Source organism: Monodon monoceros, unplaced genomic scaffold (assembly GCF_005190385.1).
Source record: "Monodon monoceros isolate NGI ecotype Baffin Bay Population unplaced genomic scaffold, NGI_Narwhal_1 Super_Scaffold_6, whole genome shotgun sequence".
Classification (NCBI taxonomy): Eukaryota; Metazoa; Chordata; class Mammalia; order Artiodactyla; family Monodontidae; genus Monodon; species Monodon monoceros.
In genome coordinates this window covers 73,835,897-73,896,844 of record NW_021703783.1, presented here as the reverse complement: position 1 = coordinate 73,896,844, position 60,948 = coordinate 73,835,897, and the positions used below count along the sequence as shown (strand labels likewise).

General features: G+C 40.7%; 2 protein-coding genes across 3 annotated transcripts; one reads left to right on the top strand and one right to left on the bottom strand.

The window, feature by feature from the left end:
• Nucleotides 1-241: 241 nt before the first annotated feature.
• Nucleotides 242-35,409, top strand: UBE2N (ubiquitin conjugating enzyme E2 N). The gene is made up of 4 exons (XM_029206082.1): nucleotides 242-363; nucleotides 32,227-32,473; nucleotides 32,667-32,807; nucleotides 33,662-35,409. The coding sequence occupies exons 1-4, from the start codon at nucleotides 334-336 to the stop codon at nucleotides 33,700-33,702; spliced, it is 459 nt and encodes a 152-aa protein (XP_029061915.1). The 5' UTR covers nucleotides 242-333; the 3' UTR covers nucleotides 33,703-35,409.
• A 4,352-nt stretch (nucleotides 35,410-39,761) lies between these two features.
• On the bottom strand, nucleotides 39,762-58,023 carry NUDT4 (nudix hydrolase 4). 2 transcript variants are annotated; one of them, XM_029205541.1, is made up of 5 exons: nucleotides 57,516-58,023; nucleotides 47,578-47,688; nucleotides 46,743-46,787; nucleotides 44,812-44,896; nucleotides 39,762-44,512 (listed from the first exon to the last, which is right to left on the bottom strand). In XM_029205541.1, the coding sequence occupies exons 1-5, from the start codon at nucleotides 57,612-57,614 to the stop codon at nucleotides 44,310-44,312; spliced, it is 543 nt and encodes a 180-aa protein (XP_029061374.1). In that variant the 5' UTR covers nucleotides 57,615-58,023; the 3' UTR covers nucleotides 39,762-44,309. The 2 variants fall into 2 exon arrangements, with proteins under 2 accessions (XP_029061374.1, XP_029061373.1); XM_029205540.1 differs by having other exon boundaries at nucleotides 44,812-44,899; nucleotides 57,516-58,013.
• Between the last annotated feature and the right edge of the window lie 2,925 nt (nucleotides 58,024-60,948).

The following is a 60,948-nucleotide window of genomic DNA, read 5'->3' as shown; positions in this document are numbered from 1 at the left end:
AGTCCCACCAGCTTGCAGCAGGACCGGCCACTAGCGACTGGGCTCTGTGGGGCTCCGCGCCGCTCCGCATTGCCTCTCCCAAATCTCTGCCCCGTCGCGGCGCGTCACTTCCGCCACCCCCAGGCCACGGCTGGGGCGGGGAGCGCGGGGGAGGGGCCAGGTCCGAGAGAAGCCCGCCCGCGCCCGAGCAGGGACTACATTTCCCGGGGGGCCTCGGCGCGGCAGCGGCGGGCGCGGCAACGTTCCCCGGAAGTAGAGCCCGGGACTTCCACTCGTGCGTGAGGCAAGCGGAGCCGGAGACGAGACCAGAGGCCGAACTCGGGATCTGACAAGATGGCCGGGCTGCCCCGCAGGATTATCAAGGTAACCGCTCGGGCCCGCTTCCGGCTACCCGCTCTGCTCTTGCCCTCTCGGCGGACCGGGCGGAGCGGTCCGTCGCTTCCTCCGGCCCGCGGCCCGTGCTGGGAGGCCCGAGGCAGCGCGGAGAGGGTCTGGCCGCGGCGGCGAGGGAAGTCGGGCGCTGGGGAGGGGGCGCCGGGGAGACTTCCGGCCGCAGTGGGGCAGCCCGGCAGCGGGGATCGGGGGCTCCCAGGCGGTCGGCCCGCGAGCGGGGAAGGCCTGGCCCGCGCCCTGGCGGAGGGTGGGGCCGCGGGCTTGCGGGGCTCTGGTCTTGGGAGCGGGCCTCCGCGGCCTCTCAGACCACCCCCGAGCGGAGGCCGCGGGCGCGCGGGAATCGCGGCGGGGCCCGGACTCCAGGCGGGGGTTGTGGCCCGACACGGGCCCTCGGCCTCGGATCCGTGTCTCGGCCCGGGCGGGAGCGCAGGGGTGCGGCAGCCGCAGGTTCAGAATGAATGAACCGGGAGGGTGAGGCCGGGCGGGGCCCTGTGCCACGGGAGGCGGCTCTGGGAGGGCCGCGCATCCTGCAGCCGCCGGCACATGCTCGCTCCTGGCTGCCGGGGTTCGGGGGACGTGGGGGCTCCGCGCCCCGCCACCCTCGCTTCCGTGATCTCCTCTTTAAATGCGTTTCCGCTCGTTATCTTCGCGAAGTGAGTTTACTCTAGTTGGCAAACTCTTTTAGGACTGTTTCTGTTTAGAGGAAATAGTTCTAACACGAGACCGAGCGGGGATTGGGGGAGGGGGTGCAGTACACAGGTACGGGGGACCTTGTGAAACCTTTTGCCTTTCGATTTTGTGCGCTTTAAATTATCAATACCGTTTTTCAGCTCTTCATGAATATGTTCTTTGACAAGTATCAATGGAACCATGAAAAATTCATCTTGGTTTTGTAAACTCTTTACATAAATATCAAGTCCTCAGACGTGAAATGTTTCTTGCAGTCCACGAAGACAAAACCCTTAGGTTTTTTTTGTCAATTTTAGTGAAGGAAATTAGTTGAACCTCTGTGTTGCTCAGTATGCGAGTTAAAGTGTCTAAATTGCAGCATCATTTTGTTTGCTGTAACTCTGAACGTGTATTTAATCTAGTTTGTCCTTTAAGTTTGGGGGGAGATGCATGCTAAGTGATTGAAGGATGGTGTATTGTGTAGTGCGATTGCAATGAAATATATCTGAGATGGGGGTGTCTCTGACCTAAAGGTGCTTAATTTAGAGAAATAAGACGAGTTTTGTAAAGTAGCAAGTTTTAGCAAGTAGAGAAGTAGAACAGATTGTCATTGTGCGCTGGAGTCTAATGATGTGAACCTTCATAGTGTTGTGTAAAACAAAATCTTCATTTGTTGTGTTAAAGATTTGTCTTCGACTCCGTCCAAGGCAGTTTAATGGCTGTGTGTTGGAGGGTACTTACCAATGTGGTTGTAATACAATCACATGGCCCCAGTGGTCATGTTTATTGAGGCCGCACTTGAAAATGAGGGGTGGAAGATAGAGCTGTGTACATCAGATATCCTTGGATTTTTATTTACTGTTATTCAGGTTATCGACTAAGTACCTAGTACACATTGACATTCAAGATAATTCTCCAAAATACATAATGAATGAAAGACTTTACATATTTTTTTCATTTTTGCTTAATGCTGGAGATATTCTGCAATAATATGAAAGTCTTAGATGGAAAAATAAATTCTGTGGGACCTTGTATATAAACTTATAGATATGACTTGAAGCAATAAGTTGAAGTCCTCATAATTCAATTCATTTGGCATACAATAATTTAGTTTACACCAGGCTTTTGCATTTTGCTATTTAAAACAAGACAGTGATAAGTCATATATACTCTTAAATTAAAGTCTTGTTGATAACATCTCTCTAATGAAAGGTCCCTTGGTTTGGGTATTATCTTGTAAGAGTTCGGTGGTTTTACTTTAATGCCATTTATAGCAAAAAGAACTGTTTCCTCCAATCCCTAGGAAGGATTAAAAGATTATACTATTTTTTTTCTAGTGCCCATGCTTATATTATGTAGGCTTTTTCATAATCTGTGAAAATGTTTGTTTTTTATATCAGAATTTAAAAAAAGAAGCTTGTCTCTTCTCTGTCAACTACAATACAAGGTTCTGTGTGGAATATAATGGTGGCAGTGGAATATAATGGGGTAGCACTACTGTCCTGAATGATGGGAATGTACCATCTCTCATTGGACAGTGTGATGCTTTCTACCTCAAAATGGGCATTATTTACATTTTCAAAATTCTTCAACCACTTGGTACCTGCAGAAGTCTTGTGAAGTAGACAATACATTATATAGGCTAGAAACCCATTCAAAGGACTTTCCTAGGGTCTTAAAACTGGCAGGAGGCAGAACTTGGATCTTGACCCAGTGTGACCTTCCCCTGCCTCTTGTTATTATGAAATGACATAATATATGTCAAAGTACCTTAACAACTGTAACCATACACATAAAGATGATTTTTTGAATTACTATTCACCCAGTTGCTGTCCCACTCAGATTCCCATTTCTAATCCAGTAGCAAATTCTGTGGGCTCTATTTTTCAAATTATATCCTGAATCAGACACATTTCCCTATCTCTCTGAAACCACTGTTCAGTTCCATCATTTGTTACCTGGCCTACTGTATTGATCTCCTTTTAAACAGCAGCTAGTGTTACTTTTAAAAACATAGATCTTGTTACTTCCCTGCTCAGAACTCCACAGAGGTTCTGCAGCACACTTAAAATCTTGACTTTTTTTCCCTCCTAGCTACAAGGCCCTCCATCCATCTGGGATCTGCCTACCTCTGAGATCATCTCCCACACTTCTCCCCTTGGGTCACTCCATTGCAGCCACACTGTTGCTCTGCTGTACCCTGAACAATAAGAGGCTACGCGTGTTCCAGTCACAGGGCTTTCCTCCTGTTTATTGCGTTGCTTGCTTTGTCATAATGTTCAGTTCTTGGCTCACATGTCATATTCTCAGAGAGGATTACCTTAACTGTCCTAAAACACAGTCCTTCCTCCTCCCCCATGGTTGCTGTTTAGCCCCTATTTCGTCTCTTCTGTATAGCACATATCATTACTCAAAGTTGTATTATTTACTGTTTATCTCTACTCCCACTAAAGCTCCATGAAAGCAGGAATTCTTGGATGACTTGGGCATTGCTGAAATGCCTAGAACACATAATCTGCAAATCTAATGTCTCGGCCCTGAAATACTGATTGAATGAATGAATGAGCTTCAGTCTCTTTGAAAGAAAGTTTCAGGAGAGTTATTCTATATAATTTGACATTGTTACTGCTCAGTAGATTCTATCTGAATCTGTGCCTGAGCTAAAAGTTTCTAATTCTACCCATAAATTCATTAAAAACAAAACAAATCAATCTTTTATTTTGTTGACTGGGAAATACATAGAGCACCTTTGAAAGGTTCTAAAGGGTACATAGAGGAAAATTAAGACTCATCTGTCCTTCAGCATTCCAGTTTCCCTCCCCAGACAGCCACAACTTTTATTGTATATTCTTCCCAAAAGACCAGAGAGACTTAGTGCATATATGTTGCCCTCCTCCCCAAGTAAATGCTGTACTTGATTCCTCCCCTTGCCCCCACCTATGTCTTCGAGGTGACTAGTTTTCTAAAGAGCTGTTTTGTGGAACCTTGTGGTCAGGCCTTAATTTAACTAATTGCATATTGATAACTATTAGATTGTTCCCCATATTTTGTAAATGCTGTACCTGATTCCTCCCCTTGCCCCCACCTATGTCTTTGAGGTGACTAGTTTTCTAAAGAGCTGTTTTGTGGAACCTTGTGGTTAGGCCTTAATTTAACTAATTGCATATTGATAACTATTAGATTGTTCCCCATATTTTGCTATACAAACAGTGCTGTAATGAATGGTCTTATATATAGTGATATTTTGCACATGTATGAGTTACACTGAATCTTGGCAGTTACGTGTTTAGCTAGAATTATAGGATTTTTTTTTTCTCTCTTTTCCTGGGCAAAACCTCTTTTAGTCTCTAAAAGTGACAGAGCAATTAAAGCTTAAAGTCACATAAGTTGAAAGCCACCTAAAATAAGAGATCCTCCTTAATCTATCTGTCATGAAGAATCGGAGTATTTTGCGAACAAATAAATGAAATCTGTAGTTGTGGCTTGGTCAAAAACAAATTTATTTCAGCTTTACATGTTACACTGACAGAATGACATTCCTTTAATTTTCTTCTCAAAATTAATCATGAAGTCAATAAAATATAGGCTTAGGAAACAGTTAACTTACTCAAGCAGTTGACTTATTTGATTAAAACCTAGCAAACCAACCTTCTGAAATTAGAATTTCACCAGTCTTCCCTACAATTTATTTTCTGTTTGGTGAGGTTTAGTTTCAAACTCTTAAAAACCTGTTATGAGCTGACTGAGTCTTGAGTTCTGTTTTTTACTTTAATAATTTTTATTTTAAAAAATACAGATTTTTAATAATCTTTAATAATCTTTGGCTGCGTTGGGTCTTTGTTGCTGCACGCAGGCTCTCTCTAGTTGCGGTGCGCAGGCTTCTCATTGTGGTGGCTTCTCTTGTTGCAGAGCACGGGCTATAGGTGTGCGGGCTTCAGTAGTTGTGGTGCATGGGCTTAATTGCTTCGCGGTGTGTGGGATCTTCCTGGACCAGGGCTCGAGCCCGTGTTCCCTGCGTTGGCAGGAGGATTCCTAACCACTGCGCCACCAGGGAAGTCCCTCTTATCACCATTTAAAAGCCACTCATTTGATATGTATTTTAGTACATAAGGTAGTTTTTAGTAAGAAAAGCGATTCAGAAAAATGACCCTTTTTTTAAGCCCTGAGAATCTTTGGCTCATAATGTTTTTTCCCATTTAAAAAAAAAAAAGGCATGAAAACTTACCATGATGAAGATGGACTTGTTATAAATCGTAATTAAAACATTCTTAGGAAGCAGATAAACTCATATAGTAAAAACTTGAGTAGAAACAGTGTAGTTTTTAGCTCTTTTGGTTGTTGTCCCAATTTAAGAATTTTCTGACCTTCTTCCTAGTACAATAAACCATACTTTTTGCATATGACTTCTGGGGATTCAGATTCTTGACAAGCTTATTCGTGAATCCCCTCGGTCTCCACGGATTCCAGGTTAAGAATCCCTGAACTACTTTTGGTAGTGATTAAACTTTCAGGCTATATGGATATTGTTTAATATACTACCTAATGTTTTGATTATGGAATGTAGGCATAACTGAAAGTAGGTTAAAAATCAAGTGTTGTTTTTTAAGCTTTTCTTTGTCAAGCACTTTCTTCAGTCCAGATTGATCAGCTCTCACACAATAGAAATTGAGAGTTGTCAAATTATTAAGTACTTCCTGAGTATCCAGCATGCTAAATAATGATATCAGAAATATTATGCATTTACTTTGTAGTAATTGAGTTTTTTCCCACACTTGTGATGACTTATAGCCATATACAGTAGAGAACACTATCCTTTTCCTTCTCTGATGAGGAGACTGTAGGCCAAAGAAATTGGATGACTGAGATTCCTGGCCTGCAAGTCAGTATCTTTGCCTTTTTCCCTATGCTGTATCTAGTGTTTTGGTTTACCTATGTGTAAATGGATTTAAGAAGAAAATAACTTACGCACCTCAGATTCAAGTAGTATGGATTCTGAACATACATTTGAATGTGCTATCATGAACACTGATGCATAAGCACTGTAGAAATAAATAGCAGAACCAAGGAAATGAGGATGGCATGCAGCAGGAGCTTTGGACATTATGGTTGTAGTCATCACAGTTCTAATGTGGGTGCCTAATTACTATATTATATAATTTTACTTTCTAAAAATGAAATAGATCTGAAAGGCATAATATATGTAGCAATATTACATCAAGAAATAAGAATTCTTTTTTTCCTATATGAAAGAAATGTAATGTATGAAGGACATCAGCATGGATATACAAATTAGGAGATGAATAATAGGGAATCAGTTAACTTCAGCTAAAATCTTAGCAACTTTTAAAAATGCTTCCCAAGTTTTTTTATTTTAAATACTAAGTAGTCATCTTCAATTTGTAGATTAAATAGGATGTGGGATCACCATAGTCTGAGAGTGAGATCTGTGGCCCTGGCATCTCTGGTGACAGAAACCATGTGTGATAGGAAGAAATGGGTAGGTAACTGGTTAAGAGCCCTCAGAGAATCAACAGAAAGCATTCTTTATTATCCATTTTTCCAAGAGCTACACCACACCATGCAGGGCATTGTATGTTTGTTAAAATCCTGGATGTAGCTATTCTAAACTCCCCTAGAGATACTTAGGCATAGAAATTTTTATAGTTCTGAGTTGACCTGTAACTCAGATGTTTCTGAATAATTAGGATTAGGCTATAATTTGAAGTACTTCTAGGCATTGGTTTCAGAATCTAATGTTGACATATTTTGCTTTTTCTTTTTTTTTTGCGGTACACGGGCCTCTCACTGTTGTGGCCTCTCCCGTTGCGGAGCACAGGCTCCGGATGCGCAGGCTCAGCAGCCATGGCTCATGGGCCCAGCCGCTCCGTGGCATGTGGGATCTTCCCGGACCGGGGCACGAACCCTTGTCCCCTGCATGGGCAGGCGGACTCTCAACCACTGCGCCACCAGGGAAGCCCTGCTTTTTTTTTTTTTTTTAATTGTCTATTTCCTCTTCATATTTTCAAACTCCTTTAGTTTTCAGTACCATCACAGTATGTCACTGTCAGAGGTTTGGTCTGTTTTGGGCAAATCAGTTTTTATTTTTGAAGTCTACAATCCAGTGACTGAAGGCACTGTAGTGGAGAAAATACTAGAAAGAAATCTAACAAATGTTATCTTTGTGTCTTGAGACTATGGGTGCTTTTTATTTCTTTAGAGCTTTCTAAGATTTCTTTATAGTTTATACTAAGAAAAATGTTATTGCTGTAAAGTCACTGTGTTTTTAGTGACCTTTAAGGACCATTGGGATTACCATCCCCTTTACCCCCTTACTGTGGAGCAGGGGCAAAAGTGGCTTTAGTAAGCTAGTAAGAGCCCAAGGCCAAATTTCAATCTTCCATAACATTGCGATTTGTCTGCTTTTTTATTATCCATTCATAAAACATGTTTCAGTTCAATTAAATGGACATTTATTGAATGCACAGTATGTATTCACTAAGCCAGTAAAAAAAGATAGGCATCGCTGTCTGGTGAAAAATAGAGCTGTGAAACAAGAAATTACAGTGAGGTGTGTTATAAAAGAAGGAATATCTGGGATTTACCATAATCTGAGAAAAGGTATCAATATCTGTTGAGGAGTGTTTTTAAACTTGAAGAGCAGTGGGGAGAGTGGACACAGGGAGTAGTAGATATGAAAGCTGGAAGGAGAGGGAGAGGGAGAGAGAAAGAGGGAGAGAGGGAGAGAGGGAGAGAAAGAGAGCATGAATGCATTATATATTCCAGAGATCCAGTATGTGTGGTGGATAGTGTCTTATTGTAGTTTAATTACAGGCTTTTGCGTGAGTGCTGTTTAGTAATATAGTTTACCTTAAGATGGACTGCCTCTCTGGGGTGGCATATTCCTCTCCTGCTCTCCTGGGTCCCTGGATTTGGGGAAGTTCGGGGTTCCAGTGAGAAGGAACTAAAGAGCAGGTGGAAAATACATTTGAGGTATCACTGTATCAGACCATAACCACTCTAATGTGAGTTTTAAACAAGATGTTTTTCATTCAGTAAGCCTAAAGATAGAATTATCTTACACTTGTTTATATATTAATTTGAATTTTGTGTTTTCCACTAAGTGGAGGGTATTTGTACCTACTTAATTTCCTCACTTGTATTTAGAGAGAAAAAGGAAAAGTGCTTTCCAGTAAAATTCCCCTTACATTTGCACTGTGGTTCTTGCTTTGGCTTTTTTAAAAAAGTCATTTCTTTTCACACTTGGAGGCACAGTGATTTACAGCTATAAAGCTTGAAGTTTCTTACCTTTAGCTGTAAAAGAGCTACTCCCATTAAGTAAATTTTTTTTTTCCCCCTGATGAAGTACTCTGTCTACCCTGTCTTTATTGTTGTGGTTCAGATAAGGGTTAAACTAAAAGTGCTGCAATCTCCGTTCAGGTTCCTGCCACTGACTGTGATTAGAGGTCAGTAAACACTTGGCCAAACCTTGCCTATTTCTTATCAGAATCTTCCCTTAGTTTAATTGGGTGGGCTGCTGATGTCTTGAGTGGTAGGAAGTAGAAGATATTTTCTGTGAATATTGGTCTGTAATCTGAGCAGTTTATGGTAGTGCATCAGAATTATCTGGGTGTTTATAAATTTAACAGTTGCCAGCCCCAGAATGTTTTTTTGTTATGTTTTGTCTTAAGATCTCCAGATGATTTTAGTGTGCACCTTGCAGAAACAATGGCCTAGTATATGCTTGGCTTCAATGCAAAGTTTGGTAGAATGTGGTAGAACTAAAATCATACATAAAGCCAGTAGTTTCTCATATATAGAAAACAAAAGCATCAGTGGGAACACCGAAGATGTGACATTCTGGATGGGGAAACCCTCCAAGTTTGGTTTAGGGAAAGAAGTTTTTAGGGGGGTGACATTTGAGCTGAAGTTTGAAAGATAAGTAGAAAAACGGGGTCGGGGGAGAAGAATGTCATTCCAGGTTAGATATATCAAACTCTAGGAAGATATTTGAGCAGTGCTAAAACTGTAACATGAGTCAGCACTTCTTCGCTTGGACCACAGACACTTCAAATGCAGTCTTTAATTTGAAAGAGTTTTTTTCCTTTAGAAGTGTAATTCATGGATATATAGTCATTACTAAAAAGTCAGTATACAAACTGTTACAAACTAAAAATAATCAAGTAATACAGATGATTTCCCCTTCACTTTCTTTTGCTATTCCAGTCTCCACTTCATAGAAAAAATGCTAAAATCTTACTGAATATGAAAGGAAAACCAAAATGCTTCATATTTTTGAGATACAAATCACATATAAAATTCACCTTTTCAAATGTACAATTCAGTGGTTTTAACATTCACAAAGTTGTGCAACTATCACCGCTTTCTAATTGCAGAACTTTTTCATCATCCGAAGAAGAAACCCTCTACCCTTTAGCAGTCCCTCTCTGTCCCTACTCCCTCAACCCCTGGCACCCGTGTAGCTACTTTCTCTATGGATTCACCTATTCTGGACATTTCATATAAATGGAATCATACAATACAGCTTTTGGTGTCTGACTTATTTCACTTAGCATGTTTTCAAAGTTCACCCATATTGTAGTATGTATCAGTACTTCATTCCTTTTAAAATTTTTTTAGTTGAAATATTTCTAAGTAAATACTTCTAAGAAATTACAATGCTGAATGAAGCAAAGCAGAAGTTTTAGCAGGTAAAAATCTGTATTGGTTCCCATAAAACTAATCACATTTGCAACCTGCATTGCTTTCTAACGTTTAAGAAGTATCCTTTAGCCTTGTGAGCCGTTATTATTATTTTTTAAATTGTCAGCAGCCAGTAAATTTTTATCGTTAAAGATTGGATTTGGGGAATTCTTTGGCAGTCCAGCGGGCACTTTCACCACCGGGCCTGGGTTCAATCATTGGTCAGGGAATTAAGATCTTGCAAGCTGCACAGCATGGCCAAAAAAAAAAAGATTGGTTTTGATTGCTGGAGAATGAAAAACTTGAGCCAATTCTGGTGAATAATGGGTAGGAACAGCACTGACTTTTATTTTTGTCTTAAGTATTAAGAAACTTTGTGACCTTGGCCAACTCACTTTTCCTGGGCCTCCATTATTTCTAGTTCCTTTTTAAAAACTTCTCGTTGAGACAAAGCCATGATCATTTAATCCTGGAACTGACTTTCCTTTTTGGCTTTTAAATTGGGCTTTAAGCAATTCTCAAAAAAAAAACAAAAAAAACAACCCAGGACAAATGCTGAGTAGTAGCAATATAATGAAATTTTGAATAGCTTTCCAGTATAGCTAATATGAAGGCCTGTATCCTATCCGCTATGATAGTTTTAAAGCCTTTAAATGTTCATGTTCTCTTGGGGTTCAGACCTTGGACCTTTTCTCATTATATATTCTCCTGAACACATTTATTCATTTTCTTGGCTGCAGTCAGCATTGATCAGTGATTCCAAAATCTAATAGTGAGTTTCAGGTCTCTCCAAGTGCCTACTTTTTATCTCCACTTAGATGTCTTGCACACATTTTAAAATCAACTTTATTTTACAGTGAAATGTATTCATTTTGCTGTTTCCCCCTCCCTTGCATTAGTACCTTTGGTGTTTCTTTTCTTTATTAATTACATTAACATTACCCAGTTGTCTACAATTTACTTCTGTTTCCTCTTCTCTCCTCCCTGCTCTTCTCTCTTAGACATTCAGTCATAAGTCGACTGAACCTTAGAAATGCCTGTCCTTCTCCTAACCCATTCCTGTCTCCCATCCTCTCAGGCTCTTACCCTCTCCTGCATGTTGTTGCAGTAATCGGAGAACAAATCTTTCTGTCTTCACTCACTCACTCACACACACACACACACACACACACACACACACACACACACGTGCTGTTTCTCTCTCTCTTTCTCTCTTCATTTTCCACATTGCCACATTATTCTAAAAACACCCAGTGTGATCATGTTACTCTCTACTGTGTTCAGGCTAGAGTTCAGATTCCTTAACTTGGCATGCAAGGCTTTTTCACAACCTGGTCTTTTCGTCTTAATTCATTGCCATCTCCTTCCCTGTCTCCCCTCTCCTATACAACGTCTGATACAGATGGTGTTTGCCAGTTAAAATGATGTATTTTCCAACTTTTGAATTATGCCATGTTGGCAAGGGAACATCCTTTGTATGAAATGTGACTGCCCAGCACTCTGTGTTGGTTGGGATTGGGTTTTTTTTCTCCTCCTGAGACAATCTTGACTGTAGTCATCTTGCTTATATTCCTAGTATGAAGTATATTGTGGTACAGAAACTAGAAATACTATTTTCTGCGTGAAAAGAAAATCAGGGATAAAATTTAAGTCATTTGCTTTATTTTCTGAAATCCTGTAAATGCACTCTAGGAAACAAATGTTGGTCCTATTGTTAATTGAGTCATCATAGTGAAAAAAACTTTAACTTTTGACAAATAAAAATTGTGTGTATTTAAGGTGTACAAGGTGATGTTTTGATATATGTATACATTGTGAAATGATTACCACAAACTAACATTATCTGTCACTTTCCTTACTTACTTACCTTTGTTGTTTTTGTTCTGGTGGTCAGAGAGATCTCTTTTGTTCTGGTGGTCTACAGATCTCTTAGCAAATTTCAAGTATATAATACATTACTATTAACTATGGTCAGCATGCTATACATTAGGTCTTTCATCTTCTAACTGAAAGTTTGTATCCTTTGATCAATATCTTCCCTTTCCCTCCACCTTCCAGACTCTGGTAACCACCTTTCTAATCTGTTATTTTGAGTTTGACTTTTTTTTTTTTAAGGTTCTGCACATAAGTGACATGCCTATTTGTCTTTGTGTCTGGCATATCTCACTTAGCATTATGTCTTTTGGGTTCATCCACATTGTCACAAATGGCAAGATTTCATTCTTTTTTAAAAACTGGTGAAAAGATATTTTAATTTGCTCTTTGTAGCTGTCAGAAAAATAAAATATTTGACACTCCTTGGGTCAGGGTTTTGAGCGCCATGTATACTTTTTTAAAAAGCCTGTATATCCTTGCCCTCATGGTTCTCATACATACACACTAGCCTTTTGTTTTCTACTGCTTAATTGATAATAGTGGGTTAGTTGTAACAGGGCCATAAACATAGGAGTTGGAGAAGACCAATGTCATCTCCATTTGTTGTAGGGATTGCACTAGCAGATTTTACTGTATTAGTATGCAATGGGACTCTGATAGCCAAGAACCCAGTCCTATTCAGCAGGCTTTCACTCCCTAAGCCCCTCAGGTGTGGATGTAAAAATGCAGATATTCAGGTCCACTATAATGAAAAAAGAAAGTAGATCTTGCATATGTTCCCTCTTATGAGTAATTAAGTTACAGTAATTTTAATATTTTAAGAGTGCACACATACACTTCTTTACTGCAAAGTGCTACTTTATTTTTTTCTTTTTTTATAAATTAATTTAATTTATTTATTTTGGCTGCGTTGGGTCTTTGTTGCTGCGCGGAGGCTTTCTCTAGTTGCGGCGAGCGGGGGCTACTCTTCGTTGCAGTGCGCGGGCTTCTCATTGCAGTGGCTTCTCGTTGCGGAGCACGGGCTCTAGGTGCGTGGGCTTCAGTGGTTGTGGCTCGAGGGCTCTAGAGCGCAGCCTCAGTAGTTGTGGCACACGGGCTTAGTTGCTCCATGGCATGTGGGATCTTCCCGGACCAGGGCTCGAACCCGTATCCCCTGCATTGGCAGGCGGATTCTTGACCACTGCGCCACCAGGGAAGTCCTGCTACTTTATTTCTTTGGTTGAATCATTAAGCCAATTGGGGTTATGTATTTATGTAAATAAATTATGACCAATGTATGTTAATTTTTAAATTTATTTTTATTTTTTTGCGGTACGCAGGCCTCTCACTGTTGTGGCCTCTCCCGTTGTGGAGCACAGGCTCCGACGCGCAGGCTCAGCAGCCGTGGCTCGTGGGCCCAGCCGCTCCGCCGTATGTGGGATCTTCCTGGACCGGGGCACGAACCCGTGTCCCCTGCATTGGCAGGCGGACTCTCAACCACTGCTCCACCAGGGAAGCCCTGTATGTTAATATTTTAAACATTACGAGTATTAGTGAGTACACTGAATATCTACTGTGTTCCTTGTACTGATTGTTGACAGGTCCCTCTATTGTTTATGGCAGACTAAAACAAATACTCAAGATAATTTTTTCTGCTTGGTACGTATCAGCTACTTCATTTTGCCATTAGCTGGCATGTGTAGTAGAATGATTGAATTCAAATGTTTGACTTTAGTAAAATGAAAGCCAGTGTATGGCTGGAGCAGGAGGAGAGGGGTAGTATAGAAACACACTAACATTCATTAAAAAAAAAAGAAGATTGTATTTTTTAAAGCCCCAAATGTTGCAGTCCAAGTCCAAAGATTCACCTTATAATTATAAAATTGTAGGTGTTTACATTATCATACTAGTTAGTCTCTCTTATTTATATCACAGAGTTAATCATATAACTTCTGTTGGAAAACAGAAAAATGTGATTGCGAACTACAGAAATATTGCCCATTTTGCTCAGTATCAAGAGTCTTATTGTTCTTACATCTACTGAAAAGCTTTATAATGGAAGTGAGAAAGACTGAGAAAGGTTATTTATATCCTCTGGCAGGAAGATCGCTTTCCTTAATCTTGATTTGTGCAGCTTACCTTTTTCTTTAGATTCATTTGATGCCCAAATATGTGAAATTGTTGCCTCAAAGTATTACCAAGCTGTGTGCAGAATTGCTGGACTTTAAATATTTTTTTTAAAATAAATTTATTTATTTATTTTTGGTTGTGTTGGGTGTTCGTTTCTGTGTGAGGGCTTTCTCTAGTTGCAGCGAGCTGGGGCCACTCTTCATCGTGGTGCACGGCCCTCTCTTGTTGCAGAGCACAGGCTCCAGACGCACAGGCTCAGCAGTTGTGGCTCACGGGCCCAGTTGCTCCGCGGCATGTGGGATCTTCCCAGACCAGGGCTCAAACCGGTGTCCCTTGCACTGGCAGGCAGATTCTCAACCACTGCACCACCAGGGAAGCTTGGGACTTTAAATCTTTTTTCAGGGTACTGGAGAAGTATGGTTGGGGAGAAGTTGGTTGGATAGTGGTTGGGAGTCTCAGAATTCTCCCACGTTTGTGAAATTCTGTTTGGGTCATTCACACTTGGGTGTGGCTTACTTAGAGCACATTATCAGATTGTTCTCTAAAGAGCATCTAGCTGAGGTCCTCTGCTTTGAAAGGCGAGGAAAGGTGGCTTTTAGTTAGTATAGGGTTGGTCCTGACTTCTGTGAAACTCACTTTGATACCAATAAATCACCTTTGAATCCCGAATTTGATTATTTTCTAGTTGTTGGATATGGGCACTGTGGCTTCTGCCTGTGTCAAGTGGAAAGGCTCCCAGACATCTGTGGGCCAAGGTGCTTGTGTGGGCTCCCTCTAGACTTGTCATTTCCTTAACTGGCACAGCTGCCGTCTTGCTTCCTACCTGTCCTTTGTGTCTTTTGCTGAGTAGAGGGCCAGAGGGGTGGGGTGGTACTAGGTGGAGTGCAGGCGGCTGGGCTGATCCTTACTCTGGCAGTCTGTGAACACCTGGGAGCTGTCACATATGTCAAGTTGTTACTTAGGTGACTGAAAGATGAAAAGAGAACTTTAAGGTATTGTGGAGGTAGCAGCTATAGGAAGCAGCTACGTCTCCTAAGTCTGGGGGGAGAAACGAGAGAAAAAGTTGAAGTTATTAAAATTTAGAAACTTGAGAGAAGGAGCCCTAGCTGGGATCCAGACCTCTGAAGAGAGTCTCGCCCTCTTGTGGGGGAGCCGGTGGGGTGGTGCAGGGAGAGGTGCTGTGACAAACTGGCTCTCTCAGTGTGGGATAAACTGCGAATTGGATGAATTGCTGCAGGGATGTTGGGTGATGCTCACAGGCACTTCAGGTGGACAAGAAGCCTGGAAGAGGCAAGTCCCCTCTAGCAGCTTTAGCACTGCCCACCTCATCTGCAGAGTTTAACAGGGAGCCCCTGGCAGAGCAGAAATGTGGTTTGCAGAGTCCCACCTCCAGAATCACAAAGTATAGAAGGATAAGTGAGAGATACTTACTTTACACCTGGCACAGATATAAATTTCCCAGTGTAGAGGGTTTTGGTTTCTTTTTTAATTTTTTAAAATTTATTTATTTATTTATTGGCTGTGTTGGGTCTTAGTTGCTCCGTGTGGACTTTCTCGAGTTGGGGCGAGTGGGGACTAATCTTCGTTGAGGTGCGCGGGCTTCTCATTGCGGTGACTTCTCTTGTTGTGGAGCACAGGCTCTAGGTGTGTGGGCTTCAGTAGTTGCAGCACATAGGCTCAGTAGCTGTGGTGCACGGGCTTAGTTTCTCCGTGGCATGTGGAGTCTTCCTGGGCCAGGGCTTGAACCCGTGTCCCCTGCCTTGGCAGGCAGATTCCTAACCACTGCACCACCAGGGAAGTCCCCAGTATAGATGTTTTAAACATAGAAAGCTGCCTGACCTTCTGGTCCAGCCCATGACAGGGAAGGGCGAGAAGCTCTTGAGATATGGCAGTATTTGGCTTGACTTCAGTCCTACAGAATTAGGAATTTATACAGTTTTTTAAAATGTGTGTATTTGTTTTGATTTTTTTTTTTTAAGTATTATATACTACAGAGAAATGCCTTTGTACCAAATCACTGGAATCCCCCACTTTATTTGGCCAGCCCTCAAATCTCAGGAAAGACAGAACTGCATGCCTTCAAGTGGGGATTAAAGAGAGAAAATGCCAAGGGGGACAAGTTCCGCCTGCCTTTGACTCTGCATTAGCCCTAAGGACAGGGCTTCATATACTACCAGAGCAAGTTAAGAGACATATTTTCCCTTTGCACCTTTTAGTTATAATTTTCTCTTTACACCTTTTAGTTATAAACTCTTTGTCATTCACCTAACGTGAAGGCAGAGGTGTGAAGCACTGCTGGATGCTGAGGATTCCAGGCTCTAATTGTGATGTGTGAAAAGAGCCCTTGGCTCTAGAGTGGACTTCTACTGGATAGGCTTCTGTGTGCATTTATGAGAATTAAATGAAACAATGTATGTGAACATCCAACTCAATTTTAGGGATTAATCCAGTTGTCAGTCCCTGCACATTGGAGTTTTAACTAAATTTATCTAGCTCTCCAGTTCTTTAGGCTCTGAAAGTCTAATGTCCTGCCCAAAGTTTGGCCATTTATTAGTAGTTTAAGGTCTTGAAGTTTCCTTTTTTCTGTGTGGTTCTGGGATTGTACATGCTATTAACTGAGACAAGAATCCATTAGTTGCAAGTGTTTTGCAAGTTTAGTGATTTTTATTGAGTTAGGAGTTTAGCAGCAAATGGTGTAACTCACCTTGTTGGCTCTCAGTTTTCTCTTCTCTTCTCATTTCTCTCCACTTGCATTGCTCCGCTGCTTAGATTCTCTAATGCCTGGTCAAACTGTGTAGCTCCTGCCCCCAAATCCTGGCAAGTACTCAGGTGAATAAAGAACCCTGTTTCCCTAAATTAGGACCCAGTTCCTTCCCTCAGTAAGCTTAAGGCACGGTACATACTGTACTTTTTTTTCTTTTAAATCAACTTTATTTTTTTTTTTTTATTTTTTTTTTTTTTTTTGCGGTACGCGGGCCTCTCACTGTTGTGGCCTCTCCCGTTGCGGAGCACAGGCTCCGGAAGTGCAGGCTCCGGAAGCGCAGGCTCAGCGGCCATGGCTCACGGGCCCAGCCGCTCCGCGGCATGTGGGATCTTCCCGGACCGGGGCACGAACCCGCGTCCCCTGCATCAGCAGGCGGACTCTCAATCACTGCGCCACCAGGGAAGCCCTAAATCAACTTTATTAATGTGCAGTTTGCATACAGTTACACACACTCATTTTAAGTGTACAATTTGAGTTTTGACAAATGTATACAGCTGTGAAACCCATCTCAGTTAAGATTTAGAACATTCCATCACCCCAGCACAGCACTTAAATTAAAAGATCATACTGTTTTGAAGTGTGTTTTCACTTTATATAGAAGGAATATTTTTCTACAGTGTTACATTTACAGTATCTTTTTTCTTTGTTGTGATCGTTATTTCTGGAGGTGTACTTTTGAGCACATCCACAGTTTTTCTTTAGGATAGGTTCCAAGAGGTGGAATTCTTAGAGGTTGGCCAGCGTGTAGTCCCACCAGCCAAGTATATGAGATCCAGTTTTCTCCACAGCACTAAATAGCATTGTTTTTTTAAATCTTTGACTATTCTGAGTTTTAAGGATTGTCTTGATAATGAGACATTGTTACTTTCAAAATAGGGTTACTCAAAATGCACAATTTCTTTAGATGATTTTATTTAAAAACTTTTTTTTTTTTGGTCTTGCACATGTTACAGAATTCAACAAAGGGGGGTACTCATTGAAAAGTGTCTCCACTTTCAGGTAATTCCTTTCCTCAAAGAAGCCATTGTTTACTTGGACAATTTAAATCAGTTATTTTATGGTTCTGTAGCCTGTTTTTTTTATTGTTGTTGTTCAGATGTATTTTTACATAATATATTAGCTCACATTGCCAGCAAGCCCTAAGTCTAGCATTCATATTCTTTAGATGTATGGTTGCATTGTTTCAGAGACTCAGGCTATCCACATGAAGTGGATGAATTTGACCAGTATTACTGTGCACAGGTGCTGTATCATATAATACTTCTACCTTAGTATGTAAATTTGTGCTTATTTCAGTTATATTAAAATCTGAGTTGTCGTGGTCATTTTCTCCTGTGGCTCAGTAGCACAGGACAAAATAATCACCGGAAATCACAGAAGAATAAAAAAAACTTATATGTACTAAGTTATACTCCAGCTGGATCTCTTAAGATTACTTAACTTTCAACCAAATTGATAATCTTTGAAATACTAAAATCCTTAACCTCATGTTAATTTGGTTTCTTGAGAAATTTTATTCCAAATTCTTCTAAAAACCTTGAGGTAGAGGACTGAATCTTTAATATGTCAACCAGTTAGTACTGAGCAAATGATCATTATTAAAGTTGAGGAAGATGACTATTGGATCTTCAAAGTTGCTAAAGGGGCAAGAGAAGCTTAACCCTGCTATCTCTGCTGCTTAGTATTTGGTCCTTTAAGTGCACAACCTGTAGGGAAGGTACCAAGGCCAAAGCTTTTGAGCAAAAAGTTTGAAATAGTTTGTGAAGATTGGATTTGGAATTTTTAAAAAGTCCTTTTTTTTTTTTTGCATGCTCCAGCCATATACAGTCACCATCTGGCTCCTTAAAGCCTTGGGCCTACCGTTTTTGGAAGTTCTTGGATCCTCCTTTACCCAGTCAGTAGTAGTTAGATCTGTTCATTCAGCTGGTACAGAATGTGAGACAGTGTGGTGCTCAGCATTGGGACTGCAAACATTAGACCTGGGCCTTGACCTACAGAAACTGGTGTAGTTGGGAGACCAACAGTAGGGTGGCGAAGTGTGTAAGGGATGGCATTCTACAGAAGGTACACCCCTGCTTCCCAACAATTTTCAGTAGCATTTGAGCTTCCCTGGTGGCGCAGTGGTTGAGAGTCCGCCTGCCGATGCAGGGGACATGGATTCGTGCCCTGGTCCGGGAAGATCCCACAGGCCGCGGAGCAGCTGGGCCCGTGAGCCATGGCCGCTGAGCCTGCGCGTCCGGAGCCTGTGCTCCGCAATGGGAGAGGCCACAGTAACATTTAGTCAGTTGCTTACCTCTTAAATGTCAGTTGACTTTCAAAATTGTAGAAATGCTGCTTTGTGGGCAAAATAATGTTTTATGGCTTAAATGGCTTAAGTCTACTTCCTAATTCGCAAGACCAAAAGGATTTTGTGTATATGGAGATGTGTGGTTATGTGTGGAAGGAGTACAGAATCTGGGGCCAGGCTCTCTGGGATTGATTTCTAGCTCTGCCAAATACTAGCTTGGACATCCTCACTTGATCTCTCTGCTTCTTTATCTGCTTAATATACTAATCTAGCTCTAGAGTGGTTGGGAGAGTTGGATTGCATAGAACAGAGCCTAATGTAATTCTGACCCTTTTTTAATATTGCTTACTACTGTTTTCTGATTTTGCAAAGATACTGCCTCACTCTAAGTCTAAGAAGAATGAACGTATTTTGTGTGAGAAACCTATGATTGTCATTTCATATTTGTTCAACAAAATAGATAATATTAAACATAACTCTGAAATGGGGCAAAGATTTTTTTTTTTTTGGCTGCATTGAGTCTTTGTTGCTGCGCATGGGCTTTCTCTAGTTGGGGCGAACGGGGGCTACTCTTTGTTGCGGTGTGCATGCTTCTCATTGCAGTGGCTTCTCTTGTGGAGCATGGGCTGTAGGCGTGCGGGCTTCAGTAGTCGCAGCACGTGGGTTCAGTAGTTGCGGCACGCAGGCCCTAGAGCGCACGGGCTTCAGTAGTTGCGGTGCACGGGCTCAGTAGTTTTGGTGTATGGGCTCAGTAGTTGTAGCTCGCGGGCTCTAGAGCACAGACTCAGTAGTTGTGGTGCATGGGCTTAGTTGCTCTGCGGCGTGTGGGATCCTCCTGGACCAGAGATCAAACCCGTGTCCCCTGCAATGGCAGGCGGATTCTTAACCACTGTGCCATCAGGGAAGTTCCATGGGACATAGATTTTTAAAGCATAGTGAACACCCATTTGTCAGCAGTGGGTAGGGAAATGGGATGTTTGGGGTAAATAATATATTTTGATTTTATTAGAATTATCATATATGTAGTCAATTTTCCATGTGTTAGACAATACTAAACTTTATTTTTACAGATGCTAAACTGAAGTTTTATTTTTAATCCAGAGTATTTAGGATTTTGCACTGCACAACTTCAAGGGGTGTCGTTCATGCAGACTGTGATGTGAATGGTCCTCTCTTGGAGCTGTACAGTGTGGCAGACTTGTTAAAGGATGCTTATTTGGGGGAGACCCTAATATCGGATTGCTTCCTAATTTATCACACAGTTGCATGCAGAGTGTGAAAAAAACTTAATTTTTCCTTTCTGGTGGTTTGGATTTTGGACAAAATTATGTCAGTGACACAGATGGATTGAGAATTCAAATCTGGACCAACTGTAACTTGTTTTTGTTTGCCTCACTGAAAATTTTGACTGCTGAGCTTCCATCTGTCTTCTTGTCTGTTAATATCAACAGAGGCCTTTCCTATTAGTAGAGTCCTTAGGCATTTAGCACTTAAATTTTGCTGTGATTGCCACATTTGAAACCTGAAATAACTAGTAATCAAGGAAAAGGATTGAATAAATAATATATAGTAGTTGTAGAACTGTAGCCACTAGCTGGTAGGCCAGGAAAAATGCCTGTTTATGTCATATGGTTTGCAAAGAATATTGATTATCTATAAAGCAACCAGGAAAGCACCGTGCAGGGTATGCAGACATAATAAGTGAAAAAGTGTAAACACATTAAACTGTTTTTAAGCATTTTGTCTTTGTCAGAACAAATACAAATATACTGGAATATTAACCGGATTTTGGTTATTAGGAGTAGAGCGATTTTAAGTTGATTTCATATGTATTTTTCTTTAATGAGCAGGTGAAATAAACTTGGGGGAAAAAGCAGGTATCATTCGCAACAGATTTCTTCCTTATTTAGGTATTAAGCATTGTCATAGATACTGGGGATACAGTATATTCATTTATATCCCTTCCCTCAGCAGGGAAGATGAAATAAATACTGAGTATTGAACAGTAATTACAAGGTTAAAGAGTATTACAAAAAGGGACCATCCAGTAGAAGGAAGCATATAGCAGTAAGATTTAATGCATTCCAATGATAAAATGTTTAGCCAAATTTGGTGCTAGAGAGAACCTTTGAAATGTTCAAGGGACTAAATTTTAGTAGATTGGGGAGGTAAAAGAGTTTGTAAGGTTATATAACAATTTAGCACAATTAGAACTGGGATTAAGTTCAGATTCCTGGCTCTAAAGTTTTTTCCCTAGTAGGTACACGAGGATGCCTAGTTGAAGTTAGCTCTCTAACGTAAATTAGCTCCCTCTTTAAAGGCTCTTAAACTAGGTACAAGTTCTTTTTTTTTTTTTTTTTTTTTTTGCGGTACACGACCCTCTCACTGTTGTGGTCTCTCCCGTTGCGGAGCACAGGCTCCGGACACGCAGGCTCAGTGGCCATGGCTCACGGGACTAGACGCTCCGCGGCATGTGGGATCTTCCCGGACCGGGGCACGAACCCGTGTCCCCTGCATCGGCAGGCGGACTCTCAACCACTGTGCCACCAGGGAAGCCCGTAGAAGTTCTTTGATAAAGAAGTTAGCCAGCTTCACTGCTCTCCTCCTTTGACCCCATTTAATTCCAAAGAGATAGCTGCTTCTTAACCTCTTCATTTTACCCGCAGTCTATTAGCTCTTTTTTTTTTAAAATTAATTTATTTTATTTTTAGTTTTGGCTGTGTTGGGTCTTTGTTGCGTGTGCAGGCTTTCTCTAGTTTCAGCGATCGGGGGCTACTCTTCATTGTGGTGCACGGGTTTCTCATTGCGGTGGCTTGTCTTGTGGAGCATGGGCTCTAGGCACGCAGGCTTCAGTAGTTGCAGTACGCAGGCTCAATAGTTGTGGCTGGCGGGCTCTAGAGAGCAGGCTCAGTAGTTGTGGCGCTTGGGCTTAGTTGCTTCGCGGCATGTGGGATCTTCCTGGACCAGGGATCGGACTTGTGTCCCCTGCATTGGCAGGCGGATTCTTAACCACTGCGCCACCAGGAAAGTCCCCAGTCTATTAGCTCTTAACCTTTCCTTCACTTTCTTTTCTAACTTAGACTTTGTTTTCAGCAAACAATGGAAGCCAACTTTGGCTATTTTAATCCGCAGTAGTATTTATTGAGTTATGAGATACCTAACACAGTCTTTAGGAGTGCCAAAGAGAGAGGCAGTAAGGAACAAGGCTCGGACTCACATCACGGACATCACTGTGGGCATCGCATGCAACACACACTACAGTGTGATTGCTGATGCCAAGTACAGGAGGCTGCACTTGGTTGTCTAGAGGTAACTACTGCTGTGCCCTCCAGAATGGATCCTTATTTCTTAGCTTCTGATGCACAGGTTTTTGACTGAGCCTAGGTCTCACATGCTAGGTTGCAAGAGAGTTAGGAAATAAGACTAAAGCTTCTGTTGAGGGAGGTGAGGATCCATGAAGGTTGGGGAGTGTGCTTCCCAAAAAAGGGTGTTCTAGCTGTTAGGTAGCCAAAAGCAATGATGAATGTCTACTACGAACCTCATTTTGCCTTCTGCTGCCAGGCAGTCCTTCTGTGTGACCATAGATAAGTTTTTCTATTTTATACAACAGTTACTTCAAATTTTCGCATTCTTTTTTTTTTAAATTATATAGTGGTTATGTTTTTAAAATATTTATTTATTTATTTTTGGTTGCGTTGGGTCTCCATTGCTGCGTGCCGGCTTTCTCTAGTAGCGGTGAGTGGGCGCTTCTCTTCATTGCAGTGTGCAGGCTTCTCATTTTGGTGGCTTCTCTTGTTGCGGAGCATGGGCTCTTGGTGTGCGGGCTCAGTAGTTGTGGCTCACGGGCTCTAGAGCGCAGGCTCAGTAGTTGTGGCGCGTAGTGTGGCTTAGTTGCTCCGTGGCGTGTGGATCTTCCCAGACCAGGGCTCAAACGCGTGTCCCCTGCATTGGCAGGCGATTCTTAACCACTGCACCACCAGGGAAGTCCCTCGCATCCTTCTTAAGCTCCCAACCTGAACATTGCACTAAGGAAGAGGAGCGAAAGGTATGAACAAATGGGGAATTTTTACTGTCGCTAAATAGTGGATAGATTTACAGACAACTGTCTAAACTCACACATAAGGGCCTTAAAATGAATTATCAACTTCAAACAATGAGTTAAAACTTTGAGAAAGAAAGAAACCCACAATCTAGATAATTTCTAACTTAAGATGAATTTTTTCAAAAGTACGTGTGCACTGGTTTTTGCTAATGTATCACTCATAATTATTGTTCACCATACAGGAACAGGCATTTAAAATTTTTCCCTGTTTCCATTCAGGATGAATTCAGAAGACTTTCCCTCCCCCACCTGTTAAGTTACACCCTCCCTACCAGAATCTTAAATATGCAAGTTTTTTTTTTTAATGGGTTTATTAACAGTGCCTTAAGTACCTTGGCACAATAGCAATCCCACTGATGAAGTGTTACTAAGTTATTAGGTCCTCTCTTCATTCAGAGGTCTAAAATATCATTCCTAAGACACAGAATTCATTAAGATGGACAGTTAAAGTATTCAAATCACTAAAGACTTATTTTTTGAGCTGGTGCTAAAGTCATTTCAAGCCATGAAGTGTTATGGCATCATCAAATAAGAAACCAAGAGAAATGGGGAAACATAACTTCTATCAGTCTACTAATTACAGTGCTGGGTATTCAAAGGACATTTTTACCACCAAGAATTTCATGAGTGCTATATGAAGGAGTAGTTGATACTGTCTTTAACTGTGATGCCAATATTTAGAAATCTTTCAAAAAAACAGAGGGAAAAAAAGATGGAGATGTAAAGTTTCTGTCTTTCCAGAAAACTTTTAAAGTGTCTTTAGAAATAGCCAAGAAAAAATATGCCCCCAGTCTAGTCCTGTTGTTCATATAGTGTCCCTAACTCACACCTGTACCTACTCTAAGACCTTGAGATACCCATTCTAAAATGCATCTTCCAAAAACTGACTTTTGGGAGGGGGAAGGGTAAGCTGGGACGAAGTGAGAGAGTAGCATTGACATATATACACTACCAAATGTAAAATACATAGCTAGTGGGAAGCAGCTGCATAGCACAGGGAGATTAGCTAGGTGCTTTGTGACCACCTAGAGGGGTGGGATAGGGAGGGTTGGGAGGGAGACGCAAGAGGGAGGAGATATGGGGACATATGTATATGTATAGCTGACTCACTTTGTTATACAGCAGAAACTAACACAACATTGTAAATCAATTATACTCCAACAAAGATGTTTAAAAAAAAACTCTGACTTTTGTGTATATTTATACTCACATTGAAATAAATTCCTGGGGTGGGAGGGGGCGAGGGACTCTGTTTTACTCTTACTTAGAGTTAGTTGATGCCACAATACCATGAGCAAAATAAGGAATTAATACATTTGTTAGTAAGTTCGTATTTCAAAGTCACAGAACATTTCAGAGCATAATGGTTTTTGTAATATCAGAGACAGAATGGCTTAGCACATAGCAGGTAGTTAGGGTCGCAGGCCCATGCGCAGCAAGGAAGACCCAGCGCAACCAAAAATAAACAAACACATAAAAAATAACCATTACTAAAATTTAAAAAAGAATGCAAAAATTGGTTTATACCAATTTTTAACTCAAATATAGCAGATTTTTCCCCTACCCTATTTATCTTAGTAAGACTATATACTTCTTCAGTTGACAATCCCAAAAGAAAAAAATAAGTGACATGGCTTAATTTACCTTTTTCATGAAGTACTTCCTCATGATTATGAAGCCCTTCCTTAACTTCTGTGTTATTTATTGTCCTACCAAACACTTGATATTTACTGTTTGTATTAATTGTCTTTCTCTTTACCATTGAGATTAAGAAAACGGGCTCTGAAGCTACAGTGAGTAGAGCCCAATAGCCTGGATTTTAAACCTGGCTCTGTCAACTTGCTAGCTTTGGTTATACTGTTAAGTGGTCACTCTTAGTTCCTCATTTTCCTCATTTGTAAAATGGGTCTGAGGATTAAATGAGTTAGTAATACATTTAAAGCACTTAAATTGGTATTTGACCTAGTTTTTTTTTTATTACTTGAGCTTTTATAGATTCTCTGCTGATCTGGGAACATTGCTTGATAATTGCATAGAGTCCCTGACCTTATGGAATTTACAGGCTAGTGATGCGGGAGGAAAAGAAACAGACTGCAACATAACCTGATGCGTTTAGGGGGCAAAAGAATTGGGGGGTAGTAGACAAGGAAGACAAGGAATTCAGCCTAATAGTTTTCCTTGTTGGATGCACAGTTTGTTAGTAGGATTTTCAGATTTTTGTCCATTGTCACTGATTGGAATAATTGTATGTGCCGTTCCTGGGGTAGAAGTTACTAACTGACAGCAGGTAGAGTAATCCTTCTTGTCAGCTGTGTGGGACCTGAGTGTGCATGCATTTACTCCTGGAAGAAGCCTTTATTTAGCACTTAACCACCACCATTTGCTAGCTGGAGTTCCCATCTTCCAATAGTGTAGGGTCTGACAAGTAAACCAAGTTATTGTGCTAGTTATGGTAAGAGGAGTGGAGGTATTAATGTGCAGGAAACTGGAAGTATAGGGAGATGCTTCCAGACAAATTCAGACCTGAGAAGTAAGTTGGTTGGATATACTTAGCCTTTGAAAAGTTCTTCTCTGGCTCCTAAGTCTCCATTCCTTTTCACTGAACTTAACAGAAGTATTGATCTGGTCTTGGGTTGAGGAGAAAAATTAGAATGGAGAGATTTCTTGCCCAAGTCATCCCACCCTGTCTATTGGATGTTACTCCAAGTGGAACACAGGAGTACTTTCCTGTTACTTATCAGTCTGACTGGAAATAAAGCTTTTCAACAAAGTGATATCTTGGTGTTCAGAGCCTTTGAAACAGTTACCTCCATTTTTCCGTCTCTGAGTGTACCACCTAAGAAATTATGAGATTTAAGTGTGTGGGAGTAGAGGGAGAAAAAGGAGGAGGAGGGTGATTAGAATGATTAGAATCATTATTCTCATCTAACTTTAGGATAAGCATTTTAAAAAACAGTGAATTAGGGTAAAATAACTTATATGATTGTCAGATTTTTCATTTGACAAGGAAAAGGGGTTGATATAAGTAGATGATGTCTTATGTCCACTAGGGGGTAGTGTGAACCATAAAAATTAAAATTATTTCTCACCGATTAACCCTTATTTCATTGTGAACTTGCCTTGTTTGAATTAATTTTTCTCCATGCAGTGTTTTTTTTTTAATTGCTACAAATCATTTTCAAACACAATCTTGTGACTGTAAAAACAGTAATACACATTCCCGCCATTAGTGATTCAGATGTCTGACATTACTTCTTTTTTTTTTTGGGCCGTGCTGTGAGGCTTACAGGATCTTAGTTCGCCGACCAGGGATCAAACCTGCACCCTTGGCAGTGAAAAGCCCCGAGTCCTAACCACTGGACTGCCAAGGAATTCGGTGACGTTACTTTTCATAAAGAATTTTTTGAGGGGAATATAGTGATGCTTTAAAATTTCTCTACCAAATTTTACTCACTATATGAAGTAAGTTAAATTATTCTTAATGACCTGTAAGTAAAATCATCACATAACAGGATTGTCTTGTGTTTCACTGTCCTATATGGTAGCTACCAGTCCCATGTGGAGATTGCAGTTGAAAAGTGTCTAGTTCAAATTGATATGTGCCCTAAGTATAAATTACACACTGGATTTTGAAGACTCAATATGAAAAAAGATCATAAAATACATCAATAATTTTTATATTGGTTACGTGTTGAAATGCTATTTTGAATATATTGGGTTAAATAAAATATTAAAATTAATTTTACCTTTTTCTTTTTACCACATTACTTTTAAAAAAATTAATTAATTTGTTTTATTATTTATTTGGCTGCACCGGGTCTCAGTTGCAGCACGTGGGATCTTCGTTGCTGTGTGCAGGATCTTTAGTTGCAGCATGCGAACTCTTTTTTTTTTTTTAATTTATTTATTTTTGGCTGAGTTGGGTCTTCTCTGCTGTGCGTGGGCTTTCTCTAGTTGAGGCGAGCGGGGGCTACCCTTGGTTGCCGTGCATGGGCTTCTCATTGTCGTGGCTTCTCTTGTTGCGGAGCACGGGCTTCAGTGGTTGCAGCACATGGGTGGTTGCAGCACATGGGCTCAGTAGTTGTGGCTCGAGGACTCTAGAGCACAGGCTCAGTAGTTGTGGCGCATGGGCTTAGTTGCTCCACGGCACGTAGGACCCTCCTGCACCAGTTATCGAACCCGTGTCCCCTGCATTGGCACGCAGATTCTTAACCACTGCGCCACCAGGGGAGTCCCTGATAGAGTTATTGAGTATAGTCAGATCTCAGGCGAGATGAGCTAAAAGATCCACAATTGCAGTTTTGTGTTTCAGAGAATATTCTAAATGGGGAAAACTCTAATTGCTGTACATATAATGTGTTGGGGGTATATACAGTTAATAAGTGGGACAGCTTTTCCTACATGAAAATTACCACTCTTTTTCTAAGAGTGGTTTATTATCTAAAATTTTACTGTACATAATTCATTGCCTTAAAATTTGTAAGACCTTACATTGTTTCATAGTGCACACAAATTATTACTGAACCTAAAAACAGGAAAAGTCCTAGTTAATGGAGTTTAGTTGATTGAATGTCAAGTGTTGTCATTACTGTGGTGTTATTCTGGGATTTGCTCTTTGAGTCCCAATAGATCTGTTGATAATCAGATCAATTTGATGTTATTTAAATCCTTTAAAGTATTTGTAGCATGAACTGCTATATGCATTCTGTAAGATGACATAGTTTCCTTGCGACCTAATCTTGTTGCCACTTAAATTCAAATTCATTTCTACTTTTTGTAAGCAATTTTCTAAACTAGTCTACATTACTTTCTATTCTGCATGGCCTAACCTAAGTTCTACCTGGGATTCAGTCCCAGGATTGCTTTTAAACAAATAGGATCACAAAATGCAACTACAGGTTATTGTTTTCTTTAAAAACAAACACTGTTATTTAATAAATCTTGAGACTTGTTACTGTGCTTTATTCTTACCCTAGATTCTTTTTGAGTTGGTTATAATGTGACTGTGGCCTTCTTATGTGACTTCATTTGCCAAGTCCTTTTACAGTGTTATCTCATTTGCTCTTCATAGCACCTCTGCATGAGAGGTAATGTTAACTATATAGATGAGGAAGCTGAGGCTCAGAGCAATGTAAATTACGTGCTCAAAACTGTAGTTAAGCAATGCACTAGTAATTTGAACCCATTATTTCTAGACTTGAAGAATACTTCACTGTCTTTCTGCCAAAGGATAGGATAAAACTAGAACGTGTTTCACAGTTATAACCATGTGTGAGAGTAGTAGCAGGAAGGATTTTATTTCCTACCCAGTTTTTGCCTTTTTAGGGAAAAAAATCGACAACTTCTGTGGGAGAGAATTGTTCCATTTGGTTTGGATTTTATTCTTTTTTTCCTCCTGTAATTTATGCTGTGGGTTTGGGAAATCAGTGCTGTGTAGTCAAATAATTATGCATCTGTTCATTATATCAAAATCCGTTAGGACTTGAGAGCATATAAAAACTACTTCAAAAAGTTTTCGATACCCAAGAGCTTATTCTAGAATGTGTTCTGATTAAATCTGATACTTGATCAGGCCACGTGATATGTTTAATATGTACGTTCTTTAGAAAGACTGTCTGATTTTGAGGGTGAACTGAAGATGAGGAGAATGCCCTCTCTGCCTCTGACAATGTCTACAGAGAGTGATTTTGAAGCTATTTTGGGATGTGATCTTAGAGGCCCTTCTGGAAGCTTTTTATAGCTTTGAATAGAGCTACTATTTCGTTTAACCAGGGAATGGTGTTTTGGGGCTCTTGGACCCCAGCTTTCTCTTTTTTTTCCCCCAGTCTCTCTCTCTTTATGGCTTTCTAAAAATATGAAGACCTGGGGTAAAACCAAAGGAGGATGGAGGTGAGGAGTCAAAATTCAAGGAATTTTACCATCCACTTCTTTTCTCATTCCTTCACGCCTGCTGTGCATCCTGATATCTTTACTTTTTCTCTTTTGTTCTAGTTACATGTTGGAGGACTTCCCAAGATGGGAGGCTTCTTTATTGCCTCTTGAGATTTTTAATGCTCCAAAAAATGTTTTACTTTGTTTGAATCTAAAGAATATTTTGCTGAAAGTAGTGTATATCGTTTCAGTTTTTGATTTGCCCTTGCATTGCCATGATTAAAACAAAACAAAACAAACTAGTCTTGAATTAAAGTATTAAAAGCATTACTTTAAATGAGTTTAACACATTTTGGGAAAGGATTTGATTTTGTATCTGCATCTTGTGACTATTTCAATATATAACCGTGCTGACAGAGAAATCTTTTTTTAGTATATGCACTGCAGGCTGTAGAGTGAAGTAGTGTAAGGTGTATAATTTTTCTTAAGTGAAGGCAGTGTGAATACAATATTCTCATTCATTGATTTTCATACCTAAATGTTTAGATACTGCAATGTTCTAAATGTTTTTGACTACACATACGTATTCAAAGTGTTGAAAATATATTACTAATATATAAAACTACATGTACTATTATTGTCAGTTTGTATATTGAATATTAACATTTTTCTGGCTAAATAATTTATAAATATAAATTAGATTATTTCTTCCCACACCTGAGTGGATTTTTTTTTTTTTTTTTTTTTTGCCGTACGCGGGCCTCCCACTGTTGTGGCCTCTCCCATTGCGGAGCACAGGCTCCGGATGCGCAGGCTTAGCAGCCATGGCTCACAGGCCCAGCCGCTCTGCGGCATGTGGGATCTTCCCGGACTGGGGCACGAACCCGTGTCCCCTGCATCGGGAGGTGGACTCTCAACCACCGCGCCGCCAGGGAAGCCCCTGAGTGGATTCTTTTTCTTCTTGTGATGTGCTCATCCTGCTTTGAATAACATTAATGTTAAAGATGAAATTTCTGATTGTTTATTCCTCGTTCTTTGTAACATTAGATAGATTCATAAATCAGTAAGATATTTACTGAACATCTATGGTGCCAGGCACTGTTCCAAATGCTGAGGATATAGCAGTAAATAAACACAAATCTCCCCTTCTGTGTTACTTACATTCCAAACAAAACAAGTGAGATGTAATATGTTCGGAGGCCCTGGAGATACAGTTGGTGGGGCGGGGGGAGCAGGGATAGAGGGGGAGGGTGTGGGATAGGGTGGAGTGGGGTTTGCAGATTCGATTATGGAGGCTTCACTGAGAGAAAACACATTTGAATGGAGATCTTGGGAACTGGGTGGGTGAGCTCTATAGAAAGTTGGGGGAAGAAAAGTGAGCACAAAGTACCTGAGGGAGGAGTATGCCTCGCAGGTTGAAGAACTACATAGAAGCTAGTCTGGCTGGAACAAAGCAGATGAGATGGGGGGATAGGGTGGCAGAAGCATAGCTGAAGATGGCTAAGAGATAGGTGGAATGAGGGGATCACGTAAAGCTTCTTTTGGGGGGCATTATAAGGACTTTGATTTTTAAAAGTTCTGTGGAATACAGATGGGGGTTGAGGGTCAGAAGCAGGTAGAACAAGTTAGTTGGCTGTTGAAGTCTGCCAGGTGAGAGCTGATGGTGGCTTGGATCAGAAGTGTAGCAGTGGAGTGATGAGACTTCTGTCCAATTCCGGGTAGATTTCGAAGTTCAAGCCAACAAAATTTGCTTATCAGGTTAGATGGGTGGGGTATGAAGGAAAAGGTGGATCAGTTGGAAGGATGGATTTCTGGTTAACTGACTCGAGGAGGGCTTTGAGGAGGAGCAGGTTGAGGGTGAGGAAAGGTCATGCTACGTTTGGGATGCGTATTAGACATTTAAGAGCAGCTGTTGAGCAGACAGTTATGGATAGAAGAGGCATGATTCAGGGAGATATCTGTGCAGGATATGCTTTTGGGGCTTCAGCATATATGGAGTGGATTGAGTATTTAAATTCATTGGACTGGATGAGATCACTCTGGAAGTGTGTAGGCAGAGTAGAAGACCTAGGACAGAGCCCTGGCGCACGTCAATATTGGAGTATTGGGGAGGTGGGAAGAAACTGCAAGGAGCTGCTGCCATACAAGTAGGAAGAGAGCCAGGAGAGTGTACAAGTAGGAAGAGAGCCAGCTGCAAGAAGCTGGATGAAGCCTTGCAGACCAAGGAGAGGGCAGACCAGCTGGGTAAGATATTGTGTTTAAGTCAATTAAGATGAAGATTAAGCTTTAGCCATTTGATTTTACCATGTGGGAATCATTGATGACCTCAACAAGCAGGTTGGTGGCTAGAGCCTGATTGGAGAGTTGTGTTCAAGATAGGAGGGGAGGAGAGAAATTGGAGACATGCAAGTATAGATAACTTTCAAAGAGGAGCAAAGCAATGGGGCAGTAGCTGGTGGGGGAGAGTCAGGTCAAGGTCATTTTCTCCTTTTTTGGGCGAGAAATTACAGTAAGTTTGTATAGTTTGGGGAAAGATCCAATAAAGAGGGGAAACTGATGATTCAAGAGAGGAAAGTGATGCTAGAGCAATGTCCTTGAGTAGGTGAGAAGGAGATAAGATCTAGAGGAGAGGTTGGTTTTAGCCAGTGACAGCCATTTCATCCTTAGTAACAGGAGAAAAGGTGCAGAGCACATGGGCACACACATGCGGGTTGGTATACAAATGCTACAGTGGGAACTTAAGGAGGTTTCTATTTTCTCATGAAATACAAAGCAGAGTTACCAGCCAAAAGTGAGGATGTGGATGGAGATATTGGAGGTTTGAACAGAGAGGAGGAAGGATATTACAGTTATTTAGGAGAGAGGGAGAAAGATGGAAAAGAGAACTAATGATATGAGTGCTGAGGGAGCAGGAAGGGTCCATTTGAGTCGTTGTCAATTTTAGAGACTAATCAGCGTGGTTGTGTATATTTCTCTAGCCCTGTTTAAATGCCTAGGCACTTGTACTTATTTTGTTCCATTATATTTTTCAGAGGGGAGATTTTTCAATGGCTTTAAAAACTAATTTTACTTTTTAAACAGCTTGGTTTTGGTAAAGTTTAAACAGAGCAAGTTACTTTACTTACGTAGTAATTCTAGTGTTTTTTTTTCTTCTCTTTTCCTTGAGTATAAGATCAGTTTCATTAGTCTAATTTTATTCTCAACGTATTTGTAGACATTTGTAGCTGGAATTGTATATGATGTCATCAGTATTTGCTTGCAGTTGCTTTCAGCTGATTGTGATTATTTATGTTTTTTCCTTTGAACTTTGCATTTTATTAAGCTAAATAAAAACTATTTAGGAGATTGGAGAGGTTCTTTTATGTCCAATTCCAAGAGATAAATTTTCTAACTTTTATTTTGGTGTTTAGCAAAATGATATTTGTTTCACAAATGTGTTATGTTTTTCTGTTGTAGGAAACCCAGCGTTTGCTGGCAGAGCCAGTTCCCGGCATTAAAGCAGAACCAGATGAGAGCAACGCCCGTTATTTTCATGTGGTCATTGCTGGCCCTCAGGATTCCCCCTTTGAGGGAGGGACTTTTAAACTTGAACTATTCCTTCCGGAAGAATACCCAATGGCAGCCCCTAAAGTACGTTTCATGACCAAAATTTATCATCCTAATGTAGACAAGTTGGGAAGAATATGTTTAGATATTTTGAAAGGTAAGTGTTATCTTTATCATTATATGCTATTAAGATTTCACCTTTTTCTCTTAAGCATTCCCTTTTGAGAATCTGAATATTGTAATCTTACCTTATATAATATAAAGACCACAGAACTCTGTAGGAGGGAAATGCAGCAGTTCTGTGGCTGTTTTTTTCATGCTTGGTCATTCTGGGCCTGTTACCTTCGTAGATAAGTGGTCCCCAGCACTGCAGATCCGCACAGTTCTGCTATCGATCCAGGCTTTGTTAAGTGCTCCCAATCCAGATGATCCATTAGCAAATGATGTAGCGGAGCAGTGGAAGACCAACGAAGCCCAAGCCATAGAAACAGGTATTTAATATTCATTCTCCTTCACACCACTTCCACTTTAAAAAACAACCTGTACCTTTTTTCGGGGTGGGGGGTTGGGCGGGGGCTGCACTGTGCTCAGCTTGCCAGATCTTAGTTCCTGGGCCTAAGATCTCCTGGGCAGTGAGAGCACTGAGTCCTAACCACTAGAGCGCCAGGGAATTCCCCTGTACCACCGTCTTAAAAACATCATTTAGAGTCTTAACAAGAAAAAGAAAAAGTACATTAAAAGGAAAAAAATCAAATCTTTCTTATAGTATGTAAATAACCTCTTAACAAAAGATGTTCAAACGCCATCTTATAGCCTGCTACATGACTCCCAAATTTAAAGAGGAACTGTAATTGGGAGATCTTGGACTCTTGCATAACTACACATGATTTAACAAATACCTGAGTGCCTGCCATTCATCTAGCAATACTTAAAGATAATGGAAGACCTTTAAGCTTCTTTGAGCTGTTTTTGCAATCTGTTTGATTAAACTATGTGTCAGTTTTTAGTTAGGGAGTTTGAAATCAGTAAGCTTCTTGCTACAGATTTTAACATAATTAATGAGGAGGATTATATGTCTAGAAATGAAGGAGACAAAAGAAGACAGCTCTTTTCATCCTGTTGAATTTTGTAGAACTTTAAAATTCTATTGTAGTGTTTTGGTAATTAGACACATACACAATCTTTCTGCCCTGATCCAGATTATAGAAAATGGCATGAATTTAAGGGATTACAGCATGCTGTTTCCATAATTAACTTAATACTGTTTGTTTACTTTTTATAGAGTTTGGAAAGAAACATATTGAAGTAAGTAAAGTAATAATTGCATGTTTGTTTTTGTCTGCAGCTAGAGCATGGACTAGGCTATATGCCATGAATAATATTTAAATCGATCCGATCGTCAAGTGTGCATCACTTCTCTTGTTCTGCCAAGACTTCTTCCTTTTTTGTTTGCATTTAATGGACACAGTCTTAGAAACATTACAGAATAAAAGCCCAGACATCTTCAGTCCTTTGGTGATTAAATGCACATTAGCAAATCTGTCTTGTCCTGATTCACTGTTGTAAAGCATGAGCAGAGGCTAGAAGTGTCATCTGGATTGTTGCGAAACGTTTAAAAGCAGTGGCCTTTCTCTGCTTTTATTCATTTCCCCATCATGGTTTGAGTATAAAGCACTGTGAATGAAGGTAGTTGTCAGGGTTAGCTGCAGGGGTGTGGGTGTTTTTCTTTATTATTATTTTTTTGGTGGTGGGGGGAAGGTAGTTTTATTTTAATTTTATGGGCTCCTTTCCCCCTTTTTATGGTGATCTGATTGCATTGGTTAAAAGCAGCTAACCAGCTCTTTAGAATATGCTCTCTAGCCAAGTCTAACTTTATTTAGACACTGTAGATGGACAAGCTTGATTGTTTGAACCAAAATGGGAACATTAAACAAACATCACAGCCCTCACTAATAACATTGTGACTTTGCTGTCAAGTGTAGAATCCTCCCTTCAAGAAAAAGCTTGTGACCATTTTGTATGGCTTGTCTGGAAACTTCTGTAAATCTTATGTTTTAGTAAAATATTTTTTTGTTATTCTACTTTGCCTTTGTACAGTTTATTTTACTGTGTTTATTTCATTTTTCCCAATGTGACAATCGTATTTAAAAATTAAAACTGATGGAACATTCTCTTTTGGTCTTCAACGTCTAACAAATTGAATGGCGAGAGGAGGATTTTGCCAGTTTCTTTTCACTAATGCAAAATTTGTGTTAAGATATATCACTGAATGGAGTATTTATAAGCTGGCCCTGAGCATGCCTAAAGCATCAGTATGTGACATTTTTTACCTCCTAGAAATTTGAAATAAATGTGTTTGTGTTGTCTGATTAGTTAGATGATCATTGGTGTCTTGCCACAATGTTTGAAAATTACTGTAGAGGAGAGAGAGTCACAGCACAGCCACACTCGTGACTGGCTTTATGTGGGACTTTCACATGTGCCACATTTGTGTCTGGCATTTGCTTTATGACTTTGCTCTTAGTTCTTGTCTCAGAACTTCACGTGTGACCACTGGTGTGTGTTATTAGGAAACACCAATCTGATAATCACTTGGGGTTTGCTCAGGCCATTTATGAGTCTTTCTTACAGACCTGCTGAGCAAATCTCAAGCAGCCAGCTTGCATAAGTGTCTTCAGAAAGGTTTCTCCCTTAGAGGGCATCATATCCTCAATTAATGATTCTTACTGTCATCCCTCTAATATTTGCTACGGGAGCTCCTTTTATTCTTTAATTTGATAATCAACTCTTTTTTCTGCATTGACAGAGTTCCTCCCCCACAAAACTGTTCTTTCCCACCCTTCCATATCTAATTCCTGATTCTTGTTATTTTTAAGACATAAATGTAGTCAGTCATAAGTATGTAAATGTTAACCTGTGGGTTGGAACCTTTGTCTCTTGCAGTTTAAGGTAATGGATATTGTAGCCCATCTGAATTTTCCCCCCTCTTATTCTCGTAACTTCTGGAGTTTTTTCAGAATGTGGTGTATTTTATTGTGCTCCTATGTAAGATGAAGAATTATCTATTAAAATTACATTTTCAACATACAAAAGTTTTTGATGACTGGTAACTGATATCCTTCCAAATAAATGCATTGCTTGGAAACAAATGCTAGTTTAACTCAGAATAAAATTGTTCATAACCCTGATATTGTAAATTTAAAGACTTAACAGCAGTTGTCATTTATAACAATTCTTGAGCTGTTTAGAAGTTGTCTTGCCACTAAGGAAACTGAATCTCATTCTGGGGCCAAAATGAGTGAACACTTCAAGCAGTTAAATAGAGATCAGCTTTATTTATTGCAGATGGCACTACTCATGATGATAGCTAGTATTACATAGTGATTTACAAGTTATAAAATTCCAGATTTAAATCTGTTGCTCTACAAAATGTATCTAAAATAGGCCTCTGAGTTTTTGAGTTATAGAAATACAGAAATGAAATAATTCACTGTTTTTATTTCAAATACATGAATTCCTAATTTCATGGCATCATGGTTTTTTCCTTTGTAATTTTGATAAGAGTCCCCATTGTTTTGGTAATACTTCCTTTCTCAACCAGTGAGATGAAACAAGAACCAGTGTGTTGAGCTTTCTTAGGATTTAAGGGGCTCTGGAAGAGTCCAAGATAAGAGTTCGAAAACTGAGAGCTACATCTGGCTTTGGGGCCTATTTTCCTTGGCCCACACAGTGTGGTTGGTTAAAACATTTTGAATTCAGTGCCAACGTTTAAAAAAATCAGGAGACTCACATGAAAATCCAGAATTCTGGTAACTTGAATAATCTGAAGTTCTGGCAGCAGCAGACATGACCTGGCTTATGTAGGGTACCTTCTGGGAGGAGCTGAGTAGCAGCCATCCTAAGAAGAGCTTGTCATTCTTCTTTTAATTCAGTGACTCTCCAGCTGGTTAGAGTCCTCTCCCAGCCCACCTGCTCCTTTATGTAGTTCTTCTTGCTCGTCAGTCTTTGACTTTGTAACTACTAAGCTTATGGACACAGTTATTCGTCAAGTAAGAGTGCCTAATATGTGCCCAACACTGTACTAGTTGGGGATGATTAGGTGTATGAGACTGGCATGGGACGTTCCTTTGTGGACCTTCTAATCTAATGGGGGAGGGGGGCATGGACAAAGAGCAGTTTCCACTCTGATGGAGAAGGGAAGTAAGCACTTGGGAGGGGCCGCTCTTCTGGATTCAACACCTCCAGGCTGGGGAACAGCATGCGCAAAGCCCTGCGAGAGGAAAAGAATCTGAATATATTGATAAGTGCTTCTTGAAAGTCAACTCTGCCCATTCAGAAGCTTTTCTGAAATCCTGAGGTATTAATAGGAGCTTCGTTTTTCATGTGATTTTTAAATTTTGTTGTCTCCTTTGCTGTGATTTGCTTCCACACTAGTTTAGTCTTGGTCCTCTCAGAGGCTGTCTAATGAGATCTCAGATTTGAAATTATGTAGAACTTAAACTCTGTTCTACACCAAGAACACACTTTTAATACAGTTTCAGAGCATTTAAAAATAAATCAATACACAGCAGCCATAGGTGCTATGGTTTAGCACTATTAAAGGAGAGTGTGGCGGGGAAATCTGGTATCCTTTAAGACATAAACACAATTTTAGCTAAATGGAACTAAATGGTATCATGGGAATGATAGGAATCGGCTTTATTTTTCTATTTGATGGTTCAGGAATCTTTTGGCTACTTACTCTAGCCACATCAACTTTTTGTTAGTTGCAGTAGCAAAGGTTTAAAAATATAGCCTTACCTACAAAAGGTGGCAAAAAAAAAAATGCCGTGATTATAGGGCAGCTAATTCAACAGTCTATTTAAAAAAAATATTTCATTGGAATAATGTATTTTGGGGCTGGGGGCAACATTTCATTTAGCTATTTAGCATGCTGCTTAGTTTAAGAAATATCAGGGGTTTATTTTTAAATGACTTGATCACAAAAGCAAAATATGTTGACTGTAATAACTTGAAATATTAAGAATAAAAATCTGTACTCCACCATCCAGACTGGTGATACTTTGTTTCCTTAACCAAATCCCCTACCCCCTGAGTTAATTTCCATTTTTATCATTGAGGTTGGAAATTGGGAGGATTTGTTCCAAGAGTTGGCTTTGCTACAGCTTTATGTTACAAATTGGACAGGTTCCCATTGGCTGCAAAACTGGGAGTTGGACTAAAGTTTTTCCTGTTAAGTATGGAACTCAACATGAGGAGTCTGGGTCCTCCCTTCTCCCTGCAATTTCACCTTTGCTACCCTTTAGCTGATCTCATTTCGTATGTGCCAGTTGGCGTAGCATTTCGAAAGCGTATGAATGCAGACTTGCTAACCAAGCTGAGCCGCTGTGGACTTGATGTAGTTGTTTCTGGTTGGTTGGAGAAGCATATGGTAATTGTCTGAATATTTAGACCATTTTAGACCTTCCTTGTCTCGTAGCAGAGTAACTGAAATCCCATGATCTCGTAGACGTACATTTTATGGTGCTCATTAAGGAGCTTTAACATTGCTCTGCTAAGCATTTTTACCTATGGGACAAAAAAAGTTTTAGAAATTATGAAAGATTTGATAACTCAGGTTCCTATCATGTGGAATAACTAGCACATTTCCACTTTACATATTCCTGATCCATATTCACCCACCATGTGACTCCTTTTGAAATAGTTCATGATCTAGATTAGTAAATCCCAATAACTCTTGTTTCATTATAACCTAGCAAGTTTACAAAGTATTCTGGCTTAGGTTCAACAGTAGACTACTCAAGACGACTTACTCAGAACTGTCAAAAGCAGGTTAGACACGATATGTTGGTTACACTAAATTTGAACTTGGTGCTGTTTTCCTTATGTTTTGGCAGGAAGCATCAGGACTGTGAGTAACCAAAAGAGTAGGGCCAAATTCTTGTAATCCGTGTTTTTTCATTCTGAAACGGTAAATATTTTGGGCTCTGCAGGCCATGAGTCTGTCTCGATTACTGAACTCTGCCAGTGTGGTGAGAAAGCATCCATAGACGATTTTAAACAAATGGGCATGCTGTGCTCTTCTCTAACAAAACTTTAATTTTCACATGTCACAAGGTATTTTTTTTCCAACCACTAGAAATGTAAAAAACATTCCAAGTTTGTGGACTATACAAAAAACAGGCTGGGGACTCCATTTGGTCTGTAGGCTGAATTAACCCCTACCTCCTTGGCAGTGATTGATTATTCCACTGCTCTTGTGTTAGAACCGACGGAGATGTCTCTCCTCGCCCTTTTAAAAAGTGATACGGGGCTTCCTTGGTGGCGCAGTGGTTGAGAATCTGCCTGCTAATGCAGGGGACACGGGTTCGAGCCCTGGTCTGGGAAGATCCCACATGCCGCAGAGCAGCTGGGCCCATGAGCCACAACTACTGAGCCTGCGCGTCTGGAGCCTGTGCTCCACAACAAGAGAGGCTGCAATAATGAGGGGCCCGCGCCCCACGATGAAGAGTGGCCGCCGCTTGCCACAACTAGAGAAAGCCCTCGCACAGAAATGAAGACCCAACACAGCCAAAAAAAACACAAATAAGCCAAGCATTTGAAGCCCTTTAAAAAAAAAAAAAAAGTGATACGTTACTGTTACTCCAATAATGGAAAAGATTTGTGGTGCAGATTTCCTTTTTCTGCTTTGATAGTAATATATATTTTGATAAGTTATATACAGGTTGGGCACTTATAAAACCCAGTTTTTTCATTTGAGATTATTGAACATTTTCACACTGAAAATTTCTCAGAACGTTCACTTAAAAACTATACAGGATTTTATTTTTTTGGCTGCGCCTCTCGGTATGCAGGATCTTAGTTCCCCAACCAGGGATCGAACCCGTGCCCCCTGAAGTAGAAGTGCAGAATCTTAACCACTGGACTGCTAGGGAAGTCCCTATACAGGATTTTTAAAGGAAATCTGAAATCTGTACAGGCTCCTTTAAAAAATGTGACCTTAACAGGTAATGCTGTATTGTTTTTCAATTAGCATTACTGAAAGGACCTCCATCTGTGGCAGCACATTTCTTTGGTAGCTGTATAGTGTCTATCAAGTAGATGACCATAATTTAACCCCCAGTTTGTACATTTAAATTGATGCCAGTTTTATAAATAATGCAATACACATCTTTGACCATATTTTGATTTTGCAACTTGTTGAAGTATTTTTGTTGACTAGATTCCCAGAAGTGGAATTGGTGAAAGGGCTATATGCATTTAAAATTTTGATAGTTACTACTACTGTTGCTCTCAAAAAGGCCATACCAGTTTACTCTGCATCCTTAACCTGAATGCCATTTTTATGTCTAATATTCCATTATATGGATATATTACTAGTTAACCATTACCCCTTTGGGCCTGGGCATTTTATTTCCATGTCTCACCACTTTGGTTGCCTTACCTTGGTAGGTACATCTGTATCCACATTCCTGGAGATTAGATTCCTAGTGTAGTAACTTGATTAAAAGGTATTTTATTTCTTGATACACAGTAATAGCCAAGTATTTTTTATTTCACTAATTTGATTAAGGAATGAATTTGAGTAAAAATTGAGAAAAGCAGTTAAGAATTACGGTGCTATTATAATGTCTGGCAATGGTGTTTAATTAGAACCAGGAAATGGGATGTCCAGAGGGTAGTATTCCACATATTGGGAAGAGTAACTTTTGGGATAATTAGTTGAAATCGCATCAAAGTAGAGGAATTTAAGACTAGCTTCTGGGGACTTCCCTGGTGGTGCAGTGGTTAAGAATCCGCCTGCCAACTCAGGGGACACAGGTTCGACCCCTGGTCCAGGAAGATCCCACATGCAGCGCAGCAACTAAGCCCATGTGCCACAACTACTGAAGCCCACACGCCTAGAGCCTGTGCTCACAAGAGGAGCCACCGCAGTGAGAAGCCCGTGCACTGCAATGAAGAGTAGCTTCCGCCTGCCACAGCTAGAGAAAGCCCGTGCACAGCAATGAAGACCCAACCAAGTCAAAAATAAAAAAATAAAAAAAAAGCTAGTTTCAGAGTAAATTAGGGTCTTTGACATAATGCAATGCCAAGATGGCCCTTAGAAGCCTTCTCATCTTACTGCTAGAATTTAGCCAATGGCACTAGTCAGGAAGGTATTAAAAATGAGAGAAAGTAGCACCAGGGATGAGATCACTTTTCAACCTTTGTTCTACAATTCCATATAAAATGTATGTATATAAAGTATTTGATGGGGATCACATTTTTATATAAAATTTTGCTTTTGAAGATGGTACCTATATGTCTTAAAAAATAGATCTAACACCTTGAAAGACATTTTCTGATGTATAAATAAATAATTATCACTCATCTCTACTTCACTAGAATATAAGCTCCTTGAGGGTACAAACTTGTTCTGTAGCTCTAATGCTAGGCATAAAGCAGTTGCTGACTACTGTGCAGCTAATGGTAAAGAGTTGCATTAAGAATTTATGAAACAAGGTATTGGATGGAAACTTCGAGACAATCAGCTACACAGCAACGTTCCAGCTGTCACAAATCCATTACAAATTATACTTCAATAAATGCTCAACTAGTGTTTAGTCTGTAAGAGATATGTAGAGAATTCTTGTATTCCAACATGAAGACATTAGAAAATGCCAAGTTTTCTCTTTTCCTCCAATTTAACAATCCTCATCAAAAACCAAATGAGATTTGAGTAGAACTTTTATGTGAGGATTCTAAGGCTCACCTTAGGTAAATAATATTTTGGGTAAATATAATGGCCTCACCAGTCACCCTTTTAAAACAGAGCTGTAATAATTAATATGGGGACTTCCCAGGTGGTCCAGTGGTTAAGACTCCACACTCCCAATGCAGGGGGCCCGGGTTTGATGCCTGGTCAGGGAACTAGAGCCCGCGTCCAGCAACTTAAGATCCTGCAGGTGGCAACGAAGATACTGAGTACCGCAACTAAGACCCAGCGCAACCAAAATAATTAAAAAAAAAAAATAATGTGATGGTAGTGTAGAAAGTGTCTGCAACATATTACAGCAAAATACTCACAGAATAAGCCAAGAGCCCTTGAAAATTGTTAAAATAATTATAACACAAACCCCATTAGGAAAGGGGACTAGCAATAAATAAGACAACCACAGTGGCATGACTGGTGTCCAATAAGATGGAAAACATACATTAGGAGAGTAATGGCAACACCTTACTGGTGAGCTGTTCCTTTTAACTCAGTTCCACTAGTAAGGATCATAAAAGGGAAGTGTATAAATGAACTACTGCTAAGAGATAATTATATGGCCACCCATGGGAAAACAGTGAAGTTGTTACTGTGGAATGCCAGACAAGTTTTCACTTGGACAGTGTTAAGATATGTTAAAAAAAAATTCATTCCCATTTTTTATTTGATGTTTCCAAATATAAAAAAAGTCAAGATTCTTACACCAATTATCTCAAATGAGACCATGCAAAGCAATTTAAAGTGTATACAACAATCATTCCCCCTTCAGTTTTGCTGCTTTATACAACTGTATGATCAACAGAAAATTGAATGGCATGTGCCTGGTTGGAAAATTTCACCGGTTTACAAACAAACGAACAAAAACCCAACAACACACATGCAAGATAGCTGCTACTTTGTGTCTGCGAATCAACTTACAAACTTTTTAAAATTTAGGAGCCACACGGAACTGAAAATTTTAGCTGCCCAATTTTATCCAACTACCCCACAGAAAGCACAAATGACAGTCCCAACACTGTAAACTTTTAAGAGTTGAGATAGTAGACAGTATTTGTTATTTATAGTAGATTCAACTGTTGAGTCTGCAAATGTAGGCTTTTTTCTCTTAACAGAAATAAATCTCCTTAGCGCCTTTCCTCTAATTTTGCTAGGCTGGGTTCCAAAAGAATAGTGAAGAACCCTTCATGTGAAATTTAAAGTGTGACGACTGAAATTCTGATGCATTATACAAATTTTTGCTAGTTGCATAGTAAAGACAGGTGGTTTGCTAAATGGCACTGAAGAAAACCCGACCCAGTGGCACTACTTAGTCCAAATGTTTCTGACCAAAGAAAATTATACAACAATATTTATAGGCTCACTTTTAAGAAATGGCTGACATTAATACTGTACATATTTTACATGTCAAATACATAGTCCAAGGGTTTATAAAATAAGTTCATGCATTATTACTTCTAATATCATATACAAGATACCCAGTCCTCCCCCCCACTCCCAGTACTTCTGACAACATTTCAGGTGTACACAGTCTTATATACAAAAACAATCCAGTTTCTCTGCTGTGTTAAGTATATAATTTAAAGAAACTTCAGAGATCACTGAGGAAAAAACCCTTAGTCCATTGAAGATTGATACAAAGTGTCAATCTGTGGGATTTAAAATGTTTCCTTTTAAAAAAACACCCAGAATACATAACCTCTGTACAAAGAAAAATATAAAAATTCTGGATGATCATGTTTGATCACACTACATAATTTAGAATGAAATAGCATTGGTTAAAAGTTTTTCTACTTCACTTTGACAGCATTAATTTGTGAACTAATATTTATATTTAGTTCAGCTGCATTTATGGCACAAGATCTCATTTTCAAAACAGTGGCACCAATTTTCCTTAAGTGTAACAGCACTCTATTTTTAGCAGCAATTATATTTTTAAAGGTTAACAATTTATAGAACAAATGTATAACTGCTTATTTTCTACTTTATATTCCACCAGTTACAATTATTTACAAGAAGCTAACGAATGTCTACATATGGAATCATCTTTCACTTGCCCCACCTCATTTCTGACTTGGTCAGGGAAGTATAGGTGTTTCAGACAAGGTATTTATGTGTTTTAGATGGGATTCTTGGATTTAAGTGACTATAAAGACAAGTGTAAGACAAAGTAATTCTTAATTCAGGTATGTTCCAGTGCCCCAATATTTAGTTATATGATAAATAGTACCTACTAACCAGCTGTAAAAGATGAGATGTTCTAAGGTGCCTTAACAATCTAGGTCTGTAACAGCTGAACAAGAGGCCATTTCACTCAATTGTGATGCAGTCAGCACTGACTGGCATTTAAGGTGGTAACCAGCAAGTTTAACTGAAGAGATGTCACTAAATTAAAAAACTGGAAATATGTTTTTAAAAGCAATTTACATTGAAGGAAATATGGTTCTCATGTATTCTGTGTAAAGAGAGATTATGGATGAAGGGAATTGGCAATGGAGCATGCTAACTCAAATTCCATGAATACAGTTTTCGTGATGTTATGTACTACATGCATTTTGCTTACTGTACCTGCCTAACAATCACCAGCTCTACAGAGTTAAACTTTGTGTTAAAGGACTATTGAGTTTTAAGGGAATTGGCCATATCAGGTAGTTAGGGACATAATACCGGTTGTGAAAACTGAGACAAATGAGTTGACAAATTCCCAAAAATAGGGCCATATAGAAATAGTCCAAATCTGGAATTTATGAATCAAAATTGTGATCCTATGAAACAAGTTTTTGGGTTGATGGACTGCTTTAATATCAAGAATTACTGTCATAAATTCCCACAACAGAAGGATTTGTTGAATATGTTAATACTGTGAAAGAGAAAACAATTTAGGGGAAAAATATACCCACAAATAAGCTGATCTGACAAAAACCACAGACTGACATCAAATGGACAAAAAACTGAAAAAAAAAATGCTGTGAAAATGCCAACCAAAATAATAAGGTTGGTGGGCTGGGGGCACAGTTAAGGCATCTAAAAAAAATTCCACATGGCTTTGGCTTATTAAAATATTTTACACTATTTTTTTTTTTTTTAAAGAAGATTTGAAAGCATCTGAAAAACATGCAGATTGTTTGAAAATCCTGCATGGCAAATTCAGACAGTTTGCAAGCGTCATTCAGATGTTTGCCAAGGATAATAAAGCCTCTGCCCACGAGACTGCACATGGTGGAAGAGGTCCTTCCAATTCTCTCTATCTTACACTAGACGGCAGCCCAGAGGTCTGTGCAGCAGTTACAAACAGGGTGTTACTATCTGGAAGGGAAGGGACTGTGGAATTTCCATTGGTTGGAGAACAACCCAGCTTTAGTTTTTCCAGGTACTCAGCATGTACAGGCTTATGACACTGGAGAACTTTGATGGCATCTTCTACTTTGAACCACTCTCTCTTTCTTCCTAAAAAACAGTATGAAATTGGTTACTAAAAATAAAAAATAATGAGGTCAATTTAAAAAAGCTATACACTATTAACAATGCCCCCTCAACTGTCTCCACAAATAATGACTATGTTTTTGGGAATGTACTGTTGTTTTAGACAACAATATATTGGGGAACAATTTTAAGATAATTCAAATTTGGAGATGTATATTGATCTTCTCTAAAAAGTAACCCAAAATAATTTAAGATGAAAACTGAATACACATATGTAGTATTTGAATTAAGAGAATTCAGATAGCAAAAGGAAGGGAATTTACCTATATTAACAGAATCTTCCCAGTCTTCTAATATTTCAGTGACAGTAAGAACATAAACATATGTTCTGTGCTTTCGGTCTTGGTTCTGCTTGAATATAAAAAGAAAAGCATTTTAATCTACAAGAGCTAGCCATATACACATTTTCGTGTGAAAAATTCAGTGTGGCATACATTAGCATAGTCTATTTGCCAATATAGGCAAGTATACTCAGTCATATAACCCAGCCTAAAAGTGAGTTTATATGAGACAAAGTATTTGAAATGGTGAAATTAGCTCCCAATACTAAACTTTTAGCACTTTGATTTCTGTCCATTAGACAATTTTCATAAAGAAAATCTTAAGATTGGAATGGAATCTATATTAAAAGAACTGCATTCCTGTCATCTTTATCCTAGGTCCTATTCCTGTGGGCTAATCCCAACAGTCTTTTGTGACTATGGAAACTGCTTCCTTTAGGACCTCTGTAGAAGAGCAAATAGCCCCAGTTCCTTTAGAACATGCCTCTTAGAGGGTCACAAGATGCATACAGAGCACAGCCCTATTAACCTAGACCAGGGCCTCTCAACCATGACCATCTACTTCATCACCCAGGATGAAAATTTTTTTTAAGAGACACTGATTCAGTGAGTCTGAGAGGAGGCCTAAGTACTTAAAAGCTTCCAGGTGAACTATGCGCAGCAAAGGTTGAGAATAATACCTAGGATAGTCCATTTCTGGAATGTTACATTGATATTTTAGTCCTATATGCCCAAACTCAATTTTTAACCATATTAAAACTGCTGCCTAGCCTTGTCTCTAGGTTCAAAATTAAACCCAAGTTGGCCTTAAGATGAAGGGGCTCATCTTCATCTTGACTAAAGTTAGCCTTGTTTGCTATAGTCTAAGACTTTAGATAATTGCCCTATTTTTTTTTCTACCACAAATCACCTGAGCAATCCACTCATCCAGTGTCTTGTCTTTGAGAATGAAAGAAAACTCGCAATATGTTTTCCAGCTTAACCAGGAGATGGTGCTATTTAACTGGCTAAAGCAAGTGCTGAATTCTGCAAAATTCTGAATAGTATCTTAAGAACTTTATTCTTAACAATTACTGTATTCTGGAAGTCATCAATTCTATCAAGTGCTGTACAATCAGAATTTTTTCTGAATCCCTGTAAAAGGCTTAAAATTAAAATCTGTAAGGACTGTATTTACGTAGTCCTACCAGCAGGACTAAACTAACACTTAAATAGTATCTTGGGGGAAAAAAAAGTCACAATGTGTCTGATATACCATGTATCTAGGTCTGAATTTTGGATGAAAATATATTTGAGAACAGCTTGGGTCTCATGACCTGACCTCATTTCTCCCCACTTTCCATAGAATACTTGTCACTTCCAAATTTCCTCTCCACAAATTCCATTCTGACTTCAGTCATAACAAATTATACAAGAAAATTCTACGCTTCTAGTATCTAGTCTGTGTATCTGAGTTCTGCATCCTCATGGTGTCCTTTCAGGATAAAGTCATTATGTATATCACCCAATGTTACATGCTGAAGGCAAAGGGTACATTTCAAGACACTATCCATGAGAAACCTAAGCCCTGAGGTGATACTGAGGATATCACCTCCTAAAAAGTCTATACCTAAACTGTATACAGTGAACCAAGAGGTAAGTCTGTCTATATCAGCCCCACTGCATTGTCATATAAAACAAATTACCACTGTAATAATGCTGTATAAAATTCATGGTATACGAAAGTCAAGCAGCTTTTACTTCCCTCCCTCCTAATCCTTATGACTTGCTTGCCTACTGATAGTTTTAGAGGAATGTCTAGTTCAGGCTGCTGCCAGAAGTAGGGAATGTCTAGTTCAGGCTGCTGGCCTGTTAGGAAGGAAGAAATCATTAATTCTATCATCAGCAAGATGAGGATTACTTTTGTAACTCACCTCAAATATGCCCAGGAGTCTGCCCAATTTTCCTTTGACTCCAGCCTATTAAAAAAAGATGAAATGTAAAAATTTTACCTCTACATAACAAAATTTATATGCAAGTTATTTTCTTTCTATGTGTTACACTTCCACTGCACAGTTCTGTTCCTTTTACCTAGTACTGTGACACTGGAACTTCAGTGTGTGCCCCATTCAAACCCATACTGCAAAATAACAAACTGGCACATGCTGTCTCCTAGAGGATGCTCATCCCTTAAGACCCGTCTCTAGGAAACCTTTCCAATTATGCACCAACACCCAATGAGAGCCTTACCATTCACTTCTCATTTATGCCCTAAATGCTGTTCAAGTTTTTATGGCACTTGATCTATGCTGTTTTGCCCCTGAGTAAAAGCAAGTTCTATCTCTCATCAGGTGTGAGAAGACAGGCAGGCCAAGTGTGCTTTTGTGCACGTGTGTGCCCTTATTTTACTGAACTTTAAGAATAAGCCAGTAAAATAAAAGCAACTGGCTTTTTTATTCATTTGAAAAGGAACTGTAGCATATGAGGAATGTCTCTGTGCATGTTTGCTCAGTTAATACAAACCTTGCTCTGGGGCAAGGCCATCATGTTATATGTTGATCACCAATCAGACTTACTGTCTATTTTTACCAGGTAGAAAAAAAAATCTGCTTAGCAAAGCACTAGCTGTAGTCACATGCTTTAAAATGTTGAATTAGACAACCAAACAGCACTTGTGGGATCTGCCTGTCTTCTTGCCTTCTCCCCGGTGTACGCAGCAAAGTGCCTTGTTTGTGAATCTCACCCAGAACATGCTACTCTTCATCTTACCTCTTCATAAACCTCCCTCACAGCAGCACCGCCAGGCTCCTCCTCGGGCTCCATTCCTCCTCCTGGGACAATCCATTGATCTGGGTACCGACTGCTGCTCACCAACAGCACCTGCAAGATCGACCATAATTGTAAACCCCAGCCCCAGAAGCACATTCACATTCATTTCCCCATGCTACAACAGCAGAATTGGGCAACTGCAACAGAAACGGTATGACCCACAAAGCCTAAAACACTGTTTGGCCTTTGCAGGAAACTCTGCAAATCTGGGTCAAGAACAGCATTAAGATTGAAATGTGCACACACTTAAAAACAAACAAACAAAAACAAACACTGTATTATCACAGAGTAGTATCCTATTAGTTCACTTTTTAATGGTATCTGAAACAGGAAATATAAATTCATCCTATAAGTGAAAATTTGTGTGCCAGGTTAGGTTAGAATTCACCGAAGTTGGGGGGGGGGTGGAGAAAGGCTATGATAAGTAACCAAATAATGTTCATGAAGGTAACATCTTGACCAACTTGAACAAAAATGTCTGCAAAATTACCTTAGTATATTGCCTTCAAGTAAATGCAAAGAATTCTCACCAGAAATCAATCAACTGAGAGCAAAGCTTGATCCCCAATGCAGGTTCTGGTTTTCTGACACTGTGCCAGCTGTCTGCCCAGCTTCCTCCCTACTGCCAGAGGAACGGATGGCCCTCGGGAGTTCATAGCCAGCCCAGAATTCACCTACTTGAGTAAGTTGCCAGAACTCAACCTTCCCCAAATGGAAAGTTCCAGGCTGACAGTAGTAGTTTAGCAAGTCCCACCTTTCCCCCAAACCTCTAAAACAGGGTTGGAAGATGAGGGAACACCTGTCCAGGTGCACAATCCCCCTCAACTTGAAAAAAAGCAGCACACCTTTGCCTATGGACACACCATCACCACAGAGCAGTGGATCAACTAATGCTCCAGTGATCTGAGCTCCGTTTCTCTCATTCTTGATCTGGATAGGACTCTACTGCTCCTACCAGCATCACTCCTCCAAGTATATAACTGGCAGAACAGTGGCAAGTCCAGAGAAAGCACTGTAAATTAACCCAACAGTTGACAAAGCCTTAGCTAAAGTACTAATGGCTGACACTGAGGGAACCACCAAGTCCAAATATAGCAATTTTGGTAAAGTAAAATGTAAGACAGCCTTAAATTTAAGCTTTCTTAAGTATTAGCAAACAGGGCTTATGTATCAAAATTAGAAACTAAAGAGCCAGAGTAAACAAATCTAGCAAGAACTTTCAGAAAGCACAGGTTTCAACTTGAAGATGTTTATAACTCTACTAATCATAAACAAGATGTGTTTCATTCCTTGATGCACATGGTGATGGGTACCAGTGTCATCCTCTGTAAAAAGAAGTAACTATCCTTTCAAGACTGTTGAGTGTTAGTATTAAATACCTTAGATCCTAGACTAAATACTCACTGTTGGCCATTACTAGCTCTTCTGCTTTCCCACCAATTGAGTTGAATTAGCCTATCAAGACAAGCTTGTTGGGATGTCCCTGGTGGCGCAGTGGTTAAGAATCCACTTGCCAATGCAAGGGACACGGGTTTGATCCCAGTCCGGGAAGATCCCACATACCGCGGAGCAACTAAGCCCGTGTGCCACAAATACTGAGCCTGCGCTCTAGAGGCTGCGAGCCATAACCACTGGGCCCGCAAGCCACAGCTACTGAAGCTCGTGCGCCTAGAGCCCGTGCTCTGCAACAAGAGAAGCCACCGCAATGAGAAGCCAGCACACAGCAACAAAGAGTAACTTCTGCTCTCCACAACTAGAGAAAGCCTGAGCACAACAAAGACCCAACCCAGCAAAAAATAAATAAATTAAAAAAAAAAAAGATAAGCTTGCTCCCCAAATTTTGCCAGTTGTACTTGTTTTTATAATTACTGACAGTTAATGATAAATGACAGCAAGAAGGAATTACCAAAAATGGGTCTGCAAAGATTCATTAAAAATGTGTTATTAAAAATTGCTATCAAGGACTTCCCTAGTGACGCAGTGGTTAAGAATCTGCCTGCCAATGCAGGGGACACGGGTTCGAGCCCTGGTCTGGGAAGGTCCTACATGCTGTGGAGCAACTAAGTCTGTGAGCGACAACTACTGAGCCCGTGTGCCACAACTACTGAAGCCCGCGAGCCTCAACTTCTGAGCCCACGAGCCACAACCACTGAGCCCATGTACTGCAACTACTGAAGCCTGCACACCTAGAGCCCATGCTTCGCAAGAGAAGCTACCACAACGAGAAGCCCGCACACAGCACGCAGAGTAGCCCTTGCTTGCTGAAACTAGAGAAAGCCCGCATGCAGCAACGAAGACCCAACACAGCCAAAAATAAATAATAAAAATAAATACATTTAAAAAATTGCTATCAAATTAAGTATGGATGAGATACTAAAAAAAGACTACAAGAAGGAAATTTTAAAAATCCAGAAAGTTAAAATTCTACTCTGTACAAAGTGAACTGCACATCAGATTTCACCTTTGTATTTTATTCAAAAACGAGACTTGCCAAGAATCTACGGTATTCAAAGACTCTGACCCTATTATCAAGACTGGCAAATGAATGTAAGTTTTTAAGTTAAAACAAAAATGTTTAAGGTACCAAAGTGTTATATCTTACATCAAGGGAGAAGTAAATGGTAACCACCAGTCCTGACCACAGAGTTGGAAGCCTCTTTTCCTGGTTACTAGGTGTGAGTTAGGGATAATCTGGTTTCTATTATCCAAACAACGTTCTTACTACACAATGCTATGCTCTCTAAGCAACCTCCTTGATTACCTTCATAATGGAACAGGACAGTGCAGGTGGCTAGCCACCAGAAAAGTACATCTTCATTTAGTAAATAGGGAGTTTCAAAACCATCAATATTTATAATGTTTTGAGTTCTGAAAAAATGAAATTCAGCGTCATATATCTAGGTCAATGACTATTATGTTCCTATTTGACCAAGACAGTCTTTAAGAACTAAATTACATAAGGTTAATGATGTTGAAAAACAATTAGTACAGTCTGTGCCTGTTTTTGAACTAACACTTAAGCTTCCGATTTAAAACCAAATCTTTATCTACAGGAGATCACTATCATATGACTAAGCTTCTCTTCCCAATGATTTAGCTGAAATCAAGAACTTTTGGTGCTGCCAGAGTCTCCTGACATTCCAAAGTGATTAGATTTGATTACACCATTAACTTCAAATGTATCTTTTAAAAAAATGGTCAATTTAAAACGAGTAATACCTAAGGTATACCATCTAAATGTTTAGATGATCAGCATCTAAACAACTAACTTAAGAGATCTGATAACGAGCCTTTGGTGATGGTACAGATTTGGAAACCAGTATGTTATTAAGTACTTGCCTACTCGTCCTGAGTACTTTATTTGGAGTTCAAATGAGGTCAAGGCTACATGGGGGGTGTGGGGGGGGAAGGAGGATGGTGATTAAGAAACAGCAAGAGGGCTTCCCTGGTGGCACAGCAGTTGAGAGTCCGCCTGCCGATGCAGGGGACACGGGTTCGTGCCCCGGTCAGGGAAGATCCCACATGCCGCGGGGCGGCTGGGCCCGTGAGCCATGGCCGCTGAGCCTGCGAGTCCGGAGCCTGTGCTCCGCAATGGGAAAGGCCACAACAGTGAGAGGCCCGCGTACAGAAAAAAAAAAAAAAAAAAAAAGAGCAAGAACTGAGGGATATATTCCATAGACAAGAATAAACAGAATTACGGCAGAGGTCTGCCAGGGTAGAAGAAACAAATCTGAACACCATAAGCAGAAACAAGGACAATTAAAACCCCTTCTACACATTGGAAGAATCAAAACCTATAGAACCATATCACAAAGCATTATTATTCAATATCTCCCTCTCACCCCCTGCAAAGCCATCTAAACATTCTATAACATCCCCAATGTAGTAGATCTATAATGTAGCTTTAGCAATGCTAACTAATGCTCTAAGAATGGTGTTACTAAAAACAAACAAAAACTTCTAGAGAAAAGGGTTCTCAGACTATCCACTTCCATCTATACTTTGTCTCAAAATAATGCTTATCACAATTTTTAAATTCTATGGTTGCATTAACTTTTACAAACTTCTTTCTTCCCTCAGACTTCCAAAAAGAATCCATTATTTTACAGGCTCCAAAATCCTAGGTTGCCTCTTAGACGTCTGTGATGCAAAATCTGAGAGAAAGTGGTGAAATTTGCTGGAGGTTAAAACAATCTACACTGTAAGGAAGTGAGAGAGAGTGAAGGGAGTGGGGATAAGGTGTAAAAGACAAAAGGGATGAGGGTACAGAGCAGTTGCTATGAAGTAAGTCTACTGATATTTGCCACTAAACATATATATGGATATGAATATATTTATACTTATATATTACCGTTATTTATTAAGGAAATGACCAATGCTTAAAAAAAAAAAAGAACGGTATCACTGAAGTAACAAAAGCTTATTCAGTAAGAGGATACATCAACAGCTGACAGATCCATACATGGTCATTCACAGGTTTTAAATTCCATTTCAACTACTTTTCTAGGCATATAAGATTTTATGCACCCAACAAGTTGACAGTCTGTCACCACATTAGTGACAAGATGACAAAGATGAAAGTAAACATTTTAACCTTCCAGATAAGCCAAAGCTGAGACCAAAGGAAAGATTTATAAAAAGGAGGCTAGTCCACCCACCAAGTTGTAGCGCTGGACTTGAATCACACTCAAACCCCAAAGCCAATGGCATTAGAGTGGTGAAAAGTGAAGACACTTCTTCCCCTGATTCAACCTGACCATCTTCATATCAGCATTCCTCCTACTGCACTATCAGACCTTATCCCTCTTCATGTACTGGGCAATTTATCAGAATAAAACACTATTCACCTGGCATTGTTGAGAAGTCATTTCTCACATTTGTCTTTTTCTTAGATACCTAAGATTTTAAGATTTGGAACAGAAGTATTCCTCACTTTTAGTAGCAACAGTATAGTGACAGTGGTCCACTTGGAACCAGTCCTGAGTCTTGCTGGACAAAGCTTTGTCTGTGAATTGGAATAACCTATAATATAGATTCTATACCCTATATTGCCAAGTCCTCCTCACTGGGGATGCGTAAAAGCGTGTAAACTAGAAAACGCCGTTCAATGTCTATATAATGCAGTCATGCCCTCAGAGGCTGGAGGTACATGGGATTGTTAGTTCCCTACACCAAGGGGCCCCAAATTGCCCTTCGTGTTTCAGCTTTTACCCTTAGAACTGCTCTGGGTCATGGCCTGCTGCCACAAACAACTAGTCACTACAAGCTACCGCTTCTTTCCTAGAAAAAACAAAGCTATCCAGAGAACCCCTCAAGTGATGCCTAAATCTAAGAATGAAGAATTTTATTTTGTGAATTGTAGCTATTTAGAAGCTGTTTTGGGGTTGTTGTTCTTTCCTCCCACATTATCATGAATAAGGATAGCATGAATGGTTAAAACTAGCTCTACCGTACTTAACTGTTTCATAGGCATTTAGCCAAAATTAGGCCCGCAGCATATTAGGAACACCTACTACACACATACACATTTTAAAAGATAGTAAGTTACAACAATAGTTATTATATCCACTAACCACTACCAACTGCTATTACTAAGCAAACTAGTACTACTTTTTTGGGCTATAGAGGCAGAGTGCTATAAGAAGATCAGAAATAACAGTGCATTGTGTTGAAAATGTGTTTAACCCAAATTAGATTATATGGATTGGTAGATAATGGTAAGTTGGGTTGACCATGACTTTTTCTCCTAGCATGTTAATGTTCTGAAGTGATGAGGTAAACTTTTACAAAATTAGAGAATGCCCTGGCGCTAAACCAAAATCACAAGAATAAAACCAGAGGCGAATCGTACAGAAGTGCCTTCCCTTGAAGGAAGTGGCTGGCTGAGTAGGCGAAGTAGCCCTTCTCTAGGTCTGGGAGAGCTGCGGGCCCGGATGAAGAGGGCTGGTGACATTTTCCTGGATTTAGAAAAGGCTACCTTTGGATAGTTAATTCTGATGAAAGTGGTTTCCATTTGAAGCATCTTCAAGGACTTAAATCTCTGAGGAAGTAAGAGTCCCAGAATATATGTCTGAAAAGGATTGTTGATCCTAGGGGTTAAAATGCTAGTAGGGAGAAGTATTAATATTAGTTTTTGTTTATGAGAGCTCTGGTTTTAGAGTTCCGTAGGCTTTGAGACTCTACTCTTCCCAGCAAGTCTTAGTTTTAGTGCATGATTTTGTAGAACGCAGACATTTTGGAAACATACATTCTGCATTGAGATTCTACTATCTGTAGAATGCAGCCCCTGGCTCAGGGAGCTTAAAAATTCATTGGGGGCTTCCATGGTGGCGCAGTGGTTGAGAGTCCGCCTGCCGATGCAGGGGACACGGGTTCATGCCCTGGTCCGGGAAGATCCCACATGCTGCGGAGCGGCTGGGCGCGTGAGCCATGGCCGCTGAGCCTGCGAGTCCGGAGCCTGTGCTCCACAACGGAGAGGCCACAACAGTGAGAGGCCCGCGTACCACAAAAAAAAAAAAGTTAATTGGAACAAAAAGTCCAAATGGAAGTTCTTAAGACTCTTTGTCTATGTTTCCCACTTGCAACTGTGCCTGGATTCCACCCAGGATCAAGTCATTTCTATTTCTCTCTTTAGAATTCTAGCCTATTTTGCTGCCAGATCTTTCTCAAACTTGAATACATCTAAAATCAAAATATTCCTTGTCCAAAAGTAAGAGTTCCTTTCTTGCCTAGCAACTCCTTAACCTTACATTTAAGGTGCTCTTTGTTTTTCAGCCATTATTTGTTCTATGCTATCCTAAGCTGCAGCTTAACTAGACCACAGCCCCAAGTCTTGCTGTTTGTGATGCTTGGTCCTTCCTTTCCCACTCACTGAAATCCAACTCCAAATGACTCACGTTGAATCTTAACCCTGGAGCACCTGATGGTACTTTTAACCTTATTTTATTTCCTTTTTATCAATTATTTGTCTAACCTCCTGCTGTACAGCATGTTCCTTACCAGGTGACACTTTTCATCTTTGCATCCCTGTTCCAACTATCATTTATGCAAATATGTTCAATGGAATCCATTTCGGGTTACCTTTTGTGAATGTATTGTCCACTTTCACTGCACAAGCAGAGTATCCCAGCTACTCTATGGAACACTTACTTGTTGCCTTGACTGGAAGCCCAACTGTCAAAAGTTAGGGTGGTTCCCCACAGAAATAACTAGCTGGAGAGAGGATCAAGTGAACATGAGATTTAGAAATAAAGGGGCTCAAAATGATCTGCCAGCTTCTGTGACCTCGAGACAAGTTACTTCTGCTGCCTAATTTCTTCCTATACAAATGCTAATGCTTATTATTTAGCTCACAGGGCAGAAAGAGATACAATGGGAAAGTACATAAAACCACACCCAAAAGAATAAAGACTCCTGTTGTTAGAACATCTTTCCTTCCTACAATAACCTATTCTAAAGTAAGGTCTACTGAGACCCCCTTCAGTACAGACAGCCAGACTAGAATACTGCATAGCTTTTGAGGGTCAAACGGCAATTACTATTTTATTTCAACTTACATTCTATAAACACAACTACAGAAATGAAGATCTTGAAGATCTAAGCCAGACATTAAAGAGCATATTCTCTAACAAACCGATTCACTTGGTCTCACAACCTCCAGGTTGTCAAAGTTTTATGCAATGAACTTATCTACTAAATTCTCCAAATCTTGCTCTTTACTTCATTTTATAATGGCACTGGTCTCTTGAGTCGACCAGAGGCTAGGAATTTAGCATTTATTACAGTAGAAACAATTTCAAAGCACAAAAACAACTCATTTATTTGCTAAGGTTAACTTCTGAAGCTCTCCTCAGACTTTGCTTTACCATTCACACAATACAGATCATTTCAATTTCCTCCCATTTCCCATATCTTCCCCTGGGAACTTTTGTTTTTACAAAGCCTGAATTCCAAGTTCACGTTATGGCAAGACTTCAAAGTCACTACTTTCGCAAAGTCTTCCAAGCTCAGCCTCACAAAATCTCACTCATTCAAGCAAATCTCGTGTGCCCAGTCGCTAGGGACTGAGCCCTGTGTTAAGAGCCCAGCATCAGGAGTAGGGACCCGATGCTGAATTCCAACTCTACCACTTTCTAATTACATCATTTTGGGCAAAGTACTTATGCTCTGCAACTGTCTCCTCACCTATAAACCTGCACTAAGAGGATTAAATGTAACAAACTTAAAGGTCTTCAGGCAGTGCCCAGCACCTAGTAAGCACCCAACTAAGAAAATAATTACACAATAGGGAGCCAATCAGGTAAGATTCTTGACCTATCTCGATCACTTCTGGCTACTGTATTATTTTATATTCAAAGTTTGCTTTGTCCTAACATGGTCCTTCCCTCAAGGACCTTCTAATCTTTTTAACAGAATGCACTTAAAGCTTGTTGACTCTGTAAATGCTAAAAACCTTTCCCTCTCTACTTTCTGGCTCTCCTAAATAGGCCCAGTTCAAAGACACCAATTTCCCTTGAAAACTCTTCTGGAATTTAAGTTTAACCACTTAGAGACCCCCAACTGAGCACCGGATCAGCACTAAAGGGCTTGGTTTCTTTTCAAAAAATAAAGGCAAGACAAGAGTTTGAAGAGCACCATTCTGAGGCACTTTGATCTTTGTTAGCATAGTAAGAACAACTAAGCCACTGAGAGTACGCTATGTCATACTCACCCTAACTACAGGGACTGGCAATAAGGAAGCCATTAAATTCCCGTCTCCAGCTTTAGCCTGTAATTTTATTGGACATAATTGGTTATGGAAGTAGAACTCAGAATGTTAATGCTTTCCCTGTCTAACCATTTTAGAAGTGGCAATGCTAAAAGATTTTCATCGGCTACCAATCGACTATTATTGCTCTATGGAAATTTAAAGCAGTGAACCATTTTTAAATTAAATAAATGTAACAAATAAATAAAAACTGTTCTCCAGGAAAACCTCAACGGCCTCACTATCAACCCAATGCTGATGGGTGAATTACAGAAGACTGACTGCTGCTTCCTTTTAGAAAAAGACTGCTTCTCTCCAGACGTCAAGCCAAACATAGCAAAGCAGCTCTGATAAATATGCAGAGAGCTAGAGATTACTGTCTGAAAATGGCAACTTTGCCCAACTCTAGTCCATCTTCTCCCTTCTGGTGTGACTCCACATTTTTCACTACCCATCACTCTATAGCCAGAAAACTTTCCAAGAGTAGGCCTTGTTTAAAAAAAAAAAATCAAGTATAAACATGCCAAGTGCTTGTAAGTTAAAGGATCCACTTGAAAGTGGAAATGACAGAACTAGATCGAATGAGTTTTTATTTTAAAGCACGGGGACTGGATATTCCATAATCATGCCTACATTTATCTGAAACCGCAAACTGCTGTAACGGGAGGAAAATGTAACAGAGGCAGAAGGGCTTGGGCTGCAACACTCACGCCATTGCTACCCTCTCTGTTACAACTCAAGGTTTTATCTCGCTCCACGCTCAGTTCGCAGGTTAAAGTGGTAACTCCCCCTACGCGGGACCTAGACGGCCCGGGACCTTTCCGGGGGCCAGGAGGCGTCTCGGCCTCCTGTCCTAACCACGACCCAGTGGGAGAGCATAGGGCTGGGCGAGCCCCTTTGTTTCCACAATCAACCCAGAGAAAGGAAGGAAGGAGGGAGGGAGGGCGGGAGAGAAGGAGGGAGTGGGCTAATCCCTTCCAGCCCTGGGGCCAGACGGAGGGTCGGCTGGGAAGGGGATGCAAAAAGGGAAGGGCAAGGGCAAGGACCCTCCTACTCCGGCCAGCCCGAACACCCACCCCAACCCCGCCCCGGCGCCCCCGAGGAGGTCACCGAGCGCGCCGACCGCCCTCACCTCGTCCTCCTGCTCGCTCCGGAAGCACAGGCACGCAGCCCGCTTCTTGAAGCCCTCGCGGTCATACGTCCGCGTCTGGTTGGGCTTGAACTTCATCATAGAGGCGGGCTCTTGCTGCCGCTGCTGCTCCGGCCGCCGCCGCGGGGGCCTGGCCGCCGCCACCCGGCCGGGGAGCGGGGGCGAGGGCGAGTCGGGGAGCAAGAAGGCGAGGCGGCGGCGCGGGGAAGGGCAGCGAGGCCGGGTCAGTCCCGGAGCCGGCGGCCGTTCCGACGCGGTGCTGGGCGCGAGCGCCGGTCACTGGAGCCCGGGTGCCGGAGAGGAAGCGTCGCCTCTTCCCGGACGTCCGCCGCTCTCCATGGAGCCCGCCGCCCGCTCGCCTCCGCTCTCTCCTGCTGCTGCAGCCGCCGCCACCGCCGCAGCCGCCGCCGGAGAAAGAGCGAGGCTCGAGGATCGCGCCACGAGGAGACAGTGGCAAGAACTGGCGCCGACTGGGCAGCAGCGCCGCGGCAGCTTCGCACCGCCCCCTCCGCCGTATTTAAGGGGACCGCGCACGCCCCGCCCCCAGGCGCGCCGCTCTGCGCGCGCCTCCGCGCCTGCGTGCCGAGACCGCTGAGGTGGGGGAGGGGCGGCGGGGACGGGGCTTCGGCCTTCAGGCTGCTGGGTTTTGGCGGGGCAGGATGGCTAGAGCTTCAGTTCGGCGTGGGAGGACCGGGCTCCAAAATGCCAGCGAAGGGACGGAAGCAAAGACCCTTATCTCCCTGTTTATAAATCCCGTTATTTTCCCTGTGAGGGTCTTAAATAGCCTCTCCGCGAGAGGGGGTCTAACCACATACCTCCTCAGAAAAGTCGCTCCCTGGTCAGAAAATGCCTGGCGGCGTCGCCGCGATGGCAGTCTCCGCAGTGACTGTGTACACGTCCAGAGAGCGCCCGTCAAGTGCGGGGACAGAAGACAGTGGAGGCCTGGAAAGGTGAAGACGTTGGTTAAGAGGTTTTACTGTTTTTGTTTTGCAGGGGAAGGGAGAAGGCAGATTTCCTTTTTGTTTTTCAGTCTTTGGTTGGGGGTAGCGTCGCTTATATTCCCTCAAGAGTCAACTCAAGCTTAAACGTTTGTTTGAAGCCCTGGATAACGTCTCTCACTTTGTCCCACCCTCCAGAATGCATTCATTAATGCCGACAATGGCTAATATCTCCTAAGTGTATCTCATGCTGAGTTAACAGGCACAGCCAGGTGCTGGGGGCACAACGCTAAATAGTGTGGAATGTCTGCTCTCTAGGGGCGTACAGTCTCTCGGGGACTTGGGACAAACAACTTTTACGTTTTCAGGCAAGCGCCAAGATGGGAGCCAGGAGGCCTGTCTTAGTGGTAAGGAAGCTCAGGGGAGCCCCTCACCCCCTCCATCCTGTCCTGCCCACAGAGCCCGGGCCTCTTAGGTCCAGCCCCATTTGACAGTTCAGTCTTCATTCCTGGAGGGCCTACTGAGTGCCAGGCGCTGGCATCTAAAACCAGCCCCTGCTGTGCCAGGAACGTAGGCACCTGAGAGCAGACAGTCAATCACACAAGTACATGTAGAACTACAAATGTGACAAGGTCTCAGGTGGTAGAGGGTTTAATGGGGAGATTTGACCAGTTCTGCAAGTCAGAGAAGGCAGCAGGGCAGGAGCTGAGGTTGAAGGAGGAGCTAAGTAGACTGGGAGCCTGGTGCAGTTTTAAGGCTGGGAGAACTGGGACTTACGCAAAGTCCAGAGGGGGAGGGAGTGAGGAGAGTTTGTAGAAATGAAAGAAAAAGGCCAGTGTGCCTGCACCACGGGTGTGGGGAGGTGGGTTCCATCTCTGGCCCAGGGAACTGTGGGGGCTGACTGTTCAGAGCCTGGGGGCCCTTGGAGAGCTCAAAGTGGGCATTGGTCTTCTTTTTCTAGGCTCTGACCTCCTTTAGGTTAAGAACTGTTGCGTCTAACTCATCTTCTTGCATCAGGTGCAAGTTTGTACAATGACTTAATGTTGAATAAGTGATTTAAGAAATGAGATTTTTACCAAGGTACAATTGGAAACCTTATCAAGTCTGTGCAGAGACATTTTCTAAGCCTTAGCTTTCTTAAAGAAACCACTTGAAGTTTATTTCCAGAGTTACAAACAGGGATAGAGCACAGCTAGCTAGGGACCCCAGTACAGCTAATATGCAAATATTGTTTTTAGATAATTGGCTCAAATTGATAAAGTGATAATCTCACTGAAGTCTTTTTAAGTGACAAGGAAGATTACGTTTCTCTTTGCTTAAAACTCTTCAAAGGTCTGTCTTCTAGTTGGCGTTCACTAAATGCTGATTGACTGAATGTTGGTTCACTCAAGTCCTTCCCATTTTAGTAATTACATGAGCCGAAGCATGAATCAGAATTAACTGGGGAGGACTGAGGAGATGCCTGGAACCAACTCACCAAAGGCAGGAAAAGCAGCAGCACAAAACTAGTGAGCAGGAGAACAGGGTCACTTGCTTCCAGCTCCAGACCATAGGGCTTGGTTGAAAAGATCTTGAGTTCAGGTCTCACATGTACTCAATTACTATATGTAGCTTTTCTCACCTCTCAAGTGGGTATAATATGATTTATACCACCTTGTACAAAGCTTAACTATGATACCACAGTGGCTCTGAAAATCCTTTAAAACTAGAAAGCATTTAAAGAAACATAAGATTAAGTTATTAATGAGGAAATTTTCATTGCAGATCTCTTTCTCCCTCCTTTTCTCAAGGAGTAGAAGAGTAATGGAGAGGGCCAGGTGCTTGGGGAGGGCTGCGGATTCTCACACTGTGAGGGAAGGTCTATTTAAAAGGAATTATGCAACAAATCATTTAAAATGAAGAATGTTTTGATACTATGAATAACTACCCCCTCCCCTTTTTGTTAACTGATTAACTTACTATATTATTGCAATTATTTGAGAGGGACCTAACAGAAGGAAACTTGTGTGACTGAAATGAGAGAATAGTGAAAGGCTGAATTTACAAATGTTAGGTCTTCATTTTCCTGTGTCAGTTCCTCTTTATTGGGGTGCACACCCCAGCCTGAAGCTCCCTGCTTAGTGTTGTCTAATGTGTATTATGCATGATCTGAAATGCACTGTTCAAAGCTTAGATCATATCTAGTCAGATCACAGTGGAGATGGAAGCAAGGTTGTTTTTGCTCCTCAGGGCCAGTAAGGACTGGGCTGCACAGGCGGGTTCCCTTGGGGATCAGAGTCCAATTTCAGGTTAATTTCTGTTTAGTTCACTTACCACAGTATTGTCTTACCTAGAACTTAACTATACACAGAGCCATTTCTTGTACTATTTTCAAATGTTTAGAACACCAGAGAGGGAAACCGTTTAACACTGCCTGTGTAGGATAGTTCTTTTACCTGGGTTCTTTTAACAATGTGTTGTTAATAGTAGTAGTGTCT

Excerpts from the sequence above, each read along its gene's own strand:
- UBE2N (XM_029206082.1), top strand. The coding sequence starts at position 334 with ATGGCCGGGCTGCCCCGCAGGATTATCAAG. Across the intron at positions 364-32,226 it reads TGCCCCGCAGGATTATCAAG|GAAACCCAGCGTTTGCTGGC; the intron begins GTAACCGCTCGG and ends TTTCTGTTGTAG. Across the intron at positions 32,808-33,661 it reads AGCCCAAGCCATAGAAACAG|CTAGAGCATGGACTAGGCTA; the intron begins GTATTTAATATT and ends TTTTGTCTGCAG.
- NUDT4 (XM_029205540.1), bottom strand. The coding sequence starts at position 57,614 with ATGATGAAGTTCAAGCCCAACCAGACGCGGACGTATGACCGCGAGGGC. Across the intron at positions 47,689-57,515 it reads GGAGCGAGCAGGAGGACGAG|GTGCTGTTGGTGAGCAGCAG; the intron begins GTGAGGGCGGTC and ends TCGATCTTGCAG. Across the intron at positions 44,900-46,742 it reads GACTCCTGGGCATATTTGAG|CAGAACCAAGACCGAAAGCA; the intron begins GTGAGTTACAAA and ends TTTATATTCAAG.